This window comes from Lagenorhynchus albirostris, chromosome 14 (genome assembly GCF_949774975.1).
Source record: "Lagenorhynchus albirostris chromosome 14, mLagAlb1.1, whole genome shotgun sequence".
NCBI lineage: Eukaryota > Metazoa > Chordata > Mammalia > Artiodactyla > Delphinidae > Lagenorhynchus > Lagenorhynchus albirostris.
In genome coordinates this window covers 33,549,397-33,621,485 of record NC_083108.1, presented here as the reverse complement: position 1 = coordinate 33,621,485, position 72,089 = coordinate 33,549,397, and positions in this window count along the sequence as shown.

The window sequence follows — 72,089 nt, the reverse complement described above, 5'->3', positions numbered from 1 at the left end:
CATTTCCATATAAATTCTAAAATCAGCTCATCAAATTCTCAATAAATCCTGTTGGGTTTTATTAGGTATTACTTTGAATCTATGAATGACTTTGGGAAAAATGTTTAAAGTTGCCCAATAATCCATGAAAATGGTATATCTCTCCATTTATGTATCTCTTTGATTTTGTCAGTTTTTGTAATTATCAGTGTACATGGCTTGCAAATATTTAGTCAAATTTATCCTTAAGTTGTTTCTTTTTCTTTGGAATTTAAGTTCTAATAATTCATTGATATTTAAATATAATTGATTTCTATATACTGGGCTTGTATCCTGAGACTGTGCAAAACTTCCTCTGCTAGTCTAGAAATTATCTCTTGGCAAAACAGACCAATTTTGGGCTTACTTTATTTGTTTTTCTTTCTTTCTTTCTTTCTTTTTTTTTTTGTGGTATGCGGGCCTCTCACTGTTGTGGCATCTCCCGCTGCAGAGCACAGGCTCTGGACGCGCAGACTCAGCAACCATGGCTCACGGGCCCAGCCTCTCCGCAGCACATGGGATCTTCCCGGCCCGGGGCACGAATCCGTGTTCCCCTGCATCAGCAGGCGGACTCTCAACCACTGCACCACCAGGGAAGCCCTGTTTTTCTTTTCTTATACATCACAATCTTGCCTTGCCAATTGTCCAAGGTGTGAAAACAGTTATTGTATGTATTTAATCCAGTTTCCTTTTTGTTTACAGTGGGCATATAATTCCAGATTCCATTGTTATTTCATGGCATAAGTGGAAGGTCACAGTGATTTCTGCTTTTTTTCTTTTAATTGTTAATATTAAATGTATACAATGAAATTCAAGGAGATTTTGTTCCTTAAAATATTAAGCTTCTAATCCAAGAACAAGAAATAATTTTTTCAAGCTTTCTTTCATATTTCTCAGCAGAATTTTTAAATGTTTTATATTTTTATACTTTGTATTGCTAATTTAATATTCATAAATTACAATGCTATGTAATTATTTGGTTGACATATGTTAATGTTTTTAATATTCTTTTTTTCTTTTAAAGCTTACAATTGTTGACATTTATGTTAATAATCAGAGTGAATATATTATCAGGATCTATTTTGTTTTTATTCTGTTTTAGAGGAGAAGTCTCTCCTTTTTTCCCTTCCTCTTTCCTTCCTTCCTTCCTTCTTATTGATTTAAGCAACTTTTTAAAAATTGTGCTTATGTTTTTCTCTCTTACTTTCTTTCTTCTTTTTTTTGGTCACACTGAGCAGCATGTGGGATCTTAGTTCCTCGACCAGGTATCAAACCTGCACCACCTGCAGTGGAAGCATGGAGTCTTAACCACCGGACCACTAGGGAAGTCCCCCTGATTGAAGCAATTTTAAAATTTTGCATAGCAATAGTTTGTTGAAATTCCATGTCTTCTTTGATTAATTTTGATCAATTATATTTTATTACAAAATCATCCATTTTCATTATAGATTTTAGATTTTTGTATAGAATTGATTAAAATATTCTGTATAATGAATATATATATTTTCTTGTATACCTGTGGCTATTTCTTTATTAGCATATCTGATAGTGTGTATTCACTTTTCCCCTTTTTCTTAATTAAATTAACCAGTTTTGGATTTTATGATTTAATTTTTAACACTTTAAAATTTCTTTACTAGTAGTATATTTTTCTTCTCTATTGCATTAATTTCTACATTTTATTTCTTTTCTTCTCCTTTCCTTATGTTTATTTTTTTTTATATTCTCTTCCTATCTTTCTGAGTTTACAGCCTAATCAATTTTTTTTCATTAAATCTTTTACTGATGAAGTAGTTTAAGGCCACTTATCTTTCTCTGAGAAAAGAGTTATCAGTCTCTGATTATATCGGATCTTCATTACCAATCCTCTGTGGCTACAATTGATTATTTCCCTCCCTTTCTGCCCCCCATGCCCGCCACTAGTTTCAGGACACTAGCTGATCAAGAAGTTTGGCAGTAGCAACACCACCTATGAAGAAAAATCAGGATCATTTAACAGGTTGCACTGGAATGTGATATGCACTGGATTTAAATTCAATAATGTGTGAGTCATTTCACAAATTGGATGAGGAGATGGAGATAGTGGGGAGAATGTATAGACCTCTCCATCTCCAGTGCTCTTATAAGTTAAAAATAAAATGATTAAAAATATTTTAGGGAGTTCCCTGGTTGCCTAGTGGTTAGGATTCCGGGCTTTCACTACCGAGGCCCTGGGTTCACTCTCTGGTCCAGGAACTGAAATCCAGCAAGCCACACAGCATGGCCAAAAAAGAGAAAAATAATTTAATTTCTCATATTTGATAAATTCAAAATGAGCAAGCTGAGAGAGTTTACATACGTTTTGATAGACACTAACCTTTAGAACTCAACATCAGGGTTACCAATCAGGTTTTCTCTAATTGATGCTTTTATTTCTTGGATATTTATGGCCCAGTATGACTCCTTATATTCTTATGTTGATGAATGCTTCAGGCATGACCCATCTATTCTCCTGAACCATGTGTAGTTAGCATACTTTAACTTGAACAATGAGAAAATAAGATTGTAACACATTGAAAACTAGTATACAAATGACAGAATAATATATATTTCAGAAAGAGAAAGAATGGCTTGGGGTAAGGAAACAATTCTAGAGGCCTAAAAGAGAGTTACTAGTGAAAGCAGGCAAACAATAATAAAAAACACCAAAACGGTAAAGAAAAAAAAAGAAAAGATGCCATTGTTCATGTTAGCAACAACTAAAACATGAAATCATGTATACCTGCTTTTTAAAGTCTCCTGGAAATAATTAACAAATATAAGTCTTTCCACAGCTACATTCTTTTTATTCCCTGACCAGCAGGTAACGCCGTTTCCAAAGATACAAGTCTAAATCCTTCTCCATGACAAAAGAGCTCATGGGAAAAAGTACAGCTCAGTTTCTCTTTTTCAATTACATCTACTTACTCCCAACAAGCTTCACCCAAACAAGCCTAAGGGTTCTAAATAAGATGTTTTCCTCTTGAACACATCCAACTTGGCTCAGCCTCCCTGCAGTGCAGTTCCAGTATGATTCAATATGATTCTGGAATAAAATCAAATGATCTGTGTTTCCTTTTTCTTATCTACTGTAAGGAATTTCCCAATCTCACAAGGCAAATTTTTGATTTATCTGGGATTCACGTTCAAAATTTATGTCTACAACCATTGAGAGATTCGTGTACACATTAAATTTATCCACTGAATTGAAATAACAGAAAATTGAGACAGTGTAAGATGGAATCATCTCTAATTTGTGTATATTAGTGAAATAAAATTGTATGTAGTTACCCCATGCTAAGTAGGCTAGAAATTTATGTTGATAATCTGTGTACGTACACAATTATTTTAAAATAATATAAAAATAGTGACCTACGAATAACTGTAGTTTAAACAATTCATAACATTAAATTAAAATTCTTGTCTCTTCATGCCTTTAGTAGTCCAGAGGATTACTTATAGACCACAGCAAAAAGAAGTTCTAACTTAGGTCACATGATCCCACTATACGATCCCAAGTTCCAAACTACGCCAGGCCACTGATCCATACTTCACTGGTCGGTGAGTCAGATGTTAATGATTCTTTTATTGTAACCAACAATTCAATAGATGTACCAAGTTGCTGGGTTACCAGCACAGTCAAATCATTTGAGGCCAAGCAAAAGAAGAGTATCTTTGGAGTTCAGTAGCACATATCAGTATTTCCCATTTTCTCCTTGACTAGAATATTGTAAAAATATATGCAACAAAATTCAATGACACAAATATAATATTTTTATTGAATTGTTGGCAAAATATCAAAGATGCATTTTTCTTTTGCAATGCATATATTACCACTGTAATTAATACTATATACATAGGCAATAATTGATTTTTGTGTAAAAAAATGTACTCCTCTTCTTTGCTCATAATCACTATAATGGGCAAGATGTTGAAATAAAATTACTGTGGATTGAGGAGTATATCACATAGTGTGCAATATACTCTTGAGGTGGATAAGCATGCCACTTTTTCTGAGCCACCCTAATGGCATGCCCAAGAGATGGCAACTAAGTTTGATATGTTAAAAACCATAATTATAAAGTAAAGAATGTTCTATACAGAAGGTTAAGCTCTCACATAATGCTTCCTTTCCCCCCTCCCAGCTTTGTTAAGGTACAGCTGACATATAATATTGTGTAAGTTTAAGGTGTAAAATTCTATGATTTAGATATACATATATATGATTACTATAATAATGTTAATTAACATTCTCTTTCACCACACATATTAACTTTATTTGTATGTAGTGAGCACATTTCAAACCTAGTAACTTTCAAGTATATAATAGAGTATTGTTAATTATAGTCATCCTTATATACATCATATACCCAGAACTTGCTCATCTTATAACTGGAAACTTGTACACTTTGACCAACATTTCTCCATTTTCCCCACTCCCCAGCCTCTGGTAACCAATATTCCACACTCTATTTCTATGAGTTCAGCTTTTTAAAAAATTCCACTTATAACTGAAATCATACAGTACTTGCCTTGCTCTGTCTAACCTATTTCACTTAGCATACTGCCTTCAAAGTCCATCCATGTTGTTTCAAATGTCAGGATTTACTTTTCTATGGCTAAATAACATTTCATTCATGGTTATATATATAACATTTTCTTTATTTATCTGTCAATAAACCTTTAGGTTGTTTCCATGTCTTGGCTATTGTGAATAAAGCTGCAATGAACATGAAGGTGCAGATATCTCATTGAGATAGTGAGTCCATTTGCTTCAGATATATACCCAGAAGTAGAACTGCTAGATCATATGGTAGTTCTATTTTCAATTTTTTGGGAACCTCCATGCTGTTTTCCATAGTAACCACACAAATTTACATTCACACTTGTAGTGTACAAGGGTTCCCTTTTCTTTACATCCTCACAAGCATTTATTTTTTCTTATCTTTTTTTATAATGAACATTATAATAAGTGTGAGGTTATATCTCATTGTGGTTTTGATTTGCATTTCACTGATGATTAGTGATGTTGAGCATCTTTTCATGTATCTGTTAGCCATTTGTATGTCTCTTTTGGAAAAATGTTTATTCAGGTTCTCTGCCTATTTTTTTAATCAGATAATTAATTAATTATTTATTTATTTTTTGCTATTGATTTGTATTTACTTATATGTTTTGAATATTAACCCCTTATCAGATATATTGTTTTCAAATATTTTCTCCTACTCTATAGGTTGATTTTTTTATTTTGTTGATTGTTTCTTTTGCTGTGTAAAAGCATTTTAGTTTAATGTAGTCCCGCTTGTTGATTTTTGCTTTTGTTGTTTGTGCTTTTGGTCTCTTATCCAAACATTTGTTTTCAAGACCAAGTCAAGGAGCTTTTCCCCTGTTTTCTTCTAAGCATTTTATGGTTTCAGGTCTTATATTTAAGTCTTTAGTCCATTTCAAGTTAATTTTTGTGAATAGCATAAGATAAGGGTCTGGTTTCATTCTTTTTCATGTGAATATACAGTTCTCACAACATCATTTTATAAAAAGACTCTCCTTTCCCTATTGGCTATTCTTGGCTACCTTATCAAATATCAGTTGACTGTATATGTATGGGTTCATTTCTGGGCTCTCAATTCTGTTCCATTCATCAACATGTCTATTCTAATGCCAATACCATATTATTTATTTAATACCATACTATTTTGATTATTATAGCTTTCTAATATATTTTGAAATCAGGAAGTTTGATGCCTCCAGCTTTGTTCTTTCTCAGGATATTTGGGGCTATTCAGGGTCTCCTGTGGTTCCAGAAGAATTATACAAATTTAGAATTGTTTTTTCTATTTCTGTGAAAATTGCCATTGCGATTTTGACAGGAATTGCATTGAATCTGCAGATCACTTTGGCTAGTATGGACATATTGACAGTATCAATTCTTTTGTTGCATGAATATGAAATATCTTTCTATTTACTTGTATCTTCTTCATTTTTTTTCACCAGTGTCCTATAAATTTCAGTGTACAGATCTTTCACTTCCTTAGATAAATTTATCCTTAAGTATTTTTGTTTGTTTGTTTTTGATGCTATTTTAAATAGGATGGCTGTCTTTATTTCTTTTCCAAATAGTTTGTTATCACTGTATAGAGACTAAACTGGTTTTTGTATTGTGATTTTGAAGCCTATAACTTTACTGTATTCATTTATCAGTTCTAACAGTTTTTTTGGTGGAATATTTAGTATTTTCTATATATAACATCTTATCAACTGCAAACACAGACAGTTTTACTTCTTCCCTTCCAATTTGGATGCCTTATATTTCTTTTCCTTTTCTAACTACTCTGGCTACAACTTCCAATACTATTTTGAATAAGAGTGTGTGAGTGGGCACCCTTGTCTTGCTCTTGATCTTAGAGAAAAACCTTTCATCTTTTCACTGTTGAGTGTGATATTAACTGTAGAACTGACATATCTGGCCTTTATTATGCTGAGATGTGTTCTTTCTATACCCAAATTGTTGAGATTTTTTATTATGAAAAGGCATTGAATAGTGACAAAACTTTTTCTGTATCTATTGAGATGATCATATGATTTTTAGCTTTCATTCTATTAATGTGGTGCATTACTTTTTTTTTTTTTTTCGCATATGTTGAACCATCCTTGCATCCCAGGAATAAATCTCACTTGATCAATTATAATTCTTTTAAAGTGCTGTTGAATTCAGTTTTGCTAGTATATTTTTTAGAACTTTTGCATCTATATTCATCAGTATTATTGTCTGATAGTTTTCTTTTCTTGGAGTGTCTTATTCTGGCTTTAGTATCAAGGTAATGCTTTCCTTGTAAAATGAGTTTGGGAATGCTCCCTCCTCTTCAAATTTCTGGAAGTGTTTGAAAAAGACTGGAGTTAGTTCTTTTTTAAATGTTTAGTATAATTCAACAGTGAAACCATCTGTTTCTAGGCTTTTCTTTGTTGCTAGGTTTTTGATTACTGATTCAATCTCTTTACTCATTATTGGTCTGCTTGAATTTTCTATTTCTTCATGATTCAGACTAGGTAAATTCTGTTTCTAGGAATCTATCCATTTCTTCTAGGTTATACAATTCAATGGTATATAATTGTCCATAGTAGTCTTTTATAATCTTTTGTATTTCTCTGGTGTCTGTTGTAATGCCTCCTCTTTCATTTCTGATTTTATTTTTTGAGTCATCTCTTTATTTCTTAGTAGAGCTAAAGTTTGTCAATTTTGTTTATCTTTTCAAAAAAAAACAGCTTAGCTTTGTTGATCTTTTCTATTCTTTTTCTAGTCTCTATTTTTATTTTTTATTTTCTGCTCTAATCTTTGTTATTTCCTTCTTTCTTCTTACTTTGGACTTAGTTTGTTCTTTTTTCCAGTTCCTTGATGTGTAAAGTTAGGTTGGTTATTTGAACGCTCTATTTTCTTAACATAGGCATTTATCACTATAAACTTCTCTCTTAGAACTGTTTTTACTTTTTCCATATGTTTTGGTATGTTTTGTTTCCATTTTTATTTTTCTCAAGATACATTTTTATTTCTCTTTTGATTTCTTTGTTGACCTATTGGCTGCTCAGGAATATGTTATTTAATCTTCACATATTTGTGAATTTTTCAGTTTTCCTCCTTTTATTGATTTCTAGTTAGTAAGAACTCCATCCCTTTGATATGGCCACTGTTAACCCTGACATTCAGATCACAACTAAATATTCTAGATGCAACAAGAAAGAAGTAGGTCTCTTTGACTGTATCCCACACAACTGGAGAAGATCACTCACACACTTTCACTTTTCCCTGTGGGAGAAATTGCAGGCCAAGAAGGTTTCTCTTGGCACTGAGCTGGACCTCCTTAGATATAAATTATGAAGGTAAAGTGATACTATTCTTCTTACTCTAATCAATGCAACTAATCTCATTTTTTTTTATATTTGTCTTCCTTCCTTTCTTTCTTTCTTTCTTTCTTGCCAACTGTGTGCTGAACTTCTCTGCTGGAATCCTGTAAGGGGGTCATTTATCAAAATCAGTGTTCTTTGGGGAAAAGATGGTAAAAAGTTCTTATTCTGGCAATACTCTCTCCCATGCAATGATTCTTCATGGAAAGGAGAAATATAGGGGTAAGGGAACATATGACTGATTATTGTTGTACCTTAATACTGGTAGTATTTTGCTGCAACCTCTCTCTTACATAATCTCTATCATTGAGATAACTTTATACTATAAATTTCTGTTCAGGAAATGGGGTGATTTTGCTATCAAAGTAATACACACGTATGATGAATGGATCTTCTTTCACTCACTCCACCTTCACTAAAATGTTAATAGCTGATAAAATGTAGTTTATACTTTTCTAGAAAGAATATAATTAGGATCTTTCACCATAAATCAGTAACTGAAACAAATTACTCTCTAAAGGTAGACATTTAGTCATTAATATGAGAAGATTATGGAAAGACGTTTTTCCAAAATTCTTAATATTTTTCTTACTATGTGTTATTGGAGACATTCTATATTTGTGGATAATATTGGCCCTAGTTTCAGTACTTACGTTGTGATTTATTTAAAAAAATATTTTTTTTTTGATAATTTGAAAATTGAAAGGTATTTCAGAAGCTCATTTAGTTCTTTAGTTTCTTCTGTCTGTATTGACAGAGAAACTGTTAGATAATCCTAGAGATACTAGTAACCCCTGATTGCTTTAGAATCAATTTACAAATGCCTTTACGTCATATATGTGCATATATGTACTGTTACCAGAACATCTGTTATCTTCTTTCAGTTGTGTCAGAATATACATTTTTTAGCTGGTTCACATTTTGATCTTAATTAGTTAAAACACTGTTGAGAAGTCTTCGAATCTTCCTGTCCACTAAAACTCTTTCAGATGGCCTATTAAATGACACATTAGTTACTTTTAACTTAGGCAACAGATGTCCTTCACTGGTCTGTTTTCAACAAGATGATCCTAAGCCATGAGATGTAATACTGTGGGAAAAAGGAAATTCAGTTACATGCATATTCTGATTGCCATTTTCATCCAGTCATGAAGATGTATTTTAAAGAAGCTAAATCAACTTCATATACTTGGATCAAGTACATGAAGTGATTCAAAATACTCATTTTTTATTAACTGGTGGGATTTTATACAGTCTTGTTCTTTAGAGTCAGCAACTGAGTTATGCCATTGTAGTTAGTGTTCTGAACCATTTTTACAAGCAGCCTAGTGCTAATTTGGAGAGTGGTGTTTATATATATATATGCTATTCTATTAATAATTTTAATTAAATAAAATATTATAGTTCAAAAATATCTTTTTAGACTATTTTTATTAATGTCCCAAATCTTTGTTTTTATTGTTAATAGTTGAGAAAATTAAAATAAAGTGATGAGTCTAAGATAATAATAAAAATAGTAGCTCATCTGTAACAAGAACTTATGTTTAGTTTCTTCAATCCCTGTACCTTTTCCTGTCAATCATATTCAATTCAACATGACATAATATATTTTCTTCCATTATTTTCTACTTCCCATTATTGACTCATAAATAATTCATATAGATTTATATTTCTGTTAACTCCTTTTGCATTCCTCATGGTGCCTAGCATAGGGGCATACATAAACTGTATGCTATATGTATTTATCACATGAATATTTTCTTGAAAAGCCTGATTAGTAATTGGAGAGCTCAGTGGAATCTTATAAGAATTCATGTTTCATGTTCTTTCTACTGCTTTCAGGACACGATGACTGAGATTAGACCCACTGCTTACATCTAAGGAGGCAACCATAGCCTCCCGACCATTTAACTTTACCTTCCCCACTTAATGATAATTCATGGCTTTATGAATTCTATGCAACTGGCAGCCTACATGAATATCTGAAAAATTTTATACAGCTGTATAATTTTATACAGCTGTATTGTAATGTCCCACCAACTCTATCTTGACATTTGAATTTTTTTTTTCTAGAACACCAGGGTTACTTTCATTACAAATCTTATGAGTTTTATAGGTTTCATTATCATGTGAATCCACAGAAATTTGAGGATTAGGAAGTAAAATCATTAGTTATATCTTCAGGGGATAACTATGGTCACCTAGGAAAATCTTGTAAAGTTGTCATAAAATGATACCTAGGACATTTTAAATGAGTTATGAAAAAGAAATGCTGCCAAGCAGCAACACTTTTGGTAGCTAAGGGTATAAAACACACTGTGTTTAGGGAAGAAACACTTAAATGACAGCACAGATATAAAGTGTAGTGCTCCCTGCTAAACTGGAGTGGTGCCATTAAAAACTGCCACAAAAATAGCAGACCACTGGCAGACCAAGCATGATGGCAGAGGGTACTTCCTCAGCCTCTTGGAATGGGTTCATTTCTCTTTCTATGCTTTTTATAAATAGTGTGACCTTGGAACAAAAAAGTCCATTTTATCTTTTCAGTCTCTACAACAAAATCAGGTCCTGATGATTTTTCTGTGATATTTAATTACTATCTTTCCAAGGATTTTGCTGTTCCCTTGCCAAAATTCTCCCTCTTCCAGCACCTACATATACAAAGCTCCCTCAGAATCAGGTGAGCACAGTTGCCTCATTGCTATTTTTAGAGCTCTACCACTGTCCACCAGGAAAACAAACAAACAAACAAACAAAAAAAACATGACCCCTTCAGCCACATGACCCCTCCCTCAGCAGCAGCCTCAGCTTCCAGCTCTTCCACTCTTTAGCCCACCAAGACTGAACAATTTAGCACTCTCCTCTGTTCATCTTATCTACCTCCCTTTCCCTCTTGCTTTGAAAACCTTCCTTTTTGCTTTTCTATTCTGTTCCTGCCACACGCATCTCCTTCCTCCCAAGATTATCTGGATCATCTTTTTGCTGGCTTAAAAAGCTACTGGAAATGGTGGGTGGTATTTATTGAACCATCAAAATACATACACAGTGTAAGCATTTGTGTGATACAGCATAGTGCTAAAAAGTTGGTAAACTTAATAGTGGACAAGATATAAGACTTTGGGTAGTTGATAACTTCCTTGAAGCTTAATTTTCTCCTCTTTGAAAAGAGAAAATTCCAGAGAGCTAGTATTAACATCAATGAAAGAAAATTAATGAGGAATGGCCTGTGTGTTAGGGGCATGGAAGGTCTCAGGCTGCAATAGGCCATGGGTTAGGGGGTAAGTATTGAGAGTAATATAAAGAACACACGATAAAACCTTTTTAAAAGACTTTTGTTAGATGAAGGTGTCTTTTTCAATTGAGATATTATTTTCCTCCTACAAAAAGTAAGGAAATTTTACAATTTGTTCTAATATTAAGTAATGTTCCCTAGAGCATAGGTGGGGAGGAGTGGGAAGAGAAAGACAAATAGAAAGACAAGGAAGGAGGAAGTTTATTTATTTAAATATCTGTCTATTTATCTATCTACCTATCTATCTACCTATCTATCTATCATCTATCCACCTATAGGTTGTTAGAGAGAAAGGGAGAATGTCCCAGAGAGGGGGAACAGAGCAGATTCCAGAATTACAGAGATAGTTCTCAGAATTGCTTACCTGAGTGTACGCAGAAGAAAGACTTGTTCCCCCCACAAAATAAATATCTTTTTCTGCAATTGAAATATTAAGGAAGAACCAATTCTAAACTCCAGCATTTCATATATGAGTGTGGTTGGTAAAGCTAGAGAAATAAAAGGTGCAATGCACTAAGTAAAGAATGAACTCAGAGAATTGCAAACAGAATTGACTGACAGTTCTCTATAATTGTTATATTAAGTGATTTTTCCAACCCAGATCAACATAGAAATCCCAGGGAGCATCAACTATTGATACCCAACCAGGATAATAAAAGGAGAAAATCTACTAGACTAGATCTACTTGGCTTAATATTTTCCTAATTTTTTGGTGAGGAATGATACATGTTAATACTTGAAATTCTTACTGTGTCTGACACAGCTTATTGTATTTTTACTTAAGCTAAGTGTATAGCAGTTTGCATAGACATTTCACTCTGTAGTTAAAAGATAACATGAATACCATTGTTATCATGATAATATATTGAAAGAAATAATGCTCATATATTTAGTTTCATAAAAATATATGAACTTAGTGCATCTTATTTAACAATAGTAAGGCAAACCCACTAAGGGCTGTCCAAATGAGGTTCTTCCAGAAACAACAAGAACAACAGCAACAAAAACAAATGAAGCTCTTCTAGAATGGTGGCTTAAAGTGGGTAATAAGTATCTTAGCATACTACATATGAGCAACATGTGATTTTGACAATTGAAACATTTATATTAAGCATGTTGGTTATACCTATAATTTTCAAATATTTATATAACACATACTTTACCCATTGCCTTTATAAACACCATGGGAGATTAAAGATAAGGAGAAATTTGATTATATCTTCCTAGGTATCATAGACCATGGGGCTAATTATAATTAGTTTGAACTTTGTGCAAGATCTAGAGTACCAAGAAATAAATCAGGAAGATAGGTTGGACTGATGAAACAAAACTAAGGTAGTGTTGGGGTCAATACTGGTTAAAACTGCTAATCTAGACAAACCCTAGAATTTTTTAAATCCACATTTACTTCCTCTACCATGCTCTCCTACTGCTTGTTTTCAAAAGCAAGAATAGGGTTTCCCTGGTGGTGCAGTGGTTGAGAGTACGCCTGCCGATGCAGGGGACACGGGTTCGTGTCCCACTCCAGGAAGATCCCACATGCCGCAAAGCGGCTAGGCCCATGAGCCATGGCCACTGAGCCTGCGCGTCCAGAGCCTGTACTCCTCAACGGGAGAGGCCACAACAGTGAGAGGACCGCGTACTGCAAAAAAAAAAAAAAAAGGTAAGAATAATTTTACTTTTATGTATTCTATAGAATAAATTACTGAGTAAGACATTTCTAAGAAAATCTTCTTAAAATTATTTGGAAAACCACTGATCTAGTGCAATATTCCACCTCCAATATCCTTTTGAGTAACTCTGGCTATTAGTTAGTGAGAGAGCAGATTAAAATTTTAATTGGCACTACAAAGAGGACTGATTATTTTAAGCAAGCATTATATTGACACTAGCTGACTTGAGGAGAAAACATTATTTTATCCCCTACAACCTTTCTATTTTTCATGCCACCAGAATATTGCTATACAAACTTATGAACAAGAAGCATGCATGTATTAAAATGTGTATATGGTTTCAACATATATTGTTTTAATTTTTATTTGCCCTTTATATAGTCCATATATTTAAGGCTTTCACTGTGTAAAGTCACTGCTGAGTAGACTTAAATGACCCATCAAAATTTTTCACTGAAATGAATATATTTATTCAAAAGGCCAAGGAAACACTGATGAATAAGAAAAAAAAAACAGGGCTTTTTTTTTTTTTTTTTTTTAATGTGAGGAGTTTACAGCACAATGGAGGTTGGACATGAGAACTGTATTAAACATGGCTTTTATTCTGTATTTTGAAGCTTTGACCTCTGCGTTCTAACTGATCTTGAAGGGACTGCCTTTCCCAGGGTTAGCCAACTCCTAGAGATAGTAAACAACCTAAACAACTCTTCCAGGAACGTGATTTTCAAATGCAAACCAGACAATCTAGACCTCACATCCCAACAACTTTTCTATTAGGATTTTGCACTTCAGGCCACTATCCACCTACCCTAATCACTCCAGGGTCTCGCGCCAGAAAAATATGAACAGACGCTATTTGTAAATCAGCTGCCTCACCTATTCCTTCCCAAAGAAACCAACATAAATGCTGCTGCCACATTTTCCCCTTGTTTCCTCGGCCTCTTGACTGACCCTGGTGTTTCTCCATGTGGCCCCCTGTGTGGAGTTCCATGCCTTTGTTTCTAGGAAACTGTAAGTTAATTTCATTTAGGACAGACATTTCTGTATCTGCATGTTTTACCATACCTGATTAAAACAAATCCTGGGTACATTTAAAACAGGAAGTAGATTAAATTGTTTTAAATTTTACCTGTTTGGATTCCCAATGTGTGAGATTGAACAAGTTACTAAATCTAGGATCTTTTGTCTTCCTCAGCTCTATACAGTGAAAATAATAGTATTTAGCTCAAAAGATTGAGAATTAAATTTGCATATATATTAATTATAACAGTACCTACCACAATTTAAATTTTCAATAAATATGAGTTATTATTATAAGTATAACAAACCTGGTACATTATGATGTTAAGGTCTCTCAATTCCTAAAATCATTTTATATAACACAATTTGTGCTCATGAACTATAAATTGTCACTCTCCATGTATATCTTCTATACAATTAACTATTATTTTTCAACTAGCAGATATTTTTATTCATTATAAAAGATACCATATTATTCCATTATCAGTGATCTAAGCATCACTACCTTCTGACTTATTAGTGAATAATTAGAGTAGTAAGAGCTTAACTTATTCAACAAATTCACTATACAGTTTTTTTCCCTCTCATTTCTTGAAGATTGACATTCAAGGATGAAAACCTCCATTCTCTGATCACAATTTGAGAATTTCTTACACAAACCCAACACAGAGTTCACCCAAAAGCTCACAAGACTTGTGTCCTCTTAACTAATTTTACTGAAAATGAAGGCCTGAGCTAGCCTAAGCTCCCTCTCATATGTATTCATTACTGTTTCCGTAGACTGAAAGAAGGAAATAATTGTAGATACATAAGAAGCAAAGAAGATCAAAGAAGAGCAAAAAAAGGCAGAGAAAAAAATTGTTTTTTAAATACACTGTAGATTTTCTTCAATTAAAGAATTCTTGTCACAGCCCTCAGATAAAATAGCTACAGGGTAATATGTGTGGCTTGTAGATGAATTTCCTTTGGACCCTCTGCCTTCCATGTTCTTCACTGAGGGACTATTTGCCAAGAGGTACCAGGCTCAATAAATTTAACAGCAGCTTTAAACTCAAACAGGGTATAACGTGCACTGAAGTGGATCAGGTGGCACCCTAGTATTTGTGATTTGAGTATTTCTGGAAGTGTCCAAAATCACATCTTCATAGATCATCCTTCATCAAATTCATCTTGGGAAAATATTTTCTTGGTAATTTACTCTCCAAAATAATAAAATAATAATTAATATATTTAAAGTAATAATGATAAAAATCATAATAAATATTGGAAAAAATGGTTCAAGATAGTGCGTACTAAAATCTCTGTATGGGGACTTCCCTGGTGGTTCAGTGGTTAAGAAGCCACCTACAGGGTACATGGATTTGATCGCTGGTCTTGGAAGATCCCACATGCCACAGAGCAACTGAGCTCATGCGGCATAGCTACTCAGCCTGCACTCTAGAGCCCGTGAGCCACAACTACTGAGCCCACGCACCACAACTACTGATGCCCGCACCCCTGGAACCTGTGCTCCACAACAAGAGAAGTCACTGCAATGAGAAGCCTGTGCACTGCAATGAAGAACAGCCCCCACTCACCACAACTAAAGAAGGCCTGCATGCAGCAACAAAGACCCAGCACAGCCAAAAATAAATAAATAAATACATTTACATTAAAAAAAAACACCTTTGTATGATACAATTTATTTATTTAACACTGGAATGAAAAGACACCACCTAAAAAGTGGATACCTAGAAGAGACAAAATGCTAAAGGAAAAGAAAGGTAACCAGCACAAAATAAAGCCAAAACAAATAAATTTTTTTTAACAAATTGTCCAAGATTATTTTTTTTATTAATAAACTCTAAAGGACATGCAAAAGAATGAGATTTAAACAAATGAGGAAAATCTCATTCTTGTGACATCTCTTTAAGTCAGTGTGTAATTACTAATCAGCTAGTATGTGTTCTAATACACACTAGGGTGAGCAAAAGATACAAGTATAACCAGAAGATTAAACATAAATGGAAAACTAAACAAAGGTATTTGTCTGTGAGTATATTCTAAGGCAATGGGCCTTAATAGTTATATAACTCAGTGATAAAAACCCCTTCTCATTTCTGATGAACCTAGAGAGATGTACTCCAAAATAAGGGAAATAAACTATTTGAACTAAATATGCTTTGTGCAATTACAGGGCTCCATGCAGAAGACTGCCAGATGATGATTCTTTTGGAGAAATACTTTTCCGCCTCCTCTGAGGTTTTGATGTTGATGACTCTGGTAATTGATATTTGTTTTTTTGGAATAAATATCCAAAATTCAGACATGAAACATATGAAAAAATAAGCAAGTAGTCCTGAAAGTTTTAGTCAATAAGGATCAGATTCAGAGAGCTCATGACTGTTCTGGGACATAATACAAGATTAAAGAGTGAACCTCCACCAACCCCCCATTATTACGAAGACTGGCTTATCAAGACCTAGCTCTATTTATTCTCTTGAAATCTCTCTGCCACGTCCTTGGATAACTCAGATCTTAGGGAATTTAGTGCTGTATAAAGAGCAGGAACCATGGGTAAAAATGCCACGGTGTGACAGAGATAGAGTTTTCTGAATGGCTGATGGAGATTCACATGAGGAGGCTAGAACTGGAAGGCCATTTGTGGAAGATGTGCAAACCTTGGGCAAAGAAGCTAAGTTGGAGACTAGCGTCAGGCAGACAGATATCCCTTTGTCCCTTTGTGAAGTTTTAACTTAGGATTTTTCTGTATAGAAATCATATATGTGTATCTATATTCAAAAATTATATATCTGATAAAGAAATTGTATCCAGAACATATAAAGAAAACTTACAGCTCAATATTAAAAAGACAGACAATCTAGTTAAAACTCAATTAGCAAAGAATTTTAATATACATTTCTCCAAATAAAATATATAAATGTCCAATAAGCACATGAAAATATACTCAACATTTTTAATCATTACAGAAGTGCAAATCAACACCAAAATCAGATACTGATTCACATCACTAGGAGGTCTACCATTTAAAAAAATGGACAAAAATAGTGCTGGTGAGGATGTGAAAAAATTAGAAACCTCGCACTTTGCTGGTATGAATATAGAATAGTACATCCACTTTAAAAAAATTAGTTAGGCAGTTCCTCAAAATGTTGAACATAAGTTGTCATATAACCCAGAAATTATGCACCTAGGTATATATCCAAGAGAAATGCAAATGTATGTCCACACAAAAGATTGTACACAAATGTTCATAGCAACACTATTTATAATAGTCAAAATGTGAAGACAATACAAATGTACATCAACTGATGAATGGATAAACAAAAGGTGATATAGCCATACAATGGAATATTATTTGCCATTTAAGGAATGAAGTATTAATATATGCTACATCATGGATGAACCCTAATACATGATGCTAAGTGAAAAAGTCAGACATGAAAGTCCACATATTGTGTTTTCCAGTTATAGGAAAAGTCCAGAAGAAGCAAATTCGTAATGACATAAAATAGGTTATTGGTTTCAAGGGGCTGAGGGGAGGGGGAATGAAAGGTAGCCGCTAAAGAGTACAGGATTTGTTTGTGGGGTGAAAATTGTGCTAAAGTTAGAAAACTAGATAGTAGTGGTGGTTTTAGAACACTATGAATATACCAAAAAACACTGACATGTACACTTCAAAACAGTGAATGTATTATATGCTAATTACATCTTAATACAACTGTTACAAATATATACAATTGCTACACACAATGAGGGCAAATTATCATCAGATACACACAAATTTGATTTTAATTCAATTTAAATTTGAAAAATGCTTTTAAAATGCTATCTAAATGCCAGGCATTTACCAACAATCAATAGGTGCAAGGATGGATTTGAAATTCCTCTTTGATGAGCTCACAATCAGGCAGAGGATAGAGATAAATGCACCTGTTATTATTTACGAATTGTTCTTATAGAATACGGACTAAGTTGAGAAGTGCTTAGAAGGAGTAGGAATGAGGAACAAATCAAAGTCAAACACAGGGAGAAGGTAAACTTTTAAATTGGCAATTAAGAGTTAGTTGGAGTTTTTCAGGATGTCAAACATGAGAGTGACATGGAAAGAACATTCTCAGTAAAGGATATATAGAATATGTACAGAACAATGATACAGAATAAGCTACAATTAATGCCTACATGCTAATATTCCATTGACTCTAAGTTCTATAAGAGATCAGAGAAAATATTAGCAGAAAGACTGGAGAAAGCAACATTGTATAATTTTTTTTTTACATCTTTATTGGAGTATAATTTCTTTACAATGGTGTGTTAGTTTCTGCTTTATAACAAAGTGAATCAGTTATACATATACATATGTTCCCATATCTCTTCCCCCTTGCATCTCCCTCCCTCCCACACTCCCTATCCCACACCTCTAAGTAGTCACAAAGCATTGAGCTGATCTCCCTGTGCTATGCGGCTGCTTCCCACTAGCTATCTATTTTACGTTTGGTAGTTTATATATGTCCATGCCACTCTCTCACTTTGTCACAGCTTACCCTTCCCCCTCACCATATCCTAAAGTCCATTCTCTAGTAGGTCTGTGTCTTTACTCCTGTCTTACCCCTAGGTTCTTCATGACATATTTTTTTCTTTTATTAGATTCCATATATATATGTTAGAATATGGTATATGTCTTTCTCCCTCTGACTTACTTCACTCTGTATGACAGACTCCAGGTCCATCCACCTCACTACAAATAACTCAATTTCATTTCTTTTTATGGCTGAACAATACTCCACTGTATATATGTGCCACATCTTCTTTATCCATCCATTCGATGATGGACACCCAGGCTGTCTCCATCTCCAGGCTACTGCAAATAGAGCTGCAATGAACACCTTGGTACATGACTCTCCTTGAATTATGGTTTTCTCAGGGTACATGCTCAGCAGTGGGACTGCTGGGTCATATGGCAGTTCCATTTGTAGTTCTCCAAGGAACTTCCATACAGTTCTCCACAGTGGCTGTACCAATTCACAATCCCACCAGCAGTGCAAGAGGGTTCCCTTTTCTCCACACCCTCTCCAGCATTCATTGTTTCTAGATTTTTTGATGATGGCCATTCTGAACGGTGTGAGATAACGTCCCATTGTAGTTTTGATTTGCATCTCTCCAATGATCAGTGATGTTGAGCACCCTTTCTTGTGTTTGCTGGCAGTCTGCAAATCCTCCTTAGAGAAATGTCCATTTAGGTCTTCTGCCCAATTCTCGATTGGGTTGTTTGTTTTTTTGTTATTGAGCTGCATGAGCTGCTTGTAAATTTTGGAGATTAATCCTTTGTCAGTTGCTTCATTTGCAAATATTTTCTTGCATTCTGAGGGTTGTCCTTTGGTCTTGTTTATGGTTTCCTTTGCTGTGCAAAAGCTTTGAAGTTTCATTAGGTCCCATTTGTTTAATTTTGTTTCTATTTCCGTTTATCTAGAAGGTGGGTCAAAAAGGTTCTTGCTGTGATTTATGTCATAGAGTGTTCTGTGTGTTTTCCTCTAAGAGTTTGACAGTTTCTTGCCTTACGTTTAGGTCTTTAATCAATTTTGAGCTTATTTTTGTGTATGGTGTTAGGGAGTGATCTAATCTCATACTTTTAAATGTACCTGTCCAGTTTTCCCAGCACCGCTTATTGAAGAGGAAGTCCTTTTTCCACTGTACATTCCTGCCTCCTTTATCAAAGATAAGGTGACCATAGGTACATGGGTTTATCTCTGGGCTTTCTATCCTGTTCCATTGATCTATATTTCTGTTTTGGGGCCAGTACCATACTGTCATGATTACTGTAGCTTTGTAGTATAGTCTGAAGTCAGGGAGCCTGATTCCTCCAGCTCCGTTTTTCATTGTCAAGATTGCTTTGGCTATTCAGGGTCTTTTTTGTTTCCATACAAATTGTGAAATTTTTTGTTCTAGCTCTGTGAAAAAATGCCAGTGGTAGTTTGATAGGGATTGCATTGAATCTGTATGTTGCTTTGGGTAGTAGAGTCATTTCCACAATGTTGATGCTTCCAATCCAAGAACATGGTATATCACTCCATCTATTTGTATCATCTTTAATTTCTTTCAACAGTGTCTTATGATTTTCTGCATACAGGTCTTTTGTCTCCTTAGGTAGGTTTATTCCTAGATATTTTATTCTTTTTGTTGCAGTGGTAAATGGGAGTGTTTTCTTGATTTCACTTTCAGATTTTTCATCATTGATATATAGGAATGCCAGAGTTAATGCCAGCATTAACTTTGTACCCTTGTACTTTACCAAGTTCATTGATTAGCTCTAGTAGTTTTCTGGTAGCATCTTTAGGATTCTCTATGTATAGTACCATGTTATTTGCAAAAAGTGACAGCTTTACTTCTTCTATTCTGATTTGGATTCCTTTTATTTACTTTTCTTCTCTGATTGCTGTGGCTAAAACTTCCAAAACTATGTTGAATAAGAGAAGGGAGAGTGGGCCTCCTTGTCTTGTTCCTGATCTTAGTGAAAATGCTTTCAGTTTTTCACCATTGAGGAGGATGTTGGCTCTGGGTTTGATTATATGGCCTTTATTATGTTGAGGGAAGTTCTCTCAATGCCTACTATCTGGAGGGTTTTTATCATAAATGGGTGTTGAATTTTGTCGAAAGCTTTCTCTGCATCTATTGAGATGATCATATGTTTTTTCTCCTTCAATTTGTTAATATGGTGTATCACATTGATTGATTTGCATATATTGAAGAATCCTTGCATTCCTGGGATAAACCCCAGTTAATCATGGTGTATGATTCTTTTAATGTGCTCTTAGATTCTGCTTGCTAGTATTTTGCTGAGGATTTTTGCATATCTGCTCGTCAGTGATATTAGCCTATACTTTTCTTTCTTTTTGACATCCTTATCTGGTTTTGGTATCAGGGTGATGGTGGCCTCGTAGAATGAGTTTGGGAGTGTTCCTCTCTCTGCTATATTTTGGAAGACTTTGAGAAGGATAGATGTTAGCTCTTCTCTAAATGTTTGGTGGAATTCGCCTGTGAAGCCATCTGGTCCTGGGCTTTTGTTTGTTAGAGGATTTTTAATCATAGTTTCAATTTCAGTACTTGTCATTGGTCTGTTCATATATTCTATTTCTTCCTAATTCAGTCTTGGCAGGTTGTGCATTTCTAAGAATTTGTCCATTTCGTCCAGGTTGTCCATTTTATTTGCATAGAGTTCCTTGTAGTAATCTCTCATGATCTTTTGTGTTTCTGCAGTGTCAGTTGTTACTTCTCCTTTTTCATTTCTAATTCTATTGATTTGAGTCTTCTCCCTTGTTTTCTTGATGAGTCTGGCTAATGGCTTATCAATTTTGTTTATCTTCTAAAAGAACCACGTTTTAGTTTTACTGATCTTTGCTATTGTTTTCTTCATTTCCTTTTCATTTATTTCTGATCTTTATGATTTCTTTCCTTCTGCTTACTTTGTTTTTTTTCTGTTGTTGTTCTTCTTCTTTCTCTAATTGCTTCAGGTGCAACGTTAGGTTGTTTATTCAAGATGTTTCCTGTTTCTTAAGGTAGGATTGTATTGCTATAAACTTCCCTCTTAGAACTGCTTTTGCTGCATACCATAGGTTTTGGGTTGTCGTGTCTCCATTGTCATTTGTTTCTAGGTATTTTTTTAATTTCCCCTTTGGTTTATTCTGTGATCACTTCGTTATTAAGTAGTGTATTGTTTAGCCTCCATGTGCTTGTATTTTTTACACATCTTTTCCCGTAATTGATATCTAGTCTCAGCGTTGTGGTTGGAAAAGATAGTTGATACAGTTTCAATTTTCTAAAATTTACCAAGGCTTGATTTGTGACACAAGATATGATCTATCCTGGAGAATGTTCCATGAGCACTTGAGAAAAATGTGTCTTCTGTTGTTTTTCGATGGAATGTCCTATAAATATCAATTAAGTCCATCTTTTTTAATGTATCATTTAAAGCTTGTGTTTCCTTATTTATTTTCATTTTGGATGATCTGTCCATTGGTGAAAGTGGGATGTTAAAATCCCCTACTATGAATGTATTGCTGTCGATTTCCCCTTTTATGTTAGTATTTGCCTTATGTATTGAGGTGCTCCTATGTTGGGTGCATAAATATTTACAATTGTTATATCTTCTTCTTGGAGTAATCCCTTGATCATTATGTAGTGTCCTTCTTTGTCTCTTGTAATAGTCTTTATTTTAAAGTCTATTCTGTCTGATATGAGAATTGCTACTCCAGGTTTCTTTTGGTTTCAATTTGCATGGAATATCTTTTTCCATCCCCTCACTTTCATTGTGTATGTGTCTCTAGGTATGAAGTGTGTCTCTTGTAGACAGCATATATATATGTGTGTATATATATATATATATATATATATATATATATATATATATATATATATATCTTGTTTTTGTATCCATTTAGCCAGTCTGTGTCTTTTGGTGGGAGCATTTAATCCATTTACATTTAAGGTAATTATCGATATGTATGTTCCTATTCCCATTTTCTTAATTGTTTTGGATTTGTTATTGTAGGTCTTTTCCTTCTTTTGTGTTTCTTGCCTAGAGAAGATCCTTTAGCATTTGTTGTAGAGCTGGTTTTGTGGTGCTGAACTCTCTCAGCTTTTGCTTCTCTGTAAAGGTTTTAATTTCTCCATCAAATCTGAATGAGATCCTTGATGGGTAGAGTAATCTTGGTGGTAGGTTTTTCTCCTTCATCACTTTAAATATGTCCTGCCAGTCCCTTCTGGCTTGCAGAGTTTCTGCTGCAAGTTCAGCTGTTAACCTTATGGGGATTCCCTTGTGTGTTACTTGTTGTTTTCCCCTTGCTGTTTTTAATATGTTTTCTTTGTATTGAATTTTTGACTGTTTGATTAATATGTGTCTTGGGTTGTTTCTCCTTGGATTTATCCTGTAAGGGACTCTCTGTGCTTCCTGGAATTGATTAACTATTTCCTTTCCCATATTAGGGAAGTTTTCGACTCTAATCTCTTCAAATATGTTCTCAGTCCCTTTCTTTTCCTCTTCTTCTTCTGGAACCCCTATAATTCGAACGTTGGTGCATTTAATGTTGTCCCAGAGGTCTCAAAAACTGTCCTCAGTTCATTTTATTCTTTTTTCTTTATTCTGCTCTTCAGTAGTTATTTCCACTATTTTATCTTCCAGGTCACTTATCCGTTCTTCTGCCTCAGTTATTCTGCTATTGATCCTTTCTAGTGTATTTTTAATTTCATATATTGTGTTTTTCATCATTGCTTGTATCATCTTTAGTTCTCCTGGGTCCTTGTTCAATGTGTCTTGAATTTTGTCTATTCTATTTCCAAGATTTTGGACCACATTTACTATCATTATTCTGAATTCTTTTGCAGGTAGACTGCCTATTTCCTCTTCATTTGTTAGGTCTGGTGGGTTATTTTCTTGCTCCTTCATCTGCTGTGTGTTTTTCTGTCTTTTCATGTTGCTTATCTTACTGTTTTTGGGGTCTCCTTTGTGCAGGCTGCATGTTCGTCATTCCCCTTGCTTTTGGTGTCTGTCCCCAGTGGCTAAAGTTGGTTCAGTGGGTTATGTAGGCTTCCTGCTAGAGGGGACTAGTGCCTGTGTTCTGGCAGAGAAGACTAGATCTTGTCTTTCTGATGGGCAGGTCCACGTCTGGTGTTGTTTTTTGGGGTGTCTGTGGACTTATTATGATTTTAGGCAGCCTCTCTGCTAATGGGTGGGATTGTGTTCCTGTCTTGCTAGTTGTTTGGCATAGGGTGTCCAGCACTGTATGTTGCTGGTCGTTGAGTTAAGCTGGGTGTTGGTGATGAGATGGAGATCCCTGGGAGATTTTCGCAGTTTGATATTACGTGGAGCTGAGAGGTCTCTTGTGGACCAGTGTTCTGAAGTTGGCTCTCCCATCTCAGAGCCACAGAACTGACTCCTGGCTGAAGCACCAAGAGCCTTTCATCCACACGCCTCAGAATAAAAAGAAGAAAAACTAAGAAAGAAAGAAAGAAAGAAAGAAAGAAAGAAAGAAAGAAAGAAAGAAAGAAAGAAAGAAAGAAAGAAAGAAAGAAAGAAAGAAAGAAAGAAAGAAAGAAAGAAGGAAAGAAAGAAAGAGGATAAAATAAAATAAAGTAAGATAAAATAAAGTTATTAAAATAAAAAATAATTATTAAGAAAAAAAATTTTAATTAAAAAAAATAATAACATAAAACAAAAAACGGACGGATAGAACCCAGGACAAATGGTGAAAGCAAAACTATACAGGCAAAATCTCACATGGAAGCATACACATGCACACTCACAAAAAGAGAAAAAGGGGAAAAAGTAAATCTTGCTCTCAAAGTCCACCTCCTCAATTTGGGATGATTCATTGTCTATTCAGGTGTTCCACAGATGCAGGGTACATCAAGTTGTTTGTGGAGATTTAATCCACTGCTCCTGAGGCTGCTGGGAGAGATTTCCCTTTCTCTTCTTTGTTCACACTGTTCCCGGGGCTCAGCTTTGGATTTGGCCCTGCCTGTGTGTGTAGATCACCGGAGGGCGTCTGTTCTTCCCTCAGACAGGACAGGGTTAAAGGAGCCACTGATTTGGGGGCTCACTCAGGCCAGGGGGAGGGAGGGGTACAGAGTTCAGGGTGAGCCTGCAGCGGCAGAGGCCAGCGTGACGTTGCACCAGCCTGAGGCGCACCATGCATTCTCCTGGGGAAGTTGTCCCTGGATCTCGGGACTCTGGCAGTGGCGGGCTGCACAGTCTCCCTGGAAGGGACGTGTGGAGAGTGACCTGTGCTTGCACACAAGCTTCTTGGTGGCGACAGCAGCAGCCTTAGCATCTAATGCCCGTCTCTGTGATCCATGCTTTTAGCCGCGGCTTGTGCCCGTCTCTGGAGCTCCTTTAAGCAGCGCTCTTAATACCCTGTCCTCGCGCACCAGGAAACAAAGAGGGAAGAAAAAGTCTCTTGCCTCTTTGGTAGATCCAGACTTTTTCCCGGACTCCCTCCTGGCTAGCTGTGGTTCACTAACACCCTGCAGGCTGTGTTCACACCGCCAACCCCAGTTCTCTCCCTGTGCTCTGACCGAAGTCCGAACCTCAGCTCCGAGCCCCGCCCACCCTGGCGGGTGAGCAGACAAGCCTCTTGGGCTGGTGAGTGCTGGTCGGCACCGATCCTCTGTGTGGGAATCTCTCCACTTTGCCCTCTGCACCTCTGTTGTTGTGCTCTCCTCCACGGCTTCGAATCTTCTCCCCTCCACCACCTGCAGTCTCCACCTGCGTAGTGGCTTCTAGTGTGTGGAAACCTTTCCTCCTTCACAGCTCCCTCCCACTGGTGCAGGTCCCATCCCTATACTTTTATCTCTGTTTATTCTTTTTTTCTTTTGCCCTACACAGGTACGTGGGGAGTTTCTTGCCTTTTGGTAGGTCTGAGGTCTTCTGCCAGCATTCAGGAGGTGTTCTGTAGGAGTTGTTCCACGTGTAGATGTATTTCTGATGTATCTGTGGGGAGGAAGGTGATCTCTGTGTCTTACTCTTCCACATCTTTCCCCTGTCCTACCACATCTTCTTAGTATATATTTTTTTAATTGTACCATCTTGTGTGCTTTCTGTTTGCTAATAATTAAAAAATATATATTTTTTATCATTGGTGTTTAGGGAATTCTCTGACTCTAAAAATGCATAAAATTCATTCATACAGACAAGAAGATTTTGTCAAAATAATTGTTCTTAAAACATTATGCTGAATATCACCTGGACACTGATGTGGAGTAAGTGCTCTTTGCCTTAGGAATCAGCCCTCAATCCAGGGGGTTATACACGTCCAATTATGCATCTTGGTCTTGTGACTGCTATTTTCTCTGCAGATGGTTTGTTCCTGAGCCACAGCTTTTTAAAAAATACTGATATTATTAAGTGTTCAAGCCAAATTCATACTGAATAAAAGCTTTATCATAGATGCAGTCAGAAGAATTAGAAAACTCTTTAAAGGCAGTCTAGTGAGATAGACAAATAAGTACAACAAAAAAGTAAAAGGAGTGCTATAGGTACACAGAAGAGAAACATTATCTAGTCTTAGGGAATTAGAGAAATGTAAGTGGTAAAGTGATGTTAAAGTTAGGAAGTAACTTTGGTCCTAGGTGAACAAGAGGAGGAAAAATCAGCATGTGAAAAATAGCAGCCTAAAGGGAATAGGCTGGAACATATTGTGTGGGTAGACAGGAGTGTTAGGTAAATTTTCTAGCATCAATTATTAACTTTAACTTTGTACTCTAAGAAAAATATATGGGGGCAAGTGTATTGTGGAATTTGCCTTTTTAAATGTCATCTTGGTAGTAGTGTGGGAAGTGGATGAGAAAGGCACAAAACTCTAAGGAGGGAGAGCAACTGTAAGGTTTTGAAGGAATCCACTGTTAATTACAAGAGGTAGTAAAGAAAATGGAGAAGACATGTTGATTGATTGCATGTGGTTGTAAGAGAGTGGGAGTTACAAAGTGGGTGAGGTTTCTGGCTTAGGCAACTGGCAAAGTAACACCATTTCCCGAAATAAGAAAGGCAGGAGGACATGCAGCATAGGAGAGAAAATAAAACAGAAATGGCCTTCAACTCTCACTTAGATGTCCAGAAGAAATTTCCCAGTAGAAAGTTAGACATACGGGTGTGAATCTCTGAGCTAGAGAGTCAGATGTGGAAATCAAAGTCATCACAATGAATGATAAAAACACTGGATAAGGGAAGCTAGTGTCAGAGGAGTATTTTAGGATAAAGAATAGTGGGGAGAGTTAAAGAAAGAAAAAAGTAGTAGACCACTGTATAAGAGAAGCTGAAGAAAGAAGCAGAATAAAGGAAAAGTTGTAATCAATAGCATTACAGGCTATCAGAATTTCTATGTGATGTTTCCTCAGATTAGGTTTATATTATGATTTTATTTAACATTAGTATTACAGAAGTGATATACCTGATCAGGTTTTTTATAATGTCTCTTCGATTACTTGAGAAATCAACCTTTTTTTTTTTTAAACTGAGATATAATTGATATATGACATATTAGCTTCAGGTGTACAACATAATGATTTGATATTGATATACACAGGGAAATGATAATCAGAAGCCTAGTTAACATCCATCTCCATGCATAAATATAGAATTTTTTCCTTGCGTTGAGTTTTAAGATCTACTTTCTTACAACTTTCAAACATGCAATATAGTATTAATAACAACAGTCACCATGCTGTATATTATCCCCATAACTTATATATTTTATAGTGGAAGTTTGTTCCTTTTGACTTCCTTCACCCATTTGCCCATGCCCCATCTTTGGCAGCAACCAATCTGTTCTCTCTATCTATGCACTTGCTTTTTATCTTGTGTGTTTTTATTTTTTCGTTTTTAGATTCCACATATAAGTAAGATAATACAGTATTTGTCTTTCTCTGTCTGACTTATTTCTCTTAGCATACAGCCTGCAAGGTCCATTCATGTAGCTGCAAATGGCAAGATTACATTTTGTATGACTAATACGTGTGTATACCAAATCTTTTTTATCCATTCATCCATCAATGGACACTTAGGTTGTCTTCATATCATTGCTATTGTAAATAAGGTTACAATGAACATATGAGTCCATATGTCATTTTGAGTTAGTGTTTTTATTTTCTTTGGGTAAATACCCAGAAGTAGAATTGCTGGTCATGTTGTAGTTCTATTTTAATTTTTTTGAGGAATCTTCATACTGTTTTGCATACTGTTTTACATTCCCACCAACAGTGTACTTGGGTTCCCTTTTTTCCATATCCTTGCCAACATTTGTTATTTGTTGTCCTTTTGATAACAGTCATTCTAGCAGGTGTGAAGTGATATCACACTGAGATTTTGATTTGCATTTCCCTGATGATTAGTGATATTGAGAATATTTTTATGTTCCTATTGGCCATCTCTATGTCTTCTTTGGGAAAATGTCTATTCAAATCCTCTGCCCATTTACAAATTGGATTGTTTGGTTTTTTTGCCATTGTGTTTTATGAATTGTTTATATATTTTTGAGATTTATCCCTTATCAGATATATGATTTACAAATATTTTCTTTCTTTCAATAGGTTACCTTTTCATTTTTTTTTATAGTTTCATTTACTGTGCAGAAGCTGTTTAGTCTGATAGAGTCCCACTTAATTATTTTTGCTTTTGTGCCATTACTTTGGTGTCAAATTAAAAAGAAAAAAAAATCAACACCTACACCTATGTCAAGGAGCTTATTTCCTATATATTGTTCTAGGAGTTTTATGGTTTCAGGATCATAAAGACATTCAAGTTTTTAATCCATTTTGAGTTAATTTTTGTGTATGGTGTAAGATAGTGGTTCAGTTTCATTCTTTTATATGTACCTGTCCGTCTTCCTATTTATTAAAGAGACAGTCCTTTCCCCATTGTATCTTCTTGGCCCTTTTGTCATAAATTAATTGACCACATATATGTGGGTTTATTTCTGGGCTCTTTATTCTATTCTAATACTCATGTGTCTGTTTTTATGTCAATACCATACTGTTTTGACTACAGTAGCTTTGTAATATACTTTGAAATTAGGGAGCACAATGCTTCCAGCTTTGTTCTTTCTAAAGGTTGCTTTGACTATTTGGTGGTTTTGTGGGTCTGAACACATTTTACAATTGTTTGTTTTGTATCAATCTTAGACTTGTTAAGACTTGTTTTGCAGCCTAACATATGATCTATCCTAGAAAGTGTTCCACTAGCACTTGAGAAGAATGTGTATACTGTTGCTTTTGGGTGGAACTTTCTCTATATATCTATTAAGACTATCTGCTCTCTTTTCCAGTCCTGAGAGCTGCAGTTTCAGCTGCGAGAGCAAGAACCGCTGAGCAGGTGACCGCAGCACCGGTGGAGGCAGGAGCAAGCTGGGAGGGTCACTGTGTCTCCCTGGGTGCAGGAAGATGAGCAGAGATACATCAGAAATACATCTACATGTGGAACAAACCCTACAGACACCTACTGAATGCTGGCAGAAGACCTCAGACCTCCCAAAAGTCTGAGCTGTGTGGAAGAAAGGCTCTTGGTGCTGAAGCCAGGAGTCAGTGCTGTGTCTCGGAGGTGGGAGAGCCAACTTCAGGACACTGGTGCACAAGAGACTTCCTAGCTCCACGTAATATCAGATGGCAAAAATCTCCCAGAGTTCTCCATCTCAACACCAACACCCAGCTTCACTCAATGACCAACAAGTTACAGTGCTGGACACCATAGGCCAAACAACTAGCAAGACAGGAACACAACCACACCCATTAGCAGAGAGGCTGCCTAAAATCATAATAAGTCCACAGATGCCCCAAAACACACCATCAGACATGGACCTGCCCACCAGAAAGACAAGATCCAGCCTCATCCACCAGAACACAGGTACTAGTCCCTTCCACCAGGAAGCCTACACAATGCACTGAAACAATTTTAGACACTGCGGACAGACACAAAAAAACAATGGGAACTACAAACCTACAGCCTGCAAAAAGGAGACCCCAAACACAGTATGATAAGTAAAATGAGAAGACAGAAAAACACACAGGAGATGAAGGACCAAGATAAAAACCCACCAGACCTAAAATATGAAGAGGAAATAGGCAGTCTACCTGAAAAAGAATTCAGAATAATGATAGTAAACATGATCCAAAATCTTGGAAATAGAATAGACAAAATACAAGAAACATTTAACAAGGACCTAGATGAACTAAAGATGAAACAAACAATGATGAACAACACAATAAATGAAATTAAAAATACTCTAGATGGGATCAATAGCAGATTAACTGAGACAGAAGAACGGATAAGTGACCTGGAAGATAAAACAGTGGAAATAACTACTTCAGAGCGGAAAAAAGAAAAGAAGAATGAAAAGAATTGAGGACAGTCTTTGAGACCTCTGGGACAACATTAAATGCACCAAAATTCGAATTATAGGGGTTCCAGAAGAAAAAGAGAAAAAGAAAGGGACTGAAAAATATTTGAAGAGATTATAGTTGAAAACGTCCTTAATATGGGAAAGGAAATAGTTAATCAAGTCAAGGAAGCACAGAGAGTCCCATACAGGATAAATTCAAGGAGAAACATGTCAAGACACATATTAATCAAACAGTCAAAAATTCAATACAAAGAAAATATATTAAAAGCAGCAAGGGAAAACAACAAGTAACACACAAGGAATCCCCATAAGGTTAACAGCTGATCTTTCAGCAGAAACTCTGCAAGCCCAGAGAGACTGGCAGGACATATTTAAAGTGATGAAGGAGAAAAACCTACAACCAAGATTACTCTACCCAGAAAGGATCTCATTCAGATTTGATGGAGAAATTAAAACCTTTACAGAGAAGCAAAAGCTGAGAGAGTTCAGCACCACCAAACCAGCTTTACAACAAATGCCAAAGGATCTTCTCTAGTCAAGAAACACAAGAGCAGGAAAAGACCTACAATAACAAACCCAGAACAATTAAGAAAATGGAAATAGGAACATACATATCAATAATTACCTTAAATGTAAATGGATTAAATGCTCCCACAAAAAGACACAGACTGGCTGAATGGATACAAAAACAAGACCCATATATATGCTGTCTACAAGAGATCCACTTCAGACCTAGAGAAACATACAGACTGAAAGTGAGGGGATGGAAAAACAAATTCCATGCAAATGGAAACCAAAAGAAAGCTGGAGTAGCAATTCTCATATCAGAACATAATAGACTTTAAAATAAAGACTGTTAGAAGAGACAAAGAAGGACACTACATAATGATCAAGGGATTGCTCCAAGAAGAAGATATAACAAATGAAAATATTTATGCACCCAACATAGGAGCAACTCAATACATAAGGCAAATACTAACAGCCATAAAAGGGGAAATTGACAGTAACACATTCATAGTAAGGGTCTTTAACACCCCACTTTCACCAATGGACAGGTCATCCAAAATGAAAAAAATAAGGAAACAAAAGCTTTAAATGATACATTAAACAAGATGGACTTAATTGATATTTATAGGACATTCCATCCAAAAACAACAGAATACACATTTTTCTCAAGTGCTCATGGAACATCCTCCAAGATAGATCATATCCTGCATCACAAATCAAGCCTTGGTAAATTTTAGAAAATTGAAATTGTATAAAGTATCTTTTGACCACAATGCTATGAGACTAGATATCAATTACAGGAAAAGATGTGTAAAAAATACAAACCCATGGAGGCTAAACAATACACTACTTAATAACGAAGTGATCACTGAAGAAATCAAAGAGGAAATTAAAAAATACCTAGAAACAAATGACAATGGAGACACGACAACCCAAAACCTATGGTATGCAGCAAAAGCAGTTCTAAGAGGGAAGTTTATAGCAATACAATCCTACCTTAAGAAACAGGAAACATCTTGAATAAACAACCTAACATTGCACCTGAAGCAATTAGAGAAAGCAGAACAAAACAAACAAACAAACAAAAAGTAAACAGAAGGAAAGAAATCATGAAGATCAGATCAGAAATAAATGAAAAAGAAATGAAGGAAACGATAACAAATATCAATAAAACTAAAAGCTGCTTCTTTGAGAAGATAAACAAAATAGATAAACCATTAGCCAGACTCATCAAGAAAAAAAGGGAGAAGACTCAAATCAATAGAATTAGAAATGAAAAAGGAGAAGTAACAAATGACACTGCAGAAACACAAAAGATCATGAGAGATTACTACAAGCAACTCTATGCCAATAAAATGGACAACCTGGAAGAAATGGACAAATTCTTAGAAATGCACAACCTGTCAAGACTGAATCAGGAAGAAATAGAAAATATGAACAAACCAATCACAAACACTGAAATTGAAACTGTGATTAAAAATACTCTAGCAAACAGAAGCCCAGGACCAGATGGCTTCACAGGCTAATTCTACCAAACATTTAGAGAAGCGCTAACACCTATCCTTCTCAAAGTCTTCCAAAATATAGAAGAGGGAGAAACACTCCCAAACTCATTCTACCTGATACCAAACTCATTCATCACCCTGATACCAAGATCAGAGAAAGATGTCACAAAGCAAGAAAACTACAGGCCAATATTACTGATGAACAAAGATGTCAAAATCCTCAACAAAATACTAGCAAAAAGAATCCAACAGCACATTAAAATGATCATACACCATGATCAAGTGGGGTTTATTCCAGGAATGCAAGGATTCTTCAATATAGGCAAATCAATCAATGTGATACACCATATTAACAAATTGAAAGAGAAAAATGATATAGTAATCGCAATAGATGCAGAGGAAATTTTTGACAAAATTCAACATCCATTTATGATAAAAACCCTCCAGAAAGTAGGCATAGAGGGAACTTTCCTCAACATAATAAAGACCATATATGACAAACCCACAGCCAACATCATCCTCAATGGTGAAAAACTGAAAGCATTTTCACTAAGATCAGGAAGAAGAAAAGGATGCCCACTCTCACCATTCTTTTTCAACATAGTTTTGGAAGTTTTAGCCACAGCAATCAGAGAAGAAAAGGAAATAAAAGGAATCCAAATCAGAAAAGAAGAAGCAAAGCTGTCACTGTTTCTGGATGACATAATTCTATACATAGAGAACCCTAAAGATGCTATCAGAAAACTACTAGACTTAATCAATGAATTTGGTAAAGTACCAGGATACAAAGTTAATGCACCAAAATCTCTGGCATTCCTATACAATAATGCTGAAAAATCTGAAAGTGAAATCAAGAAAAAACTCCCATTTACCATTTCAACAAAAGGAATAAAATACGTAGGAATAAACCTACCTAAGGAGACAAAATACCAGTATGCAGAAAATTATAAGACACTGGTGAAAGAAATTAAAGATGATACAAATAGACCGACAATTATACCATGTTCTTGCATTGGAAGAATCAACATTGTGGAAATGACTACTACCCAAAGCAATCTACAGATTCAATGCAATCCCTATCAAACTAACACTGGGATTTTTCACAGAACTAGAACAAAGAAATTCACAATTGGTATGGAAATACAAAAGACCCCAAATAGCCAAAGCTATCTTGAGAACGAAAAACAGAGCTGGAGGAATCATGCCTGTCTTCAGACTATACTACAAAGCTATAGTAATCAAGACAGTATGGTACTGGCCCCAAAACAGGAATATAGATCAATGGGACAGGATAGAAAGCCCAGAGATAAACCCACGTACATATGGTCACCTTATCTTTGATAAACGAGGCAGGAATGTACAGTGGAGAAAGGACAGCCTCTTCAATAGTGGTGCTGGGAGAACTGGACAGCTACATGTAAAAGTATGAGATTAGAACACTCACTAACACCATACATAAAAATAAGCTCACAATGGATTAAAGACCTAAATATAAGGCCAGAAACTGTCAAAGTCTTAGAGGAAAACATAGGCAGAACACTCTATGACATAAATCACAGCAAGATTCTTTTTGACCCACCTCCTAGAGAAACGGAAATAAAAACAAAAATAAACAAATGGGACCTAAGGAAACTTCAAAGCTTTTGCATAGCAAAGGAAACCATAAACAAGACCAAAATACAACCCTCAGAATGGGAGAAATTATTTGCAAATTAAGCAACTGACAAAGGATTAATCTCCAAAATTTACAAGCAGCTCATGCAGCTCAATAAAAAGAAAACAAATAACCCAATCCAGAAATGGGCAGAAGACCTAATTAGCCACTTCTCCAAAGAAGATATACAGATTGCCACCCAACACATGAAAGAATGCTCAACATCATGAATCATTAGAGAAATGCAAATCAAAACTACAATGAGATATCATCTCACACCGTCAGGATGGCCATCATCAAAAAATCTAGAAACAATAAATGCTGGAGAGGGTGTGGAGAAAAGGGAACACTCTTGTACTTCTAGTGGGAATGTGAATTGGTACAGCCACTGTGGAGAACAGTATGGAGGTTCCTTAAAATACTACAAATATAACTACCATATGACCCAGCAATCCCACTACTGAGCATATACCCTGAGAAATCCATAATTCAAAGAGTCATGTACCAAAATGTTCATTGCAGCTCTATTTACAATAGCCAGGAGATGGAAACAACCTAAGTGCCCATCATTAGATGAATGGGTAAAGAAGACGTGGCACATATATACAATGGAATATTACTCAACCATAAAAAGAAACAAAGTTGAGTTATTTTTAGTGAGGTGGATGGACCTAGAGTCTGTCATACAGAGTGAAGTAAGTCAGAAAGAGAAAGACAAATACTGTATGCTAACACATATATATGGAATGTAAGAAAAAAAAATGTCATGAAGAACCTAGGGGTAAGACAGGAATAAAGACACAGACCTACTAGAAAATGGACTTGAGGATATGGGGAGGGGGAAGTGTAAACTGTGACAAAGTGACAGTGGCATGGGCATATATACACTACCAAACGTAAAATAGATAGCTAGTGGGAAGCCACTGCATAGCATAGGGAGATCAGCTCAATGCTTTGTGACCATCTAGAGGGGTGGGATAAGGAGTGTGGGAGGGAGGGAGTTGCAAGAGGGAAGAGATATGGGAACTTATGTATATGTATAACTGATTCACTTTGTTATAAAGCAAGAACTAACACACCATTGTAAAACAATTATACTACAATAAAGATATAAAAAAAAGGTAATAATCAGCAAACAAAAAAACAAACAAATACAAACAAAGAAACAAAAAATAAATAAATGAGACAGTTTCTGAGCTTAAGAATTTGTTTGCAATCTAATGTTTATTTTGTTGATTTGGCTGCACAAACCATTCCAGTAAATCTCTTGGGGAAAAAATATTTTGTTGCTTTTAATATAGGAGTCAGCAATCTAAGGCTCTCAGGCAAAATCCACTGCCTGGTTTTGCATAGCCTGCAAGCTAAAAATGGTTTTCACATTTTTAAATGGTTTTCAAAAATCAAAAGTATAGTATTTCATGATAATTACATAAAATTCCAATTTCAATACCCATAAATAAAATTTTATTGCAAAAATAAAAGTGACTATCTGCTCTAACATGTCATTTAAGGCCAATAGTTCTTTGTTGATTTTCTGTCTGGATAATCTATCCATTGATGAAGTGGCGTATTGAACTTTCCTACTATTATTTTATTTCTGTCTATTGCATTTTTCTTCTTAGTTCTGTTAACATTTGTGTTATATATTTAGGTGCTTCTGTATTGGATTTGTAAATGTTATATCCTCTTGTTGGATTGACCCTTCTTGGTGTCTTATTACAGTTTTAATTTTAAAGTCTATATTGTCTGCTCTAAGTACAGATACCCCAGCTTTCATTTGGGTTCCATTTGCAGAGAATATCTTTTTCCATCCCTTCACTTTTAGTCTGCATGTTCTTACATCTGAAGAGAGTTTTTTTGTAGGCAACGTATAGATGGGTGTTATTTTTTAATGCACTCAACCACTCTATGCCTTTTTACTGGAGAATTTAGTCCATTTACATTTAAACTAATTATTGATGATTATGTACTTATTGCCATTTTGATATTAGTTTTCTGGCTGTTTTTGAGTTCCTCTGTTTACTTCTTTTATTGATTTCTTCCCCTGTATTTTGATGACTTTCTTTAGTGGTATGCTTATGTTTCTTTCTCATTATCTTTTGTGTATCTACTACAGGTTTTTGCTTTCCAGTTACCATGAGGTTATATATAAAATTTATATTTATAACAATCTTTCTACTTTGATAACTTAGGTTTGAACACATTCTAAAACTCTACAGTGTACTTTCCCCCTTCATATTTCATTTTTTTGATGTCACCTTTTATATCATTTTATCTTATCTATTCCTTTTGCTTGTCTGGAAAACTCTTCCAGAGTCTTAGGCAGCAGCTTTTTAAGAATGCAAATATATGCTATCCTGTAAGCACCACTGGCCACGAAAGCCAGAGAACCTGGAGGTGTTCCCTGCATGGCAGTTGAAACACTGGGGCTTCAGATGACTCTCTAAGCTCCTTTCTGGGAGTTCAAATCAGCTTTATTACATGATTAAGATGTTATCTGATAGAGTTTTCTACTTTGTATAGCTATTCTACACGATAAGTATCTTGTATTCAGAAATCTTGAAATTGTATAAATATACCACTCTTCAAATATTTTCATTTGTGTAATAGTATATATTGATGTCTTTTTCACTAATTAATTATTCTTCTAATGGTTACAAAATAGTGATTTTCCAATTTCTTCAGGTTTTCTACATTCATTAGTTGTCATTCTGTTAAAAGGAGTGTTTCCTTTGTCTGTTCTCTTCCTTTCTTTCTCCCTTTCTTTCTTTCTTTCTCTCTTTCTTTTTTCTCCTTTTCCTTCTTTCTTTCTTTCTTTCTCTTTCTTTCTTTCTTTCTTTCTTTCTTTCTTTCTTTCTTTCTTTCTTTCTTTCTTTCTTTCTTTCTTTCTTTCTTTCTTTCTTTCTTTCTTTCTTTCTTTCTTTGTAGTGGGTTTTGTGGATTTCCATTTTATCCAATGATTTAGAATACAAATTTTAAAAGATTCTCAAATTGTTTTAGTTTAGGGTTAATAAGAGCCCTTTAAGCCTAGCTTCTTCTTCCTTTTAACTTACCCCCTTTATTCTTTGAGCATTTTTTACTTTCTGGCCCAGCAAAATTGTCTAGGCTTATTTTGTACATTCCTTCTGCTCCCCTGGGTTTATTTTACTGGGAACAATATATGGAAACCAAGATCTGGACATCAGTGTCCTTGTTGATACTGGAGTGTCATTGCTCCCAGTCATTTCAGTGAAGAGAGTTGGGAAATTAGTGTAAGTAAACACACACACACACACACACACTTATATCTATACTAACTTTTATATGTATCCATATACATCTATATTTAAATACAAAAGCATATATAAATATGTAAATATATTATATTTTAAAATATAAATGTGATATGTACATATATACAATATATAATTGTATATATGTAAAAGCATGACATTATACCAATATCTTCAATTCTAATCCAATGTCTCATGTACATTCCAGTTTTTTCTTTTCCTGTATTTTAACTCCCCAATCCAACACTGTGGATCTTGGTACCTATTATCCCCAATCTATCAGATCTTACCTGCATGGGGTTCAATTGCACCAGGCCATCTCTTCAGCTTGCTGGGTTCAGTCTTCCTTGTTTCCTTGTATGGACCCCACTGCTGCAAGTTTGAAGGAAAGGGGAGAGATAATGCTATATACTTTTTATTAGATCTTTCTATGTATATCCTTCTTTTCCATCACTATTGAGAGTTTTTGAGAGCAAAAATTAAATCTTACACTTCAATGTGTCTCTTAAAATTGTCCAGCACAATGCCTTACCCAAAATTTGTAACTGGAAACCTATGGGATGAATTCTACCAACACACATGTTTTATTTAGCCTGCTTTTAAAACAAAAATATTTATTTAAAACAAAAATAATATATTTTAAAATGAATATAATGTATTGAAAAATAAACTAAACAAAATAATGGTTTTTTAATAATGATTTTATTTCAAAGTTTATTTTATAGAAATTTTACACATAGTTTTCAATTTCTGACTTATCTCAAAAATCAGAAGTTATGGCATCAATACTTATACTCCTAAACAAGAGGGAGAAAAACAAATGAGTGCCTGCTTCTGCATGTAGATGGACACTTACTAATAGTTCAGCTCAGATCTCCTGCCACAGTTCGTTTCACTGACTACCTGGCACTTGATGGAATTTGAGTTTATATCCTGGCACACAGGAGGCACTGGTTGAAACTATGAAATTTGTTAGTTAATTGATTACTCAAGGTCAACTTTAGAGTTCCAAGTCAACTGAGTCAGTCTTTTCTAATAAAGCTCTGACAGTTTTTCTTTGTTGTTTACTCCATTACATACCTAATTTCAGAAATCTCGTCACTGCCATCTATGAATCATAGTAACTTCACCAGAGGATATTACTTGTAGTTCTCTAGAAGTGGAGGAGAGTGTGCCAGAACCATTAGTTTCAGGGGGATAAAAATTGCTCATTCATAATTTTGTGTGTGTGGTCTATGAGCTGTAAATACCACTTAAGTTCTCTGCTTCATACAGTATTAGGTAAACATTTACGAGATAAATACTTTTATCCATCTTTGCTTCCAGCAAATAAATAGACCATGAAAACTCCAGAGGGCTGGCTTGATATATGTTTCACTTTATTATTTTCCTTAAGCTGAGTTCTCAGTAATATTCTGTGTAGATGCAGGTAAGTGGACCATGCTCAGTGTGAGGGAAGAAAGGCAGATGTATCTGTGAAGCTATGTCATATATATGTCTATATATATATATATATATATATATATATATATATAGAGAGAGAGAGAGAGAGAGAGAGAGAGAGACAGAGAGACAGAGAGAGACAGAGAGAGACAGAGACAGAGATGGAGGCAGACACAGAGATAGAGATAGAGACAGACACAGAGACACAGAGACAGAGAGGAAGAGAAAGAGAAATCTCTTTGTCCATGAGAAAGACATTTATTCCCAGGAAAATAATTGTCTGTTAATTTGTGAATTTATAGGCCAGTTGGAAAGAACTGAGGAAATAAAGTCACTAAAATAGAGTTATCAAAACAGTTATTATATTAATATATAATATTTTGCAAGGCTTAGTGATTATATACCATGTTTAATATCTATAGGTATTTCTCTGCTAATTGTAGACATATGTCACTTTTTTTACTCTATTTTCCAATATGTTGGTTGGTGGTATATCAGTTGATGGTAAGTTAACGTGATATATCTCAGTTGACAGTGACTCTACCTCGAAAAATGAAAATGACATTAAATTGATGGTGAGGTTGAATATTTTTTATGTTTATTTTTATCTCCTCTATCAATTATTAATCCATATCACTGAGATGTTACTGAGTTGTATAGACACATTACATATTAAGATGATCAAAACTTTTTTCCTACTTGACAGAATTACATCTCCTAGGTGACTCTTTCTCTTTTATTGATATTTATAGTTCTCATCTACAAAATTTAAAAATTTTAAGTTGTCAAATTTATAATTTTTCTCCTTTTGATTCATTCCTTTTTATGGTTTGAGCACTTTTCTCTCTCTGAATTGAGAACAATAAAAATATGTTTGTATTAAGTATTTATTAGACACTGGGTGATGTGATAGTCTTTGGTTATACATGGGCAACCAACACAAGGACCTTCTATCAAGAAGCTCCCAGTTGGTTTAACAAAAATAGATATGTCAACAATTACCTTCATTCCCCACCTCTTTGTCTGTCCTCTTTGCCATTTAGGCCACAGGGAACTTAAAGGGCAGGGTTTGAGAGTTTAGTTATGGATGATAATGAAAAAAAAATACTGTTCTCCTCAGTATCAAACTCACATACTGACTCCAAATTGAAATTCATGGGGAAACTTTTCTTACTAATTTAATACGGTCAGTGTACACCTCAGAGGAGCAAACACTTCAACATGTTTCTTACACAGACAGACACCCAGACACAAACACACATTCTCATATTGTGATTTACAACTGCCAGGGAAATGCTGAAGGTGAAAAAGAGGAAATCAGGGACACGCCTCTGCCCATTAATAAAATTAAAGGTTTTACTTTTGCTGAGAGAGTGTGATTTAAGGGTTAATCAGCACCATGGTCCTTGCACATTATGTAAGAAAATATAAACTCCTGGCTACTGAATCTGTTCTTGGAAGCTCCGGGGGAAATTTCTACCAGTCCGCTGATAACCTTTTATGCTGTCTTGAATATTTCTCCTTGTTTAATTGAGTTTGCTTGCTATATGTAAAAAGTGGCTGCTGGCTAATCGTCTGACTCTTTTTGTATGTATTTGAGTAGGACAGTTTACTTGTGCAGATGAATCTTCTTATGTTCAGTTTTTCTCCACTCTGCTTGCAAGGACTCAGACTGCTCTATTTGCTTTGCACAGTCCCATTAAATTATTCAATGACATCCACATTCATATGTCTTTAGAACATTGGCTCCAAATGTGTCATATTCAAAAGAAAGTCATTATTTTTAGGCCATTGAAATCAGAAACAATATCATAAAGAAAACGATTCTAAAAGTAGATTGTTCATTCATGTAGGGTACAACAAACTCTTCTCCAAGTTCTGTAAGTTGATTTCTCTTTAATATCAAGGCACGACTTTCTGTGGAATTTAAAATAAAAGCCATTTCTCCCTTTCATTGAGGCCAAAGATGAGGGCAAGAAAAAGAACATGAGGGGCAAAGATATCTGAATGCCCTTGATGTTTCTTTCCTTTGGGAATATCTACATGAAATTGCCAATGTAACCTCTGTCCCTCTTGAGGCCAGCACTGAGAGCTCTGAATGAGAATCTTATAAATATCCCATTTGTTCATATATATAATTTTGAGGAATATCCATCATGCTAATTCATTTAGGGAATATAAGTATTATATAAATCTAATGGACAGTATGGGCAAATAATTTAATCATAAAATGTAAGGAAACACACACACACACACGCACGCATACACACACACACACACACATGACTGGCAGTATTACAACAGCTGCTGCAGAAACCTGCAAATATATATTTTGGTGCTTGCTGTGGTGCCCTGGTACATGATCCTGCTTTTATGTATGTTGTACCCTAGTGTGAAAGGATTGATCATGTAAGAAGATCTTTCACTTAGGATCTCCCAGGACAGTGGTCACCTTTTGGAGTTAAATGTAATCAGGTTATTCTGTCCACCTGTGGAAATCCTTGGTTCACGTAGTCAAATGACTCTTCCCAACCACATACATTCTCTGTTTTCAAAACAAAGCAAAGTCAAAAAAAATCATCAATGACAACATGTAGAGCCTCCACCAATTTCAGGAAAGTAAGAGAGGGAAATCTTAGGTTTTTCTCCCTGTGATCATGTTTTCCCCTTCTCTCCAATTGTTTTTTGTTCCTAAACACTTTATTTCAGAACCCATTCACCAGCCCTTGTCTTTCTCTTTTCCAGTCCATTTTATGATTCATATTTCTATTTTACAATCATATTACACAGTATAAAGGAATGGTATATCAGGAATCTCTGCTTTCCTATACTCAGAGACTGGAAATAAGTTATTTTTTGTCCTTTGACCTCCTGAAGCCATCTTCACCTGCCAACCATGAGTACATTATCAGTGTACAGAAAAATGAACTGGCTGTAGGAAAGCTATAATATAATGAAAAGTAAACAAAGATTTGGGTTCAGAAGTACTAAATTCTTATTCCTAGACCCATTGCCATATTTGCATGTTACATAATTGTGATTAATCATTTGATCTACCTGAATCTTAATTTTCATTTTCAGTAAATATTCTAGCACTATTTGAGGATGAATGAAATGGTGTAAAAAACAAAAACAAAAACAAAACCTTTAAATTGAAAAAAATTTGGTTCAAATTCAAAAACTAAATTCTTATATGAACATGACTCTTGCTACCTGGTGAGAGGTCGTGAAGTAGAAGGCAGCCCAGGTTGTGATGGAAATGGGAAAATGTTTAGTCTAGAAAATTGTTGAGAAAACATCATGAGGAAAGTTGAGTAAATAATCATGGAGCAAGGAGGAGTTAGGAAGTAATCTGGAATAAGCCAAAAACCAGAAACATTATAGAAAACAGAAGTGGAAATAGTATAATTAATTTTATTATTATTATTTTAAGAAGAACTTGGTCCTACTGGATTTAAAGTAGCCATTCCTCGTATGCCAGCACACATCCATACAGTGCAGGATAAATATGAGTGCTTGTAATGCTCAGTTTATAATTTAAATTTAAGGCACCTCCAAGAAACAAAACCTCAAAGTGAGAGAAACAATACCAAGACTACAGAATCCCCAATTTCAAAGGAAAAATAATATAATAAAGTTCATTCAGCTTGACTCAAAACCATAAGTTTTGTGCTTGGATTATCTAAGTAATTGTCCTGATTATAACTTTATGAGCAAAAGCAGAGATAAGGAAAACCTCATTTTTCTCCTACAGGTGAGTTTCATTTGAAATGTGCCATTTTACATGCAGCAACTTTTATTTAAACAACTAGGTTTCAAACAGGTAGAAAAGTAACTAATGAGTTAATGTCATGGAAGGTGGTCAAAATTTTAAAGGCATTAAGGAAACTGAATAAATATGCCCAATCTCCAGGAAAAATCAAGTGAAGAAATATTCGTGTGGTTATAGTTAACACTGGCCTAATCTCTTTGTTCAAATGTATAGAACATTAAGCACTGAATGGATGTGTTAAACAGAAATATTACATATTACAAAAGTGAAGCAATTCATTGTATATCCAGAAGGCAGTTATTCTAAGAGAGAGAGAGAGAGAGAGAGGAGAGAGAATGCACTATGTAATACTCTTTCATTCTAATGCCAAAGCCATTAAAGTAGGGATACAATATGTTAACTCATTGGCATTCTTCATTTTTAACAGAATAGGTTTCCCAGGGACAGTATTGAGAAGGATATCTTCATTATATTGTTGAGGCAAAAATCATTCAGTAGGAAAATATAGAAGGTATGGTTGATGAATAGACTACAGAGTACAATTCTTTTTATCTTTTCTTTTTCTTCTCTGTGGTTTTCACTTTACTCTCTTATCATCATCATTGATATCAAAGAATGGAAGAGCACTAAAACTTGATAACATTTGAAGTTATAATGCTTTTAGACACAGCTTTAAAACTGATGAGTGATGAAAACTATAATTTCTAGTATCAATTGACACTTTCTCTTCCACCTTTCATGAATTCAAAGAGCTTTGGGCTCCAATCTGCTTTTTTTTTTTTTTCTTTTCTGTTTCCCTGACCATTTTTATTTTAAATGTATTTATTTGAATAAATAATACATTCTTATAAAAAAATAACATACAGAGTGAAAAGAGAAAAGAAAAAGTGTAAAGAGTAAGTTACTCTGCATTCCCCATTCCTGACTTTTAATTCTCCAATTCCCTTATCCATTTCTTGTTTCATTTAGAGGTTATCTAGGAATAGACATGTATTTTCACCTCTCCCTCCAAAAAAAGAAACAAATGGTTACAGACCATTTGTGATTCATAACCTTCTTCATTTAACATCCATTGGGCCATGTGCCATATCAGTACATATAGAAAATACCTCATTAAGCAAAATGCTTCAGAAGATTCCATCATATGGACATGTCTTAGACTGCTCTGTAGGTTTAACAGCTGTATTTTATTTATTTTTTTAATTTTTTAAATTTTTTTTTTAATTTTGGTATGTTCATTTGATTTATTTTTTTAACATCTTTATTGGAGTATAATTGCTTTAAAATGGTGTGTTAGTTTCTGCTTTATAACAAAGTGAATCAGCTAGACATCTACATATATCTCCATATCTCTTCCCTCTTGCATCTCCCTCCATCCCACCCTCCCTATTTCACTGCTCTAGGTGGTCACAAAGCACCAAGCTGATCTCCCTGTGCTATGCGGCTCCTTCCCATTAACTATCGGTTTTACATTTGGTAGTGTATATATGTCCATGCTACTCTCTCACTTTGTCCCATCTTACCCTTCCCCCTCACTGTGTTCTCAAGTCAATTCTCTAGTAGATCTGTGTCTTTATTCCCATTCTGCCCTTATGTTCTTCATGACCATTTCTTTTTTTTTTTAGATTCCATATATATGTGTTAGCACATGGTATTTATTTTTCTCTTTCTGACTTAACTTCACTCTGTATGAGAGGCTCTAGGTCCATTCACCTCCCTACAAATAACTCAATTTTGCTTCTTTTTATGGCTGAGTAATAGTCCATTGTATATATGTGCCACATCTTCTTTATCCATTCATCTGTCGACGGTCACTTAGGTTGCTTCCATGTCCTGGCTATTGTAAATAGAGCTGCAATGAACATTGTGGTACATAAGTCTTTTTGAATTATGATTTTCACAGGGTATATGCCCAGTAGTGAGATTGCTGGGTCATATGGTAGTTCTATTTGTAGTTTTTTAAGGAACCTCCATACTGTTCTCCATAGTGGCTGTACCAATTCACATTCCCACCAGAAGTACAAGGGTGTTCCCTTTTCTCCACATGCTCTCCAGCATTTATTCTTCGTAGATTTTTTGATGATGGCGATTATGACTGGTATGAGATGATATTTCATTGTAGTTTTGATTTGCATTTCTCTCGTGATTAATGATGTTGAGCATTCTTTCATGTGTTGGGTGGCAATCTGTATATCTTCTTTGGAGAAATATTTATTTAGATCTTCTACCCATTTTTTGATTGGGTTGTTTGTTTTTTTGATATTGAGCTGCATGGGCTGCTTGTAAATTCTGGAGACTAATCCTTTGTCAGTTGCTTCATTTGCAAATATTTTCTTCCATCCTGAGGGCTGTCTTTTCGTGTTTTTATGGTTTCCTTTGCTGTGCAAAAGCTTTTAAGTTTCATTAGGTACCATTTCTTGATTTTTGTTTTTATTTCCATTTCTCTAGGCAGTGGGTCAAAAAGAATCTTGCTGTGGTTTATGCCACAGACTTTTCTGCCTATGTTTGGCTCTAAGAGTTTTAGAGTGTCTGCCCTTACATTTAGGTCTTTAAGCCATTTTGAATTTATTTTTGTGTGTGGTGTTAAGGAGTGTTCTAATTTCATTGTTTTACATATAGCAGTCCAGTTTTCCCAGCACAACATATTGAAAAGGCTGTCTTTTCCCTATTGCATATTCTTGCATGCTTTATCAAAAATAAGTTGACCATATGTGCATAGCTTTATCTCTGGGCTTTCTATCCTATTATTTTGATCTATATTTCTGTTTTTGTGCCCGTACCATACTGTCTTGATTACTGTAGCTTTATAGTATAGTATGAAGTCAGGGAGCCTGATTCCAACAGCACAGTTTTTCTTTCTCAAGATTGCTTTGGCTATTTGGGATGTTTTGTGTTTTCATACAAATTGTGAAATTTTTTGCTCTAGTCTGTGAAAAATGACAGTGATAGTTTGATAGGGATTGCATTGAATTGGTAGATTGATTTGGGTAGTACAATCATTTTCACAATGTTGATTCTTCCAATCCAAGAACATGGTATATCTCACCATCTGTTTGTATCATCTTTAATTACTTTCATTAGTGTCTTAGAGTTTTCTGCATACAGGTATTTTTTTCTCCTTAGGTAAGTTTATTCCTCGATATTTTATTCTTTCTGTTGCAATGATAAATGGGAGTGTTTCCTTAATTTCACTTTCAGATTTTTCATCATTAGTGTATAAGAATGCAAGAGATTTCTGTGCGTTAATTTTGTATCCTGCTACTTTAGCAAATTCATTGATTAGCTCTAGTAGTTTTCTGGTATCTTCTGTAGGATTCCCTATGCATAGCATCATGTCATCTGCAAACAGAGCTTTCTCCTTCTTTTCCAATTTGGATTCCTTTTATTTCTCTTTCTTTTCTGATTGCTGTGGGTAACACTTTCAAAACAATGTTGAATAATATTGTTGAGAGTAGGCAACCTTATCTTTTTCCTGATCTTATTGGAAATGGTTTCAATTTTTCACCATTGAGGAAAATGTTGGCTGTGGGTTTGTCTTATATGGCCATTACTATGTTGAGGTAAGTTCCCTCTATGTTTACTTTCTGGAGGGTATTTATAATAAATGGGTGTTGAATTTTGTCGAAAGCTTTCTCTGCACCTATTGAGATGATCATATGGTTTTTATTCTTCAATTTTTTAATATGGTGTATCACATTGATTGATTTGCATATTTTGAAGAATCCTTACATTGCTGGGATAAACCCCACTTCATCATGGTGGATGATACTTTTAATGTGCTGTTGGATTCTGTTTGCTAGTATTTTGTTGAGGAATTCTGCATCTATGTTCATCAGTGATATGGGCCTGTAGTTTTCTTTCTTTGTGACATCCTTGTCTGGTTTTGGTATCAGGGTGATTTTGGCCTCCTAGAATGAGTTTGGGAGTGTTCCTCCCTCTTCTATATTTTGGAAGAATTTGCAAAGGATAGATTTTAACTCTTCTCAGAATGTTTGATAGAATTCGCCTGTGAAGCTGTCTGGTTATGGGCTTTTGTTTGTTGGAAGATTTTTAATCACAGTTTCAATTTCAGTGCTTGTGATTGGTCTGTTTATATTTTCTATTTCTTCCTGGTTCAGTCTCGGCAGTTGTGCATTTCTAAGAATTTGTCCATTTCTTCCAGGTTGTCCATTTTATTGGCATATAGTTGCTTGCAGTATCTCTCATGATCCTTTGTATTCCTGCAGTGTCAGTTGTTACTTTTCCACTTCTATTGATTTGAGTCTTTTTCCTTTTCTTCTTGATGAGTCTGGCTAATGGTTTATCAATTTTGTTTATCTTCTCAAAGAACCAGCTTTTATTTTTATTGATACTTGCTATTGTTTCCTTCATTTCTTTTTCATTTATTTCTGATCTGATCTTTATGGTTTCTTTCCTTCTGCTAACTTTGGGGTTTCTTTTTTTTCTTCTTTCTCTAATTGCTTTAGGTGTAAGGTTAGGTTGTTTATCTGAGATGCTTCTTGTTTCTTAAGGTAGGATTGTATTGCTATAGACTTCCCTCTTAAAACTGCTTTTGATGCATCACATAGGATTTGGGTCGTTGTGTTTTCATTGTCTTTTGTTTCTAAGTATTTTTTGATTTCCTCTTTGAATTCTTCAGTGATCTCTTGGTTATTAAGTAGTGTGTTGTTTAACCTCCATGTGTTTGTATTTTTTCCAGATTTTTTCCTGTAATGGATATCTAGTCTCATAGTGTTGTAGTCAAAAAGATCCTTGATATGATTTCAATTTACTAAAATTTACCAAGGCTTGATTTGTGACCCACAATATGATCAATCCTGGAGAATGTTCCATGAGCACTTGAGAAGAAAGTGTATTTTGTTGTTTTTGGGTGGAATGTCCTATAAATATCAATTAAGTCCATCTTTTTTAATATATCATTTAAAGCTTGTGTTTCCTTATTTATTTTCATTTTGGGTGATCTGTCCTTTGGTGAATACAGGGTTTGAAGTCCCCTACTATGATTGTGTTACTGTTGATTTTCCCTTTTATGGCTGTTAGTTGTTGCCTTATGCATTGAGGTCCTCCTATGCTGGGTGCATAGAGATTTACAATTGTCATATCTTCTTCTTGGATTGATCCCTTGATCATTATGTAGTGTCCTTCTTTGTCTCTTGTAATAGTCTTTATTTTAACGTCTATTTTGTCTGTTAGGGGAATTGCTACTCCAGCTTTGTTTTGATTTCCATTTGCATGGAATATCTTTTTCCATCCCCTTACTTTCAGTCTGTTTGTATCCCTAGGTCTGAAGTGGTTCTCTTGCAGACAGCATATATCCAGTCTTGATTTTGTATTCATTCAGCCAGTCTATATCTTTTGGTTGAAGCATTTAATCCATTTTCATTTAAGGTAATTTTCAATATATGTATTCCTATTACCATTTTCTCAATTGTTTTGGGTTTGTTACTGTAGGTCTTTTCCTTCTCTTGTGTTTCCTGCCTAGAGAAGTTCCTTTAGCATTTGTTGTAAAGCTCATTTAGTGGTGCTGAATTCTCTTAGCTTTTGCTTGTCTGTAAAGGTTTTAATTTCTCCATCGAATCTGAATGAGATCCTTGCTGCGTAGCATAATCTTGGTTGTACGTTTCTCCTTTTAATCACTTTAAGTATGTCCTGCCACTCCCTTCTGGCTTGCAGAGCTTCTGATGAAACTTTAGCTGTTAACCTTATGGGCACTCCGTTGCATGATTTTTTGTTTTTGTTGTTTTCCCTTGCTGCTTTTAATATTTTTCCTTTGTATTTAATTTTTGATAGTTTGACTAATATGTGTCTTGGCATGTTTTGCCTTGGATTTGTCCTGTATGGGACTCTCTGCACTTCCTGGACTTGATTGACTATTTCCTTTCCCATATTACAGAAGTTTTCAACTGTAATCTCTTCAAATATTTTCTCAGTTCCCTCATTTTCTCTTCTTCCTCTTGGACCCCTATAATTCAAATGTTGGTGTGTTTAATGTTGTCCCAGAGGTCTCTGAGACTGTCCTCATTTTTTTGTTTCATTATTTTTTCTTTATTCTGCTCTGCAGTAGTTATTTCCACTCTTTTGTCTTCTAGGTCACTTATCCATTCTTCTGTCTCAGTTATTCTGCAATTGATTCCTTCTGGAGAATTTTTAATTTCATTTATTGTGTTGTTTATCCTTTTCTGTTTGCTCTTTAGTTCATCTAGGTCCTTGTTAAATGTTTCTTGTATTTTCTCCTTTCTCTTTCCAAGATTTTGGATTATCATTACTCTCATTACTCTGAATTCTTTTTCAGGTAAACTGCCTATTTCCTCTTCATTTGTTTGGTCTGGTGGGTTTTTACCTTGCTCCTTCATCTGCTGTATGTTTCCCTGTCTTTTCATTTTGCTTAACTTACTGTGTTTGGGGTTTCCTTTATTCAGGCTGTGGGTTCACAGTTCCCGGTGTTTTTGGTGTCTTCCCCCATTGGCTAAGTTTGTTTCAGTGGGTGGTGGAAGGGACTTGTGCCTGTGTTCTGGTAGATGAGGCTGGATCTTGTCTTTCTTGTGGGCAGCACCACATCCGGTGGTGTGTTTTGGGGTGTCTGTGACCTTATTATGATTTTAGGCAGTCTGTCTGCTAATGGGTGGGGTCGTGTTCCTGTCTTGCTAGTTGTTTGGCATAGGGTGTCCAGCACTGTAGCTTGCTGGACATTGAGTGGAGCTGAGTATTGGATTTGAGATGGAGAACTCTGGGAGATTTTCACCATTTGATATTACCTGTGCTGGGAGATCTCTGGTGGACCCACATTCAGAACTCGGTGCTCCCTCCTCAGAGGCACAGGCCTGATGCCCAGCTGGAGCACCAAGACTGTGATCCACATTGCTCAGGATAAAAGGGAGAAAGAAAGAAAGAAAAAAAGAAAGAAAAAATATAAAATAGAATAAAGTAAAATAAATATAAAGGTATTACAATAAAAAAATAAATAATTATTGAAAATAAAAAAAAAGTAATTCAAAAAAGAAAGAAAGAAGAGAGCAACCAAACCAAAAAACAAATTCACCAATGATAACATGCACTAAAAACTATACTTAAAAAAAAAAAAAAAAAAAAAAAAAAAAGGACAGACAGAACTCTAGGACAAATGGTAAAAGCAAAGCTGTACAGACAAAATCACACACAGAAACATACACACTCACAAAAAGATAAAAAGAAAAAAACAAAAATATATCATTGCTCCCAAAGTCCACTGCCTCAGTTTGGGATGATTCGTTGTCTATTCAGGTATTCCACAGATGCAGAGTACATCAAGTTGATTGTGAAGCTTTAATCCACTGCTCCCAAGGCTGCTGAGAGAGATTTCCCTTTCTCTTCTTTCTTCCCACAGCTCCTGGGTTTCAGCTTTGGATTTGGCTCTGCCTTTGCTTGTATGTCACCTGAGGGCATCTTTTCTTAACTCAGACAGGATGGGGTTAAAGTAGCAGCTGATTAGGGGGTTCTGGCTCACTCAGGCCAGTGGGAGGGAGGGGCACGGAACTCGGAGCGAGCCTGTGGCGGCAGAGGCCAGCGTGATGTTGCAACAGCCTGAGGTGCACCATGTGTTCTCCCAGGGAAGTTGTCCCTGGATCACAGGACCCTGGCAGTGGCAGGCTGCACAGACTCCTGGGAAGGGAGGTGTGGATAGTGACCTGTGCTTGCACACAGGCTTCTTGGTGTTTGCAGCAGCAGCCTTAGCATCTCATGCCTGTCTCTGGGGTCCGATCTTATAGCCGCGGCTCGTGCCATCTCTGGAACTTGTTTAGGCAGTGCTCTTAATCCCCTTTCCTCAAGCACCATGAAACAAAGAGGCAAGAAAAAGTCTCTTGCCTCTTCAGCAGCTCCAGACCTTTTCTCAGACACACTCCCAGCTAGCTGTGTCGCACTAGCCCCCTTCAGTTTTCTCCCTGGTATCGACCTCTGAAGCCAGAGCCTCAGCTCCCATCCCCCACCTGCCCCAGCGTGTAGCAGACAAGCCTCTCAGGCTGTTGAGTACTGTCCGGCACCAATCCTCCGTGCGGGAATCTCTCTGCTTTGCCCTCCGTGCCCCTGTTGCTAAGCTCTCCTTCATGGGTCTGAAGCTTCCCCCCTCCACCACCCGCAGTCTCTGCCCTTAAAGGGGCTTCCTAGTGCATGGAAACACTTTCTCCTTCAAGCTCCCTCCTACTGGTGCAGGTCCTGTCCCTATTATTTTGTCTGTGTTTTTTTCTTTTTTCTTTTGCCCTACCCAGGTATGTGGGGAGTATCTTGCCTTTTGGGAGGTCTGAGATCTTCTGCCAGCATTCAGGACGTGTTCTGTTGGGGTTGGTCCACATGTAGATGCATTTCTGATGTAATTGTGGGGAGGAAGGTGATCTCCATGTCTTACTCTTCCGCCATCCTGAAGCTCCTCCCAATCTGCTCTTAGCTATTGTTGAAGGCTTTCATTAGAAATAGCAACTGATACTCACATAGCCCTCAGCAGCGTTTGGCCTTCAATGGGTAGCAAGTGGAAATAGACATATAAGCAGTAAGCAAGAAGAAACACAGTTTAAGTTTTAGAAAACCATTTGGCAGTGGCTCAGTTAAAATCAAAGAGGATTCATCCTTTCAAAAAAGAACTGCTCATTTAACAGATGATAATTTAAAGCCAGATATAGTTAGGGAACTGTTCTGGGTTCTGAGAAATTGTGTTTACAAAAGGGACATGGATTCTTCATTCATGGAGAGAATAAAAGTGATCAAATGCATTAAGAAATGAATCTCAATGATTTGATTGGTGGTATTTGCTGTGGAGAAGCACATAATGTCACACTTTGATCTGAGAACCATGAAAGTCCCTGGAGAGATCTTCCCTTGGGAAATTAGGCTGACCTCTCATGATAGAAAATGAATACTGATGGTTCAGAAATACTCCTGTTATGGGTTGAATTGTGTCTTTAAAAACATATGTTGAAGTTCTCACCTCAGTACCTCAGTATATGAATTTACTTGAAAATAGAATTGTGGGAGACTTAATTAGTTAAGGTGATGTAATACTGAAATAACATTGACCCCTAACCCAATATGACTTGTGTCTTTATGAGAAGAAGGAAATTTGGACTCAGACACACACAGAAGCAAAACAATGTGGACAATGTGAAGACACAGAGAAGACAATGACCATGTGAAGATGAAGGCAGAGAATTATACTGTTGAAAGCCATGAAACACCTACTGTTACCAGAAGTTGGATGAAGAAAGGAAGGATCCTTCCCTGGAATTTTAAAAAGATCATAGTCTGGTCAACACCTTGATTTTGGAATTCTAGACTTCACACTGAAAAGAGAATACATTTCTCTGGCTTTAAGCCACTCAGTTTGTGGTACTCTTACTACAGCAACCTTACAAAACTAAAGTCACTTTATGGTACTACATTAGCTATATGATATTCAAGTTTCTGTGCTGTATCCTGAGAATATATATGATAAAACAAACTCATGAGTTCATATAAGAGAGAGTAAATAACCTATTAAAGGGAACATATATTTCATATATTTTTTCAAAGTATAACTATTCAATTGTGGTTAGTGCTAACACAAATAAGTATTGAGCTCCAATTAGAGGCCTAACCTAGTCCATATAAAAATGGATGATTTTCTCAGAAAAAAAGTGACTTTTAAATTGAAGCCCTTAGGAACTTCACTAGAGGTCTCAGTTTTTTCATTATTGAGTTTTGTCTGATTAGAGCTACAAGAATAGAGAGTGAAATTCTGATATTAATGCTTTCTCAATAAGTATTTGTGGAGGAAATTATGGTAGAAAAGAAGGAAAGAAAGACAAGGAAGAGAAGGAGAGAGGAAGGTGAGAGGAGGAAGTGAGGGAAGGAAAGAAGAAAAGAAGGGAAGGAGAAAAAGCAATAAACTCTTAGGGCAATTGATGCATGGCACAAATTTTAAAAAAAGAAAAATATTTTCTCATTGGCTTGGGAAAGATGCCCAATTTTATTTTATATATGTGTATATATATATATGTGTGTGTGTGTGTATATATATATTTGTATATAAACATATATAATATATAATTAAATATATTTATCTATAAGTATGCATGTATTTATATATTTACAAATATATATAATACATATTATATATGTATACACACATATCAGAGTTAGGAGGGATAAACACTTTCATTCCAAGAAATGTTGAAAATATAATAATGTACAAATCGAGGAACTTCTTGAATTTTCACCTGAACCTTCTATGCACATATTTATGGACTTTGTGGGATGACATATTTATCCAGCAGAAAATCTATTTTTTCTGTAAATAGTGTCAGATATTTTCCCTTTATCAATTAGTAAATTGCATTCTAATACATCTTTCAAATTAGGTTGTTCGTTCTAATCTAATAATTCAGGATTTGCTCTAAGAATAAACTAATAAAATTGAATTTTTGAAATGTACACAATAAAAAGAATTAGAGCCTTTTGAATAGTTATCACACTTGTATCTATCCAGGAATCCAGGAGCGGTTGTCAACTGACTACTCTGTATCAGTTTATTTTACAGTCATAATTCAAGGTATTGAAGATAGAAACATGGTAGACAAGATTAAAAACCAGGTTCATAACCCAACACACCCACAGTATGGTTAGTGTTATAATATACATATGAAGAAAGTACTTTTGACTCACAGAGGAGACATCTAGACTACCTGGGAAACTCAGGAAAAGCATCATGCAAGGATGGCATTTGAACTGGTCAGAAGGGTGAGTAGGTGTTGATCAAAAAATAAATGGGGAAATTCACTGCAGTGAGAGAGAAAACTATTTTAGGATTAGGGCATATTTTCAGATCATCAATGTAATACATTTTAATTCATTAATAATGTAGAGATAATAATCACAGTGTAATGAATTTTATAATGCATGAACATTTTTTTCTATTTCAATATAATAGTTCTTACACTGATGATATATGTAGCAGTTACCTTCTACTCCAGGGAAATTTCATGTTCCTTCAAAAGTAGGTACTAAGCACCAACTCTGTTTTCATTTCTGAGCTTGATACTTTTAATTATTCCAGAATATATACATCCTTCAGGATTTTTTTCCTGAAGGATAATACTCTGTATGATGTCATACATATAATAACAGATAAAGACATCTTTACTTTTAGTGTTCAACCATTTAGCAATATGTCTATGGTGACATTTTTTGTATTTCAGAGTAAAATGCTGACTACTTAACAGAAGGTGTATAATTGAAAAAGGTCAGGTTGTTGAGGAAAAGTTAAGGTGTCAAGAAAGCTGAAGGGAAAAGAGAACAACTTTAGGGAAGTCAAGTTAAGTGAAGCTATGATTAAACAAATACAGGTGAAACCATGTAATTCTAAGTATTCAAGAGACTGATACCTTCTGTGTAACATAAATGAATTTATGAAGAACAATAACAAAATTATAAATTATCAAACTTTTAAGACATCTTATTTTTAATCTGTATTCATGTTTCTTAAGTGTGTGTGTATGTGTGTGTGTGTGTGTATGTTTATTGCTCTTCTGTGTCATCATGATTAACAGAATTTCTATATATATGGTCTCAAACTGTGCTTGGCATTTCTTACCTGTATATGAGATGTGGTAAGTGGCACTGTCACAGGTAAATACCAAAGGAATTTACATTGGTATAATATATATTATACAAAATGTAGGAATATAAGTAATCCCCACATTTTGAAAGTTTCTACTATTGATTTACTTTCTGCTCCTAAATGGTCTAGTAGAACACCTGTAACACAAAGTTTAAAATAATTTTAATATTATCATTCTGGTAATATTTACTTATATATCGTCCTTGGATAGCCATAAAATAGACTTCAATTTTCCAGTTTGAACATGTATGAATTAGAAAACATACATGGATTAGAAAACATAAAATTTCTATTTTGCTTCATCTGCCCATTTACATTACAAATGAAAAGATGACAGTAGCCATGTCTCATGCCTTTCAATATATGCTGCAATCTTTATAGATAGAAGTATTCAACAATTGCTGATTACTTGGTTTTCAAAAAATATAGCTTCTAGGATCATAATAGTTCTGATATACTAGACTTTACAAATGATTATCTATTGCATAATTAGCTACTATATTCATAGCACAGCAATGATATTTCAAGAATCTGGAGAAAACACTATATGTATTATATTTAAAATATTTTATTTTACAATCACTTTGAAGTTGTTCAATAAAATTTTCATGTCCATAAAAAAGTGATAGTTTTTAATAAGATATACAATGGGCTGTAATCTGGATGACAGGATATAAGTATTGACCCAATTATTTTTTCTACATGTATTTGACTATAAATTTCATAGCTTTAGATATTACATATTCTGTATTAATGTACCCAATGTATTTATTATAAAATGGACATATAAGAAGTGTTTAATAAAATTGAATAGTTAAATAAACATAGGGATTTATTGGCAGGTAAAATTACATTCAAGAATAGATATGGAGTTAGAGGGAGGAGAGAACATTCTGATAAATGCTTATAAAGAGGATTACAAAAGCCTTATATATGGAGAAATTGAAGTAGTTTTGGCATCTTCAGGTGAATCTTCCAGTTTTTAGACTAAGTATGAGATAGTAATATTATGTGAGTAGTGAAGGAGTGATAATGGAGACCAGCCCTACCACGATGGACTAAAAAGCAGGTGTTCCAGGGCAGATTAAAATCTATGAGGAGAGCATGAGCACAGAGAGAATCCCAGGCACTCCCTTACTTACACTAAGACCTAGGCAAGGGAAACTTGTTGCTGAGAAGAGGCAGTAGAATTTAGAGAGAACAACCTGAGGTGCAGGGCACACAGGGTCAACTGCGTGCTTAAGGTAGTTTAGGAGAAAAAAGTTAAAACCTCCAGGAACTCAGATCCCAAGTTCTACTAAAGGGAGGGTTGAGATTTCACCCTCAAATTAATTGATTTATTTGCTGAATTGAATTTAATTAAAGAAAGAACAGAGACTAGACCATGCTCAACCATAGAGTAGATCAAACAAAGACCAGGTCAAGCACAATAGACTAGATTGACTCAGTAGCCTCTTCCCCATGGTGTCAGGCTAAACAAAGAAGAGGCATGCACTGCATAGACTAAAATTACTTACTTTATTCTTTCCAGTTCTTTTTCACATAACGCACATGTTCAATCAAATTTATGAGACAATCAAAAAAAATTGTGACCCATCATCTAAAGGTAAAATGATCAGTAGAAGCAGATAGCCCAAATGTTGAAATTATCAAAGACAGACTTTAAAATAATAAGTATGATAAAGGATCTAACAAAGAATGTGTACAGTAAATGAGAAAAAATGAGTAATTTTGGCTAAAAATGCTAGAATTAAAAAATTGGCAACAGAGATGAAGAATAATTTTGATGGGTTTATCAGCAGAATGGATACAGCACATGAAAGAATCAGGGAATGTAAAGACAGAGCAGTGGAAACTATCCAAAAATAAAAAGAAAGGAAAAAAGTAAAATATAATATCTGTGAAAAACAAATAAGCTGGCCTAAAATTTGTGTATATGTAGACCCAGAAGCAGAAAAAGAAGACTAAATGGGGTGAAAAAATACTGGAAGTAATATCGGATAATTTTTTTTTCAAATTTGATGGAAGACAAATTACAGATTAAAGAACTTCAGATTCAGTGAACCCACACAAGATTAAAAACAAACAAACAAAGCACACAAAACACACAAGACAAAGATAAAGAGAAAAATTTTAAAGTGTCCAGAGAAAAAGAATTATATACAGGAAATCAGGAAAATGGCTGAGATATCATGAGAAAGAAAAAGAGTGAAGACAGAAGACAAATGTAAAGTGTTTCAAAAGTGCTGAGTAAAATCAAGAAAAAAGGAGAAGGAGGATGAGGAGAAAGAGAAGAAAAGGAGGAATTTACATAACTGATTCAAATTTACAACTATTGAAATAAAATGGGGACCAGGCTTGAAAATTCCCCAAGCAACCAAACCAGTTAAGCCCTGTAAGCAAAAGTAAATCTACCTTATTTTATGAACATTAGGAAAACTTAGGTTAGTTCTTGTGACTCCAATAACCATAAAAGTTATCTTCCTAAAATGGTATAAGATAATCATTTTTAAACACTCCCCTGCCTTCTGGAAACCCCCATTGCAATCCAATTGTTTTAAAGCATAAACAACTTTCTCATTTTCACTTTATAAGCCATCGTGTAACATCCTGCCTTTCACATCAGTTTTGGATTTGAAGAGTCACAGTTTGCAAACTGTACTTTTGTGCACAATCAACTCTTTCTTACTAAATACTATTTTACTGACTTGGTTTTAATTTTTACTGTTTCTGAAAGTTTTGGCCCTATAAAGACAGTGTGGCACTAACAGAATAAAATCTTCAGGAACTTGGATTTGACATAGTTCTTAGGTACAATGCCAAAAACAATTCATAAAAGAATAAACTAATAAAGGATTTTATCAAAAGATATCATAAAGAAAAGAAAGAAAAGCTACAAATTGGGAGAAATTATTTGCAAATTATACATCTAATAAAGAACTTGCATTCAGAAAATGTAAAAGATTTTTTTAATTAAATAATAAGACAAAAAATCAAATAAAATGATAGGCAGCATTTTAACAAAGAAGTTGCAGGAATGGCTATTAAGCACATTAAGATCTTTAGTAATTATGAAAATGAAAATTAAAATGAGATACCACCTCACAACCAACTAGTATAGTTGTACTCAAAAATAAGGACTATAAGAAATATTAGGGAGTACATGGAGAAACTACAACCCCCTTATTATGATGGTTAAATGGGAATATTAAATTAGATAACCACTTTGGAACCCGGTAGTTTTAAAAAATTAAACACAAGCACACCATATAACTCAGCAATTACACACCTGGGAATCTCTACCAAGAGAAATTAAGTATATGTTCACACAAAGGCATTTATAGCAGAATTATTCACAATAGCCCCAGATTAGAACCAGTCCCAATGTCCATCAAATGATGAAAGGATAAACAAAATGTTTTACATCAAAATAATTGAGCACAATTAATCAATATATAAAGAACAAAATACTAACATATACTACAACAGGGATAAACCTCAAAATCATTATGCTAAGTGAAGAAGTCAGAGATAGAAGACCTCATATTATATTGTTTCATTTTTATTAAATCGACAGAAAAAAGCAGAAAAATATATACATAGAGGAAGCATATAAGTGATTGTCTATAGCTAGGGATAAAGGCAAAGATTAACTAAATAAGTTTTATTATATCAGTCATGTCTACAGGAGTGGGGAGTGGCAGAGTATGTGTTGTCTTTTGTCATTTTTCCCTATACACAATATGAAATTCTTGCAGTAAATGATTTTTATTTCTGGAAATAGCACTCTATTTCTGAAGCATGATTCCCACATTTTTCAGACCAAGGATTATTAGAATTGTATTTGTGTGATTCCTTAGCTTTCTGCTTCTTTCCTGATCTCTCTTTCCATGCTGAAATTCTTTTTAAAAAGCATCCAAATGTATACTCACTGCAACATATATCAGTATGAGGTCATTTGCATTAAAAAAATCTCATCTTATTTGTGAAGCAGATTTCTTTCAACATAAAGCACATGCTCTTCCTGAATCCATCTGAGCCCTTTTTAAAGAGTCCTTCTAAGCAAAATACTTTCATTTAAAAAAAAATGAACATTTCCTATACCCAAGTTAAATTTTTGTGTTGAGCTGAAGCAAAAAAGAAATATCAGCTCACATGGGAAATGTGGGGAGAAACTACAGAGCAAAGCCTGGAAGATTAAATGGGAAATGACTCTCTAAGTTCTGATGTATGTTATTAATGATACACCTCACTGGCTGAGAGGGGCAGCTATTTCTTAGCCCTTTGTTATGGTGAAACCAGTGACGGCTTCAATGTTTAAATTGTGAAAAATTTTAAACAGACTCTGAATTTTGCTATAAAAATTATCTTTTAATTACCTTTAAAAATGAACAACTTTATTGCCAAGAAGAAAATTCATCCTTGTGATATACATTATTTTACCATCACCTCCAATTATCATGTTCATGACTTTGATGATGTTTATTTGAAACACTAAGCCCTTCTTTGTTGTTATCCTGTGACTTAATGGCAGATAATGACAACAGATTTAAGTCTTGCATGTCCAATGGACAAAGAAAATCAGTCTGATTTCAAAGGACTGGCAACTTATATACAGCATTTTTTAATATAAGATTGACCATTATCAAATGCTAAGTGATAAGTCCAGATTGTACAGATCTTAAACACAGTATGAAGTTTTAAAGAAGTAAAAATTCCTTTTGGTTGCAGTAGTAAGAAAAGATGTAGTAGAATACATAGGCAAGCAAAGAACTAGGGAATTGAGAAGGACCTAGGTAGGGCTGTGAAACGAATATAAAAATATTTCATGTAGTGAACAAAGAGCACACTTCAATGATAATATTCTACGCTACTACTCCTAACCTATCACACTCTGAAAATAGTGGGGAGAGAAAGGTGGTTTTGAAATAATTAGAATCACAAAGATGGCATGGGGGAAATGAGGATATGTTGGTCAAAGGGTGAATAAGTTCTGGAAACCTAATGTACTGGTGACTATCATTAATAATAATGAATTATATATTTTAAATTTTACTAAGAGAGTAAATTTCAAGTGTTCTCATCACATAAAAAATAAGTAACTATGTGAGGTGATGGGTATGTTAACAAGGTTGTTTGTGGTAATCATTTCGCAATGCATACATATGGCAAAACATCACATTGTATATCATAAATATAAACAAATTTTGACAAATTCTAGCAATATAGGTGATAGTTATCACAGGAAAATATTAGATGGAAATCTTTTTTTGGAAAATTTATTATTTTAATAAACCTTTCTTCCCTACTTTTTATTTTTTTTAATTAACTTTTATTGGAGTATAGTTGCTTTACAATGTTGTATTAGTTTCTACTGTACAGCAAAATGAATCAGCTATACATATACATATATCCCCTCTTTTTTGGTAGTTGGAAATCTTATGTTAACAAGTTTTATTACTTTAAAACTTGTTAACAGGAATTCATCTGTGTCTAAATTACCTCATCTTTCAAATGAAAATCATGATCTGAGTTACCTGTGGAATGTTGTATATTGTAGGGGAGGAATAATAAACATTTTTCCTCTACCCATCTTCGGTTCTTTCCCTACAGCCCTATATATTACACTGGGAAAAGGCAGATTAACAAGAGAAAAATAGAAGTTAACACATGCATCCTGCACATATATATGGGAGCACCAAGTGATGAGTAATCCATAGTTAGAACTTGAGTTTACACATCATTTCAAGGTAAAAAAAGGAAAGGTATTGGGCTTCTGGGCTGGGGAAGCAAGTTATAGGAAAATGATGAAGAAAAAGTTTGGTAAACTGGGGTTGTTTAGTAGTATTCATGATGCAGATTCAAGTCATTGCCTTTTTCATTGAGTTATTAACTTCTCCACATTCAAGTCAGGGAAAAGGAGACATCTTTACAAGTGGAAATTTCTTTAAAAATGTAAATTTCCTTTACAAAAGGAAAACTTGTGCTCTGGTTTTAGAGCTTTTCCTGCCTCTTGGTCCTCGATGGCTTTTAGCTCAAAATAATCTATATACCAAAGAGGCATATATGAGATGACATATTCTGGATCCCTTCATTATATCAGAACTCTATATGAAGGTATAGTGATATCTGAGGATTTTAATTCATTTTTCATTATTTCATCCTCTTTGGGGAGTAGAGATTTGTGGCTTGAAAGTGTGTCTTTCTCTATGGTCTGAAAACTTTTGAATTTCGAATGAAAAAGAGAATAAGAAAGCAGCTAATATATATGTACATATAACATGCATAGTGGTCCCTAAAGAAACCAGTCTACCTCCTGTGTATACCTCTTTTCTTCCTTCTTTTCTGTCTCTCCTGTTTTTTATAACTTTCTCCCCTTCTTCCTCTTTTCTTTTTCTTTTTTCCTGTCTTTCTTCCTATCTTCCATTTCTTATCAAAAATTAGAAAATTTCATATTTCACTTGCTTAATGTGCTCATTTAGGCATGTGCTGAATTGCACTTTACCTTGAATACAGGCATTTTGTAAAAATGTTTGTAAGGTGGAATATTTGTCTTCTTAAATAAAAAAAAAAGTTTTTGAAAAATAGAAATAGCTATTTCCATACCAAAAATATACAAAGGAAATATTCAAAAGATACTTTTTTTGTGCTCATTAACAATCATTTTTTACTGTTGCTTTAAGGCAGAAGCAAGGCTAACATTATATAATATGGATTAAGTTATGAAACAAAGACCAGAGAACTTTCTCCATAATTTGCTGATTGCAAGATCTAAAGAAGTCATAACTGGCAATTTTCATCCCTAAAAATTGAGCTGGCTAGCCTTGACTATATTTTATCTCTTCTTTACAGCCTGTTATGTGGAAACATCTATAACATAGATGATACATAGCCACTTTTATGATTGTATCAAACTTAAGAATTCTACAGGATTTGCTTTTGTTTTTCAACAAATATCAAATTATTAATTTGCTTTAATTAATTCCTTTTATTTGCCTCTTTTCTGATTGACTTAGTATCTTCTTTTAAATAAAAAGGTATTTTAGGCAAATTATATGTAATTTCTAAGAATCCATATGGTCATTTGATTGGTTAGTAAGAGTGTCCTTCCAGTGATTGTTTGCCTTAGACAGAGGCACACCTGCATTCTGTCAAAGATTTGCCTTTTCAGTGACCATCACTTCAACTGCAGATCCCTCTGCTCTCTGGACCTTGCCAAGCTTGAAGCCTTCCTGAAGTCAGGGACAATGGTCTAGCACTCTCTGACATACAGATAAGAAAGAGGGAGCTCAACAGTCGAGGTCATAAGGAAGAAATCTGTCATTCCTCTTTGGAATGTCCTTTTAGTCAATTTAACCTTAACTGCCTTCTCCATATTCTTTAGCACTCTGGTTTGGTAATATTTTGACCAACTGGGAAATAGCCATGATTTTCACTATTTCTTTGCTAATTTTTAAATCTTGTCTTTTTCTGATAGTGGTCAAGTTCTTAGTTATCTTTGAAGCTGTAAATACCCCATCTAATATGAAGTCAACACTATATCTTGGGAATTTCACACACTGGTTATAGCAGTCACTATCTCAGCAGATGTGTAGTGGGAAGTGATGGAGTTTGGTCCGGCTGCCTACAGTTGAGAAATTAGTGATAGCCCTGAGCTTTTGGCTCATGCACAGTGATGTGATATGAGATGATGATTTTGTTTGTTTTGTTTAATTTTTATTTTGAACTTTTAGTCTTGCAGAAGAGTTACAAAAGTAGTACAGAGCTTCACCTTATACCTTTCACCTAGCCTCTCCTAATGTTAACATGACCATGGTACAATGGTAAAACCTAAGATTTTAATATTGCTGCAGTACTATTACTGACTATAGATTTTATTTGGATTTCACCAGATAGTCTACTATTTTTTTTCTGTTCCAGATTGAAACCAGGATCCCAATTTCCATTTAGTTACTATGACTCTGTAGTCTCCTCCCATGTGTCAGTTTTTCCATCTTTCCTTGTTTTATGCCACTTTGACACTTTTAAAAAGTACTAGTCAAGGATTTTGTAGAATGTTTCTCCATTTTGGTTTGTCTGATGCTTATTGTGATTAGACTGGGGCTATGGATTTTAGGGAAACATACCAGAGAGCTGAAGTGCCCTTCCATCGTACCATATCAGTGGCTACATATTAACATGACTTAGAACTGGTGATGCTCACTTTTAATTTGGCTGAAGTGATGTCTATTAAGTTTCACCATGTAAAGTTATTATTTTTTTCTTTCTGGACTTAATATGTTGTAAATCAGTCACTAAGTTCAGCCCACATTTAAGAGAAAAGAAATTAAGATGAATTAAGCTCTATTTTCTGGAAGGAGGAGTATCAAAAAATTGGAGGATATAGGTTAAGAACATGACAGCAATTAACAGTATTGTGGGGAATAATTTGAGGCTATGGCAAATATCCTATTACTCATTATTTTCTACTTTAACTGAAGATAAGCTAAGGGATGGACATCCTCAAAACAGAAGGACATAAACTAGTAGATATTTTCCCTTCCATTTCCAGTTTTTTGAGAGTTAATTATGCTCGTGTTTTTTCTCTGTTTTGAAATGCTTTCTAGTATCTTAACTAGTTTTTATAATATAGTTTATTGAAATTTTTATAATTATTATCTGTGGGAATGCATGTATCCACTTTACCTTGCTGTCATTACTGGAGGTTTCAAGGCTCAATTAATTTGATTGGTTTGCTTGATCTATTTATAATGATGATATTCAATCCCCCAAAAATAAATTTAAACATATTTCATATAATATGTTAACTAAGGTACAAAATAACCTTAGCCATTTCATGACATTAAATGATTAAAACATATTTCAGTGATGACAAATGCAGTCATTCCTAACACACCATTTCTTAGCTACTTCAGAAAAATGAGATATTATTATATTTCCCACATTTTATTAATATAATACTGCAAGTGTTAATTCAGTGAAATTAGCATTTGCAGTGTTTATATGTTGTAAATATAAACAACATACTGGTTTTCTTAGCTTTTGTTTCATTTTTAATTTTCGGCTGTCTCTTTTAGTATCAAATACATTGTTACACTAACATGAATGCTCAGGGCTCTTTCATTTCCTAATATGCTGTGATGATGGACATTTTCAGCCTTTGTTGTTGGTGTGGATTTCAAAATTGATCACTGTAGGCAGATAATCTAGGAATGGTTTTCCAGAGGTTAATGTTATTCTTTGGTTTGAAATGACCGAAGTTACCAGATTGAAAAGCAAGGTGCTTAAGTACTTTTGGCTTCCTTTACAAACAACTAGATTAAATCACAGGTACAGTGATTCAGCTGACTGTTGGTGAATACCTATGGTAAATTCCTGTGCACTTATGCATGTGTGAGTCTGTGTTAGCACACAAGCGTGTGTACATGTGTACCTGTGTATGTGTGTTTGATGGGGCTTAAAGAAGGACAGTTCAAGGAATAGAAGAGGAGAAAAGATAGGTGGGAAGGAGATGGTAAAGAAAGAGTTAAATCAAACCAGTCATAAAACCATTGAGTGGCTAACACTCTGTACAAGAAAATAAACCAGCAAGTGTGGTGAATATAAATCTCAGGCCAGAAGGCCCCTTTTTTCAATGGGTAATGTTCAGGTAACTAATCTGAGCAGTCTTTTCAAGACACAGAGCAGCAATTTTCAAATTGTGGTAATATTACATTCACAGGTTTTAGAGGAGGCTGGGGAGAAAAATGGGGCTCTTGGGCCTAACTCCTTCTTCAAGAAGAGCTGAGCTTTATTTTCATCTGTTTTGTACAGTTGACATCTGAGTAAAATGCTTTGAATAAAGAGTTCCTTTAAGAAAAAATTGAAAATGATTCCATAATTTTGACCTCATAGAAAGCAGGGTAGCAACACCCTGAAAAGGATGCTACAAAACTAATTTAATTACTCTGATAATTATAAATTATAAGGGAAATATTATATGTAAAAAAACCCATAAACAATTGTAATATTAATAATAAAAAAGCATCCTATCCTCAAATTTCACAGCTTTATTAATATGATATTTATCAATATAATACTGTAACAGTTATTTCATGAAAATTTAATCAGGTGATTTTTGGTTTTGTGAATATAAGCAAATAATTGTTTTTTTCATAGTTTTAAAATTTTCAGCTGAAAGAAAATATTTAAAAATATATACAGAGGACTTCCCTGGTGGTGCAGTGCTTAAGAATCTGCCCGCCAATACAGGGACACGGATTCCATCCCTGGTCCGGGAAGATACCACATTCCGCAGAGCAACTAAGCCCATGTGCCACAACTACTGAAGCCCCTGTGCCTAGAGCCCATGCTCTGCAACAAGAGAAGCCACCACAATGAGAAGCCCATGCACTGCAATGTAGAGTAGCCCCCACTTGCTGCAACTAGAGAAAGCCCACGCAGAGCAACAATGACCCAATGCAGCCAAAGATAAATAAAATAAAGTAAATTAATTTTTAAAAAGTTAAAAAAATATATATATAGAGAGAGTGCCCTCACAGTTCCATGGAGCACACACTATTTAAGGAATTCTTAAAATAGTCAGTGGATTTAGCAAGTTTAGAATACAACTGAGAAAATAAAATGTATGTTATGCAAATGAAATCAGAACACGATGGTATCATATTTCATCTCTTATAAGTAAGTAGCTAAGTCAGGGATTGGTTATGCAAATTTAAATATTCCAATGGTTTTGAAAGTTTCTGAAGCTTTATGGAAAAGGAGATATTTGGATTATTCCTGGTTCACAGGTTGAAAAGGTAATGAGAGGATACAGGTTGATATATTCATACATTAATTTACATTGCCTTATAATTATAAACTTCTTTTCTTGTATATAAACATACAGTGTGAAGCTTCCTAAATAAAGACTATATTTTCAAAAGGATTTTTCATCTTACTGGTATTAGATCCCATTAATATAATTTGACTTTTGAAAAAGCATTCAAAATACTGGCAACATTACATATTTGTTCTTTACATAATGCATGATACTATGTGTTGCTAGAGAAGAAGATAGAATCGTATGAAAATCACAAGAATTACACCTTTTGTTTCAGAAATCAAACTTAGGAAAGGAAGCCTGAGAATCAAGTAGCCCAATTTTATGAGTTTATATGTCAAAGCTTCATTTATTCCTAATGCAGCCATCAACGCTTTTTGTGATCTCAGTTACTAAGAAGCCAGTTTGATTCCTCTGATTATGGACTTCCTAAAAGCTGGCTGTTAAGTCATAAAGGAAATAGAAAGATGCTTTGGAGAACTAATGGCTGCCCACATGTGCTGAGTCAGTCATGAATTTTATGGGAAGCTATGCTGACTTATGCAGGACTGCTTTATGTCTCTGAGATGATCTATTTTAACATGTTGATTGCTTCATGCTGGGCATCATTTTCCTATAGAGACATGGGCAATTTATATAGTTTTACAAAATTAATTCTATATGGCAGATGAGGGGAATCTTAGGTAGAACAACAAAGGAAATTCTAAAGTGAAACTATGTATGTGGAGATTTATATTAAACAAAATAATACAGATGTGGGAGGATTTCTGTGATATTTTAATTGAAGAAGGTAGATTGGTGACTGCATTATGGACATCATCAGTATAGTCACATTTATTGGAAAAGAGTAGAATGATTTGAGGACTCTTCATGGAAATACTATTTTATCCCACTCAATACCTTCCCACCCATCTCCAATTTTGTTTATGTCTTTCTTAATGAATGCCATAGAGCAGAGAAAACAAGAAAAGAGGATCTGATGGGCCAAAACAGTAAAGAAACATGAATCACCATAATGGATTTCATTAATTAGAAATTGAAATTAAAGACACTGACATGTGAAAAATTGTACCTCTGGAGGTTGTTCCAGGACAGTGTCTGTTCTAATTTCAGAAGTTAATTTGACAGAAATGTTTAAAGTATTGTGTGTAAGAGAAATATGGTGACCCAGAATAAAAATCACAGTGGGAGAAAAAGAAGTTTTATATCATTTTCCTTTCCAGTGCATGCTTTGATTAGACAAGCACCAGAAAGCCATATTTGGCACACTGCTGAAGGTCCTTGTATATAAAAAGCTAAGAAGGTTTTCTGTTCATTTTTCTGCCTAGGATTCATGTGTGGATATTCAACTGATTTTTTTTTAATTGTGGAAGTTTCCTTCTGAATAAGCTCTTCTGAATCATGAGATCCTCTGATGAGCAAATAAAAAGAGAGGAGAAGGTGGGAATAGAGGAGCAGAGGAATAAGGAGGAAAATCTTAATTGTTCTCTAAGTGCATATTAAATACTATGTGCTCAATTAAAAGAAGTGCAATCACAATTAACCAGAGTTCAATTACCTAGAAATTCAAATAAACTGAAACTATTTTGTTTTAATTCACTCTAGTTCCTCAGATAAACTGAGGATAAGTGGAAACAATAATAATAATGACATCAACAAAAGAGTAAGACCAGCAATAAGATGCTGGTTATTCTTTACTGCCATCTTCCTTGACACCTCCATTTTCTCCCCTGTTCTTTGCCCTGGGAATTTGACCCAATTGACTATATCTATCAGACTTCCTTGTTCTCTTGGCATGAATGGGGTTCCACCAATAGAAGTTGCTACCAGGAGATTAAATGGCAAGAAGAGAGTGAGGTTAGGGTATTTTTTCCCCTGGTTCCTTCCCTACATCACAGTGATTGTTGCATTTGTTGCCTCTTCTATGGCACAACTTCTGTCAGGCAGCTTCTCTTCTTTGGTCCAGCTCTACAGAAACTATTAGCTTTCTTCTGCAGTGTTTTAACTCTATTGTCAGAAATATAAGTATGATTTTCATCAGGTTTCTGGTAAATAAGATATTTTTCATATCTATTAGATGTCTTTATAGAAACAAAATCAGATAAGGGGGAAGGAAATCCTAATTCTATGTTTAGCACTTCAAGGATTCCAAGTAATTCCATTAAAATAACATTTTCTCAGTCTTCCTGCTACAAATGGAGAAGAATCAATGTGTCCCAGCCCCTGTCATGAGATAAAGAGTCTCAAAAATGACCAAACTCTACCCTGCTCTGTATGTATACGCAGCTTCTCTCATGTTGGAATCTAAACCGCGTCTGTAACTGCTTTGACTGATAGAATGTGGAAAAAGTGACCTTCTGGGACTTCTGAGTAAGGTAATAAAAAAGTTATTCTCCCTACTATGGATAAATTACAGACTTTCCTGGTGGAGAGAAAAACCAAGTAGAGAAGCCCTAGAAAGTGAAACATGCCATAAAAAAAGAAGCCACCCAAAGGAGCTCTGAGGTACCAGATGTCCAGCCATCTGACAGCATCTGCCATTTTGCTGTAAATGCATGAGAGACCTTGAGAAAGACTAACAGAGGAACCTCCAAGCTGGGCCCCAGTTGACATACAAATTTGTGAGATATAATAAAATGTGGTTTAAGCTACTACGTTTTGGGGTGATTCATACTGCAGCATTAGATAACAATAGGAATAGATATTCTACTTACTAGCAGTGTGACTGTGAAAGGTACTTCCACCTCCTGAGGCTCAATTTTCGCATTTTCAGAATGTGAATGACAATAGTTAACTATACTATAGGTTACTTAGAGATCTAAACTAAAAATGAGATAAAATTTTTAATCATTCAGCATAGAGTTTGGGACACAGGAAGTATTCATTTTGTTCTTATTGGTATCATTATTATTACATGTTTTTTTTTTCAAATCTTCACCTCTTCTAGGAGGTTCTAGGATTAGTAAGAAAGTACAAAAAAGATTAAGATAGTCTCAGCAAGAGGCTGTAGGGACAGGACAAAGGAAGTGACTAAATCTAAGGCAGAAGGAAAAAAGAAAAACTTCTAAAAATGATAGAAGCTACTTAAAATGAGACTTGAATGATGAGAGTTTGCTTGGGAAGGACAGGTCTAGAAAAAAGCATTCTTAACAAATGTAGGAATCAGCAGCTATGGATACCAAAGCATGAGAGATTTTGAATGTTAAAGGAAATGGCCTTCATGGAGGACTGGAAGAAGTTGTAGCTAGCTGGAGGAAAGACATGCGGGATGAGGGTTAAGGGTGTTGGTGTGAGACCAGGTCATAAAGAAGTTTAGGTGTGATTTTGAGACCTGTATGTTTTGCTCTGGATATTGGAACATATCCTAAAAGCACAGAGACTTGGCAATGTAGGTCAAAACTTTCAGTTGTGTGAACAATGGATTAGATAGAAAGAGGTTAGTGACGTGGCGGTAAGGGTGACAAGTAGAGAAATGCTGGCAGTAAAGCAGCAGAAAAGCAAATGGACAGTGATTCTTGATAATCAGACATATTTTGAGGTAACATCAATACAATCTGGTAACCACTCATTGAAGGAAGTAAGCAAAAAGGGGAAGGCAAAAGTGAGTCTGAGGTTTCTATCCTGTGTTATTTGGTAAATGATAGTGACCTTTGTTAAGACAGGAAATACAAAGGGAGAGAAGAGAATATTTATCCACTATAGAAGAAAGGTATGGGTAGGAAGGGTGAAATCATCATTCTTTACTGGGTCCTTAATATGGGCTAGATACTTTTACAAAGACCTTTAAATACAAGTTTTTCTAATTATCTAAAATATTAGTGTAACTATACCCATTATATAGATAATGACACCGAGTTTCTTTGATTAAGTTACTTGAACAAGACATATATGGCTTGAATGACAAGGTTTTATAACTTGAAAATCCATACACGTTTCACTTTTAGAAGTTGTATATAAAGCTCAGAATAAGAATGGAGAAGCAGATAGATATAGATAATGCTGTTGATGCTGTCTTGGGAATAGATGAGAATGGGTAGAGTAAGAAATGAGGAGATCAAAGACAGAATCCTTTAAAGTATCAGCAGATAAAAATTCAGAAGAAGATGAGTTATTGTGTAAACGGAGGCAGTACTGATGCAGAGGAAGAGGTCAGCAGAGAATAAAGCCTAGAGCAGGGGGAGGGACATGGAAGAGGGCAAACCAGAAGAAGGGAGCGGACGCACAAATGATACACTACAGAGCGCTAAGGAGGTTGAGGAATGAAAAGTGGCCATTAGGTTGACAGCTAGGAGATATAAATAGTTGAAACAGTCTGGAAAATCTTAGTGACCCAGCTAGGATTGTCACTGCCCCCCTTAATTAGCTAGTCTCTACATAGCAGGGAGGAAGAAAGAGGACACTCTAGTCTTGGAGTGTGACATTAATGAAGTGGCAATAATGGGAAAGCAGGAAGAGTATAAGGAGTTGTGTTATTACAAATTCATCTTCTAGGCAAATAATTTTTCACAATTCTGATTCCTGTTTCTATGTATTTTTTTCATAACCAAGTTTTTGCATTAAATCAGGTGACCTTGGCCTCCATGACGAGAGACCACATGTGTCCACAGAAGTTATTTGAGTGTGGTTTTACAGGGTTAAGCCACATCAAGAACTGTGAAGGGTCTGAGACTTTACCCTACTTGTAAACTAACAATTTTGACTGCAACTCTCATGTGTATGTTGTCAGGAGACATGAGATTCCTGGGTCAAAGGCAAAGGATTTTCTTAAACATGACAATAGCAATAGTCAGAATACCAGCATCTTCTTGCACTAGTTCCCTGAGCCCCAGTTCCCATAGGGCATTGCAAAGAGGACCAGGTGACACCTGTACATGCAGTGGGTGGCATTTCAGTAGAGAAGTTCTGAGTTTAGGGAATCCAGATGTTTTATAACAAGTGGTATGTGCCTATCTTTTGTTCCCAAGGGGAGATGTTAATTCCTTGTATTGAGCAGTTGGCCCCCAGAAGGAGACACTGTATCTTCCAATGCAATAAGCAAACCTTTCTTTTCTCTGAAATGACACACTCCATCTTCTAAGGCTGTTAAACAGATAGCCTGTAAAAAAGGTACTCAGCCCCTCTCCTTGTAATGCAGAAACATGAGAAACCCATGGAGAACAGTCTCCCAATAAGCTGACCTAAGCCTCTAATGGTGAGCTCTTGGTTGTCCCAAGAAAAGAAAATGACAATCACCACAATTTTTATATATAAAATTAATATGGGTCCAGAGATTCAATATCATTCATATACCCGCACATCTACTCTTAGCATACAAATTAATTTGTATAATTTGTTTACAAAACCCCACACTTCTGTGTTTTAAACTTTTTTGCATGCATATGCATTTAGCATTTCATTTGATGGTCCAAACAATTTTTGAGGTATATATGGAGAGGTATCATAAAATCATTACAAAGAGAAACACTGATAGTAAGAAGGATTATATTCTTCTCCAAGTCACAAAAATAAAGAGCAACTGAGCTTTAAACCCAATTATTCTTCCTCCCAGTTTGCTGTTTTCTATTTCCATACATTTTCAGGGGTGTACCCTGCTATAGCTAAGTTGAATGGAGTGCTTTTGTTTCCCCTACTCACTGGACCCATTTAATGTGCTATGTGAACTTGGGACTGGCATCTTCATTCCCTCTGCCTTGGTTTAAGCTAGAAAATTGTATCAGGCACATATATTTTGCATCACTGCACCACTGGGGCAAGAATTATATAAGGTAATAGGCATGAGTGTTCATCACAGTATCAATCACTCAGTCATTCCTTTAGCACCATCCTCTTTCCCATCTCACTCTATTGTCTCCAGAACACAGTCCCAAATCTCATCTAGCCTGGCAGACATTCCTTGATCTGGTCTTTCTCTCCCTTCCAAGGCTTATTCTGGTAGCATACACACTCTGGTAAATCTGCAAAATCTTCCTTGTTTTGTTTCAAATTTCTCTCCTTTGAAATTGCATATCTTCAAAAAAGAGCTCCAGTGGGACTTTTCTATTGAGCATCCCTCTCTTCCTCTGTTAGGAAGTATGTCCAGACATCTGTGGGCCTCTGTTGACATCTTCTTTATCTTGTAATACATATTGTGGTATGTTATCATTACATATGGTTACACTTTGCGTTCAATAGACACCACACTTTTCTTGAGGGACAACCACATGTCTTCCCACTTATGGTTGTGTCGTTATTCCATATGCAATGTCATATTTACCTAAATATGAAGCACCTTTTTGTATAGTTATTAAGACTGCAGGCCTTAGAGTTAGGTGCTCCTGGAATACACTCCCAGTTGTACCATTTATTAGTTGTGAAGGCTTGGGCAACTTTGTTAAATGTTCCAAGCCTCAGTTTCCTCATGTGTAAACTGGTAATGATTATATCTTTATCAAAGTTTTGGGGAAGTAGTATTTTTTAATATTCTTTAGCAAAATAGAACTACTCAATAAAAATTATTATCTAATGAATTTAAATTTTATTCTTATTTTAAATTTTAACACTTTTGACTGTAGGCTCATCATGGAGAAATGACATTCCAGCAAATTCAGTTTATTTTCACTGTTCTCCACCTTCCAAACACCTTCTTTATGCTCCTATTTCTAGAGCTATGACTTGTTGAAATATTTTTAATGTGACTTTAAAGTATTTCCATTTTTAATATTTCATATATAAGACCAATTCATGTTTTATTACTCAAAAGTTACAGAGATTTTGAGGTCTCTTTACAATTCAAATACTTAAAAACCTAACTGAAGTGCCTTTGTTCTTTCAGTAATACCATCTGCAAATAAAGAAATGGTAGCTGTCCTCCACATCATGAAGTATAGCTATCATCCAAATCCTTAGATAGGTATGTATGCAGCCGCCAATATAGAATCCATATTTGGAGACCACTGGCTCATGAACTGGACTTTTTCTAAAATGAGTATTCTTTAAGCTTCTAGGGATATGGCTGCATCATTGAAAGCCTCCTTCCTCCCTACTTCATTTCCTATGACATATAGCTTCCCATCTGATGGTCCTAAAATGCCCGTTGCCTCAAACCATCATCCTACCTTCCACTTGTCAGTAGTTCATCGCTGCTTAACTAATAAACTCAAGTGTACCAGCTTCAAAGTCATTCCCATCACAATCAGCACACAACACAATCTTATCCTGCTTGACTTTCTAACCCTGTGCTGTCTTCTCCATTGTGTGGCTCCACTTACAACACATAAACTCTCATGCGATGTTTACTCAAACATCCGTCTTTCTTTTTGCGCATAGGAATGCCATCACCAGTATTCTTCAGTTACAGGGATTTCAACATTGTGATAAATTCTTCTCTCCTCCAGTGGGTCCTCCCCAGCATACACTGACATCTCTTCTCTCTGACCTGCATTTACTAGCTGTGTACAATACTCTTAAAAATAATACTTTATCAGTTTATGTATATATTTTTTGGTTTCAAAACTATTTCATGTGTAACTAATTTTCACAGCTGAAGTCATTATCACCCATTAAACACTGAGTTGAAAATAGCTTTCTAGCTTAATTAAGCAGACATCTAACACAATCTTCTGAGAACTTTTTATTTTACTTTTTTTTGTTTTTCAATGTTTATTTATTTTAATTTTTATTAATTTATTAATATAATTTATTATTATTTATTTTT